The following is a 60,948-nucleotide window of genomic DNA, read 5'->3' as shown; positions in this document are numbered from 1 at the left end:
ATGGCATTGTTAATAATAATATTATTGGGGACACATTCACAGTGCTGTAAGCTTCAACTTGCATGGAAGATTCAAAAGTGACAAAAACAAAGCCTAGTTCTAAGGCTTTTTTTTTTTGTGTTTTGTGTGGACATCCATCACTACATGCATGCATGCAATGCAGTAATATCTCTTATGTAATATAATTTGGAGAATTATAAAATGAACGGTAGACAAAATATTTTTAGATGAAGTATTATGATCAAATTGGAGAATTATATATTGTGTGTGTCCCCGCCTTATGCAGCAACCCATTGGCCAGCGGCAGGCCCTTAAATGGAACTCCGATCCGCGACGGATTAGTCTTTGGCATGTTGGGGAATACCGTGAGAAAAAAAAATATATATATATATGGTGAATTCTACCCAACCCCCTCTAAAATAACATGTAAGTTACCCTTCATGATGTGTCACATTTTAATTGGTCATTACTTAACTATAGTTGGATTATTTTGTAATTTATTATTTGAGATGGGTAATTGTATAATTTCTTAAAATATTAAAATTCTACCCCATTAATTGAAGCACGTTCTCACGCAATCTCTTTCTACAGTGCATCATTCCTTAACGAGTCGTTGAATTTCCATGGCTTGTAACTTCTTCGTTCTTCCCAGTATAGTCAGCACCGACTTCCAGTATAGTCAGCACCGACTTCATTGCTATCTCATGTCCCCTCACTCAATCTCTTTTTTTTTTTTTTTTTTTTACCATGGATCATTCCTTACCAATATAATTAATGGTTAGTTTGGTTATTAAATTTTTTTCATTAAAAATAATATATGGAATATATATTCATATGTAAAATATAATATAATATAATAAAATAAATCTATTAAGAGTACTTAAAAGTATAATTAAAATCAGGAATATATAAATATAATAATAAAATTTGTACTCTAAACAAGTAAACATATCTTTTATCATACATAAATTATTTAAAAAAAATATAAATTGTTAAAATTAATAACACAAATTTAAAATGATAAAATTCAACTTTCTTACAAGTAATTTTTATAGTATTTTTATTCTTTTAATTTTTAATTTATTAATATTTTATTATTTAATTAATGATTAAACAAATTATTTTCATGAGAAATATTTTTTGTATAATCTTAAAGAAGAGACCAATATACCAATTTAAAAATTAACGTAAAAATGATATTTTAAATAAAAAATAGTTAATATTAAAATTTTTAAATACAAAAGCAAATTATATAGATATTCAGGATATAAATATAAAATACATGTTTAAAATAAATAAAGGAGACAAAAATAATTATTTATTTCTCATGAGTACTTCCATTTTATCTGTTTTATTTATTTTATGCATATATTTTATATTTATCTTTTAAATATTTATACAAATTATTTTTATATTTAAAAATTTTAATATTAAATATTTTTTATTTAAAATTTCATTTTTACTTTATTTTTTAACCTAATATATTGGTCTCTTCTATAAGATAATACAAAACATAATTTTTTATAAAAATAATTTGTTTAATCATTAATTAAATAATAAAGTACTAATAAATTGTAAATTAAAAGAATAAAAATATTATAACAAATACAGTAAAAAATTAGATTTTATTATTTTAAATTTGTATTATTAATTTTGATAATATATTATTTTTTAAATAATTTATGTATGATAAAAAATATGTTTACTTGTTTAGAGTACAAATTTTATTATTATATTATTATATTTATGATTTTAATTATACTTTTAAGTATTTTAAATAGATTTATTTTATTATATTATATTTTAAATATGAATATATATTCCATCTTGTAATTAAATAAATATATATTTTGCGTGAGAACGTGCTTCAATTAACGGGTAGAATTTTAATATTTTAAGAAATTATACAATTATCCATCTCAAATAATAAATTACAAAATAACCCAACTATAGTTAAGTAATGACCAATTAAAATGTGACACATCATGAAGAATAATTTACATGTTATTTTAGAGGGGGTTGGGTAGAATTCACCTATATATATATATTGTGTGTGTGTTCGTAATTTTATTATTAGTTAATTTTTTTTATTGAGCCAACAATGGTTAAACCAACTTAAATAACTGATTTTTTAAAATTAGAATAAAATAAAATAGTTAACAATAAAATACACTTTTAATCAATATTAAGTATTTTGTCTTTTTAAAAATCCAATTGGTGTATGTTGATTCAATTGATTTAATCTTCTTTTTGGTTGAACAAAAAACTAAGTTTGGAGAAAAAAAAATCATACTGCATAGAAAAAAAATGTTAAAGAAGCAATACTTTTTATTAATATTAACTAACACGTTAGTTAAATATTTTATTTTTATTAGATTTAAAATTTTTCAAATTCTAAACCTCCTGATAAATGTTATTAATCATATAGCAGTATTATTATTATATGATTGTGGATGAAAAGTAGATTTTGAAAAGATTAGATAATGTTCTCATCAACTTGCATTGCAAGATAAACTTCGAATTACTATTGCTATCGAAGTCATGCCCTATCAATAATAATATTATATTATTACCGTAGAGTTTAAAAGAAATATTAGGTAAATAAATTATTTTTATATTCAAGTTTTTTTTTTTTTATGTTTTCCCTTCTTTTTTAACTAAAATCTATAGTTATTAATCATTAAACTATTAGATTAATTTAATTAAATAATTATTAAAATAACTTGATAATGTAGTATCATTGATAATTTAACTTCTTCCACATTTATTTGATGGATGATGATGAAGATCGATGGCAATACATTATGTAATTAAATGTGATGAGATAATAAAAATACTCACACTTTTCTTTTAGTTTCTTAGTTTCTCCCTACAATAATACTTTCAAATACTTATGTTCTTAAAAGGATTAAATTCCTATCCAAAGTAAGCCTTGTATATAAGTAATGCATGTATAAAGACACCTAAAACATTTTTTTTTAAAGATATTTCTTAGTAATTAAAATTTAACATATATAATCGATTAAATCATGTTATTTTTGTTAAAATTAGGCTAGACAAATTGATTTAACCGAAAAAATAGTGAATCAAATCTTAAACTGGTCTAAATTAATATTATTTTTTATAAAAAATTACTACAATACCTTTTATTGTAGAAAATGTTTAAAATACTCTTATTTTATATATATATATATATATATATATATATATATATATATATATATATATATTAATTTTAAAAATTCTAAATCCTAACCCACGATAGAAAAATAAAGAATTAAAATTTAGAATTTTCAAAACTAATATATATAATAGAAGTATTTTAGTCATTTTTTATAATAAGGTATTGTAATAGTCATTTTCTAACAAAAATAATATTAATTTAGACCAGTTCAAGATTTGATTCACCATTTTTCAATCAAATCAATTTATCTAGTCTAATTTTGACAAAAATAACACGATTTAATCGATTATATATGTTAAATTTTAATTATTAAAAAATATTTTTATAAAAAGACGTTTTCAATGTCTTTATCTGAGTGGCTCCTATGCGGTATCCTTATTCATGGAAATTCATAAAGAAATATTAATTAAAGAACGTGGAAATCATCAATTTTATGTTTCCCTACACGTTTTTAATTTGTTCCCTTTTTTTTTTCATGTTGCCCTATTAAAATTTTTTATTAATAAAATTTTTAAATACATATTAGTTAAACTCATACAATATTTAAAAATATTAAAATAAATATGCGATAGATTTTGGAAAAGATATTTTTTAGACACATCAATTTATAATATTTATTTATGATGTTTTCTTTTTAAATGCCTCAATCTGATAAGTGAATCAAGTTCCGACAACCTTATTTAATAATAATAGGAAACGAATAAAGTACTACTGTTTACCATGTAATCATGTATGAAGAATTGCATAATTGCCATGAGGCATGAATCACGCGCTAACCTCCTTCGTACCTTACTCAGCACTATATTAAACTCCTCACTAAGAACTTGATGATTTATTATTCATTTTAAATTCATAGTATATATTTAATTTAAAGAAAAGTATAGGTAAACAATAAAAATATTAAACAATATAAACAATAGATATATCGGATGTTCATTTACTAGTATATGGATGATTATTTTAATATTAAAATTTAGAAAGTTAATTTAAAGGTGTAGTATGTTTTTATTTGATTAGTGGTTGTTCATATTGTTCAACAAAATCATTGTTTCCTAACATTTCTCTTAATTTAATTACATTTTTTGTTAGGTTTATATTGTAGTGGACAATCGCATATAATTTATCCTGGTATCAAATTTATAGTTAAATACTACTAGATAATTTAATATATTTAATTAAATTATCATATAGTAATTTTAAACTATTATCATATTGATACACTAAAAAAACTCTATATTGTATTGGTAGTTCTTTTTGGTAGGTAAGAGAGAATAATTCTCAATGGTTCATAATCCTTGACTAAATGACTCATTATCATGAAGAAAATTATTTTTCAATTATCTATGCATAATGCACAAAGAATAAATGTAACTTTGTCAGGAAATAAAAATTATATAATTAATAATGGTGGAAACTCAGGTACAGTCGACACGTGAAATTAATAACTAATAGCTGTTAAATAATTTGATTGATTTGACTAAATTTTTATCTAATGACTTTTAACTATCAATTTACGTAAAGTCAGCTGTACCTGAGTTTTCACCGTTAATAATTTATTAAACAACGTAATAAAGTGATGGCAAAATCAGTGACAACACAATATAAGCATTGGAGAGTAAACACTGATATGAGTGATATCATCATGATTCCAATAATTAAGTTTATGATAAAAACCTCTTTTATACATTATTAAGATTTAAATCATTTGATCATAGGAAAGTTTCTCAAAACAAAGAAGATCATTGTAGAATAAATGGCGATAAATAAAAAGAAAAGCGAGTTACTACTTACTAGCAAAAGATAAGAAGAGAAAGGAAACAGAGAAAGCAAGCAGGGGAAGCAGCATTATATTACAGTTAGACCAAAAATAACGAATCAGCCATTGATGGCAACATCTGATTATGATAGCAAAATGAGGCAACACTCACGAACACCTCCAAACACTTTGGAACTGAATGATTCATGTTTCTACTAAACAGAACCCCAAATTGGAACCACACACTCAGAGGCAGAGAGGTCTTCTGCTTCAAACATCATCATCATTTCCGACAAAGTTGAAGCCGCCATTGGCGGGAACACCCAACTGTCCACCGAGTCAAGAAGCATGAACTCAGTCCCCGAGTCAACCGAGTCGAAGCTCTTTTCTTCTATATTTGGCAGCTCTACAATCTCGCTCAGCTCTGACGACTCTGTTTCCTCTGTTCCTTCTTCCGAGTCAGAGGAAACAGAGTCGAAGTCTACCATGGCCGCAGCCTCTGCTGCCGCGGCCTGGATGTCACGTGGAGTCGGCGTGACTGGTCTAGGAAGCAGTTTAGCAATCTTTGGGAAGTTAAGAATGGCTGCTTTGCCCTTAATGCACAAGGCGGCGACGTCGTGCGCACGCGCGGCCATTTCCGGCGTAGCGAAGGTGCCGAGCCAGATTCGAGATTTTTTGCGAGGCTCGCGAATTTCGGAGACCCATTTGCCCCAATTTCGCATCCGTACACCGTGGTAGACGGGGTGCTTGCTGCAGTCTCTGGGTTTCTTGGGCTTGCTCTGTTTTTTAGGGGAGCGTGTTGTGGAGGAAGTGGTAGAAGCTTCAGCCATTGTTGAATTTGTAATCAGAAAGGGAATGTTTGAGAAGAAGAAGAAGAATATTGATAGTACATGATAGTAGAATGATTGATATAGAGGTGCCAAGAACAGAGGCAGGAGGCAGAGGAATAGCAGTGTGTGATGAGTAGAAATATAGCTTATGAGTAGGCTTTTTGTAGCCAAAATGGTACGCTCCCATACAGGATATAGCGACCTTTAACCTACCAATAATATGTTCAACTATGTAAGCTCTACGCTGAAATTAGTCACAAAATTAGTTATTAGTATAAAATATATATTAATATATAAAATAAAATAAAATTATTTTATAATTATGTTTATATAAAATTAATATTTAAAAATTATTAAATAATTTAATAAATTTGACTAAATTATTGTATAATAATTTTTAATTATTAATTTTATAAAAAAATAATTATATATAAATTTTTATTATAAAATAAATATTGATAATAAAATAAATAATACATGTATTTATTAATTAATTTTAATGATTAATTTTAAATTATATATAATATTTTTAAAATATATTTTTGTTTGGACTTAATAAAAAATATTAGATAATTTAAAGTATTTAATTAAATTATTTTTAAAATTTTTAATGATTTATTTTATATAAAAATAAAAAAAAGTATAAGAACCAACATATTATTTGTCAATTTATTGTCAATAATAATTAAGTATTATATTTTAAATATATATATATAAAGAGATACATCCAAAAAATATATTTATAAAGACACTTCTATTAAATATAGCTATAAAAAAGATATTTTTATTAGACACATCTATAAAGATACTTTCATTAAATACAGTTATAAATAAGAATTGACAAATATTGACAGAAATACTGTTGATAACGTAGGTAGCAGGACTGTAATAAATTTTGAGCTTTCAATATGTTTTAGTTTGAAAAATGTTAAGAGGGCAGCATTTTTATTGGGAAGATCAGAAAAATGTCGACTTGATTCATATATAATTTTATCACATGTATTATACAACATGGTCAATAGTTGCTACAAGCTAGATGTTGATTGATGATACACTCTTGTAAACACAAACTAGGGAATTTTTCAGGGAGGGAAAAAAGAAATAAGTGAAGAAATGTGGATACTTTATGAGTAATAAAACATACTGGGGTTAAAAATGGAAATGCATAAAGATAGAAATTAATGTTTCCATTAGGGTTGTCTAGTGAAGAAAATACTACCAGGTGATGCAGTAGCAGGAAGGATTGGGTGGAGCAACGGACAAGAATGACGCAGTAGATAGAATCTCAATTTAACATTTAAAATTTTTAATATTAAAATTTTAAATAAATCAATTAATTTTATAAAATTTTTATTAAATTTAATAATTTTATGATTTAAAATTTATTAAAATTTTATATTTTACGTATTTAATTTATTTTTTTGATTGCACGTGAAATCTCAATTTTTTTCGCCTTACACAACACCACATACATAGGCCCCACACAGGTATTTTGTATTTAGTATTTTGTACTAGCAATGTTGTTATTAATTATAAAGTTTTAATTATTTATTTAATGCTATCAACCTGGCCTTTCTGGCTAAGCCTCATAAGTCCACATCTCACCTTTCTTGTGCTCCCTTATTTAGCCCCTAGGGGTCAAAATTGTCTGGTGCATTGTCCAAACCCCATTCCCCACCTATTTAAAGGATTTTCACATCCAATTGCTGCCTTCCACAATTTCATAATTCATTAGCCCTTTGGACAAACTCTATGCTACACTCACCACTACTCTTACCATCATTTCTTCTTTTTCTTTTGTTTTTTTCCTTTATTTAATTATTATTATTAGAATTTAATTTTTATATATTATCAGTATAACAACATTATTTATACAAACAACTAATTATAAATTAGAATAAAATATATTTTTTATTGTTAAAATTTATCTCAAAAATATTCTTAAACTTTATTTTGTTTCATTTATTCTTAAATTTTTTATTTGTATCAAATATATTTTTAACAGTTAAATTTTAAAAAAAATTAGGACTAATTTAGTAATAATATATATGACAATTATGTCTGATTTGTTTGTGTTAAAGATTATTTTTGAGAAATTATTGTTGAATTAGTGTTAAATTTTTTGAAAAATTAGTTGTCAAGGATATGTTTGAAGCAATTAAAAAAATTTTTGAGATAAAATTAAAACAAAATAAAATTTAGAAATATTTTTAATTAATAAATTTTAAAAATAAAAAATATACTTTATCTTATAAATTATATCAAAAAAAATAATTAATCTTTATATTTAAAAAAATAAATCTAATTAGATAATCGTATAATTTTTTTTACACTATTATATTGTACTAAAATTAAACTACTATTATTTATTATTATAAAATGTTTTAATTTATGTTGTTTCTAATTGTTAGGACTTGGGATAGTACTAATTGAGATAGAAGGGAATTAAAGTCTTAATCATCCATTCTAAGAAAAATGAATGCATGGGATGATAACGCACTTTATCTTTTGGGAGGCTAAATATTCCATTAATGTCTTAATCATTGTTTGTAAGTTAGTAAGCATAGCTACACATTGACATATATATAACCATAGTCCATAGATTATAGATAGATATAGGTTTGCTTTGCTTTGCTTTGCTTTCGCTTATTAATCAACGACACCAATATATGATGCTCTAGAATCTAGATATGTAGGGGGTGGTAGCCCTTAATTGCTAATTGCTATGGATTTTTTAGAAACCGCCACTATATATCCACGTTACCACTATGGAAGTGACACATCTAAATTAGATGCACTAAAAGTAAAAATCATTTCAGCATCACCGTCTATATCACCATCACCAATTATTCAAGATCTATGTAAGCGTGAAAATCACATCAATAATCTACACATGATAATAATATATGTATATATAAGTGCACAATATCATATTTAGTAAAATAAAAAAAATATTGATATAATATATATATTCTTTAAGATGAATTCTATCCTACTCTCTCTAAAGTAATATGTAAGTTATCTTCACTGATGTGTCATATTTTAATTGAGTGTTTATTTTAACCTGAGTTACTTTAATCTTATGAGAGTTAATAATATTTTGAAAGACGGTGACGGTCTGATAGAAGAAGAAAATGAAACACACAATAAGACGGTGATACTTAGGAGGCACAACGACGACGATAAAAGAGTAGGGAGGAGTAAACGCAATTAGAGAGAGTTGGAGTACCTTTTATAGAAGAATGATTTAGGAAGAAAAAATAAGACACCCAATGAGACGGTGATGTTTGGGAGGCGCAACGACAACGAAAGAGTGGAGAAGATAACTCAGGTTAAAATAAACACCCAATTAAAATATAACACATCAGATATGGTAACTTACATGTTACTTTAGAGAGGATACGATAGCATTCACCATTTTTTAAATATTCACAGGTTAAATTCTTGAAGAGTAATTTGAGCCTTAGGTGACCATACATCATAAAGGAATAAAAGAATATATAAGCATGCTAATTCGAGCATTATACATCCAAATTACTTAGCATAATTTCTTAGGGTTTCCATAAGTGCTTTATTTTGAGGGTAGACTAGGGAGATATTACATTATTGCGTGTTTGTTGGAATAAATATAATATAGAATACTATGTTGTTCCCAAACAGATAATGATTACTGATTAGGAATACTTTTATTAATCATTTTTCTATTACACTAAAATATGCTACGTACTGTTTTCAATTTTCTGCAACAATGAAGTTTTGGTATACACATTGATCGCTATTGTCGTGACATTCATTATGAAAAGTATAATTTATTATTTTCAATATTTTACCAATATTTCGCAACGTATTATATCTACAAGAATAGTGTGGTAATGCCAATAATATATAGGAAAAAAGACAGATAGGTCCTGACTTTTTAAATTTTTGACAAATACATTCTTGACAAAATTTAAATATAAAAAAGTCTTTGACTTTAATAAACGGAAGACAATTTAGTCTTTCCATTTATTTGTCTCTCATACACCAAATGGAATTGGTTGACGTGGCTGAAATGATGTCTAAGTGTCCGTTACGGTGCTACGTTGGAAAGAAAATAAAGTTCGAAAGACAAATAAGTCCTTGACGTCATTTTGCAAATAAAGTAGTAGTCTAATATTAAATAAATATCTGAGGTTGTAACTTCTAAATTGAGAATTTCATCAAGTCAATGCGTTGGGAAAAAGGTACTTAATTAATATATGTTAAGGGTTATTATTATTAGAGTAGAGTGATAAATAAATTTTTTATTATTTACATTTTGTATTAATTAGTTTTTAAAAAAATTATTAATAAAGTTTTTTAAATAATAAACGTAGATAAATTAGTTTAAATTAATATTTTTTATTTTAATTATATAGACTAATTTAAAAATAGTATGTCTATATTTATTATTCTAAAAAATTTTATTAGTATTTTTTTTAGAGATTAATTTAATCTATTCAAAGTGTAAATTTTTAGAAGTTTATTATTATTATTATTATTATTATTATTATTATTATTATTATTATTATTATTATTATTATTCTTAACTTCTATAATATTAATATGTAACTAATAACATAAAAATGATGATAGTCATTATCTTTTTCCCACAATTTTAAATTTGAATTTGTTATTTTTAATGGATTTCATATTAAATTTATTTAATAATTTATTATAATATTAACTGAAATAATTAGCTGCTATAGTATTAATTTTCTGACATTATCTTTAATTAAACACTATGCAAGATTCTGAATACCCAAAACACTAGATATTTATAATATTTTGTTTGGTCTAAAACACAATGCCCCCTAATTAGAAACTTATGGCATTATTCAGAGAAACAGTTTTTGCCCACTCTATTCTGCTGGATCACGTGGCCAGGCCTTCAGGCTTCAACACAAAAACACAAACACAGCTATAACTAGCACCTTGCTACATTGCTCAGACAAGAGTTAGTTGTTTGATCCATCTTCTGCATCTGACAACTTGTAATTTAGATCACCTTAGATATTATATTCGATCAAACTTTTTAAATTATCAATCAAGGACTCATCATATTACTATACAAATACACAATACGCATATGAAAAATATTTGATAACAAAAAAAAAAAAGCTAAAAATAATAAGAACATATTTTATTTAATATTTATTAATTATTATAATAATTAATAAATATTAAAAAATTAAAATAAGATTTTTTTGTTTTTTTAATATTTTGTATGATAATGAATGATATTTTGTATGATAATATTTTGTTTTTTTAATATTTTTTTAATACTTTTTAATATAATTTTTTCAATAATTAGGGTATGATAATGAATGATGAGATTCTCATGCTTAGGTTTATTTTATGTCTCATGAACACTGTTATTTTTTAAAATGTTATTTATATACTAAAATCAGTCACTAAAATATCAACCATCAATATATATATATATATATTAACATGTATTTTATATTAGTGACTAACTTTAGTGATTAATTTTAGTGTACATGTAGCATAGTCTTTTAGTTATATATATAATTGAACAAAGACCAAATTAAATAAAATATTAGAAAGATATTAATAATTTTATAATAAAATTAAATAAGATTAAAATAAAAATTTTAAAAGAATTAAATTAAAATTTATATATAATTTATAAAAAAAAAAATTAAAATTTAGGGAGGTCATTACCCTCCTCCCTTCTCACTACATACAAGATTTCGCCTCAGCAATTGGATAAACATATAAAACGTTAAAACTCTAAAAAAATAACATATATAGAGTTGAGTTACATATATATCTAAGAGAATATTATTCACAGCAATAATAACATAATGAGAAAGAGTGATATATCATATATGATGACATCATATTTCTGTAGCCATTGCGAAAGTTTTGTTTGTTACGAAATAGTCCGAAGGTCACTGCCACAAAAGCTTGTTATTTCTGAAAACTCCACAAAATAAATGCTGATGAGAACTTTAGTTACTTGAAGTGTGAATGAATACGTTTAAATCTTTAGCCTTAGCTTCCATAAGTTTATTAAGATACACGATAGATCCCAGTGTGATGATTGCTAGGAATATTACCATAAATTCCAACTCAGGCAGGAATAAGAATCATTTACAGCTAATGACAATTAATGTGATGTGTCTTTTTAACAACAAGAGTGATATCAGGACAAGAGCCACTGATCATAAAACAATGCCACATTTGTTTCATCTTTTAGGCACTCCAAACCATCGTATATATAAATGCATATTCATTGAGCCTTCATGTTTGAGGTACGTATCTAATACATACATGAATACGGATGATTGTATGTACGTACTTCCATGCATGCATGACAAGATAATAACTAAGACTACATAAATACAACTATGCTATTTCTACATTAAAATTAACTATTAAAATCAATCATGAGTATAAAATATTTGTTGAAATATAAATACACATTAAAAAAAAAAAAGCCAACAATGATAAATATATTTATACATAAATATATTGGTAACTAATTTTAATATTCAAATAGCATTTTGATATGCCTATGGCGAGTTATATACGTTCTACTGTTCTAGGTAAACTTAAAAATGTCTTTTAAGTTTTATTTTGTTTTAATTTTATCCTAAAAATTTTTAATTTACGTCAAATATACCACTGATAGTTAAATTTTCAAAATATTTAAGACTAATCCAATAATAATGCATGACAATTATATTTGATTTACTTGTGTTGAAGGTTGTTCTTATGTAATTATTGTTGAACTGATTTTAAATTTTTTGAAAAATTAGCCGTCGGGATTATTTTTGATACAAATCGAAAATTTTTAGGACAAAATTAAAACAAAATAAATCTTAAAAATATTTTTAAAAATATATTCAAAGTTTGATAACTATCAGTAAAGATCTAATTAAAAAAATCTAATATAATAATTCATCAGTAAAATTATAAGGACAAAGATAATATTTAAACCAATTTTTTTTTTATAAATAAAATAATATTTTGTTTAAAGTTTTCTTGTCATCATCGTCTGTTATGTTTAAAGTTTTTTTTTTCGTTAGGGATGTTTAAAGTTCGTTTTCAAAAAAGTGAAGCCCAGTACGGGTATAACCATTTTAAGGCCCACATAAAAAGGCCCAACAATATTCTGAGACAAAAAAAAATGACACGTGAGTCCTGCGTGTTCGTGCGGTTTGGGTTTCTGCACTGGTATGTGTGTGAGAGAGAGAGTGGAGAATGATAGCGTGCAGGTCTGTGTTTCTGAAATTCACCAACACGTATGTTGCTGCTGCTGCTACTGCTACTGCATCACATCGTATCTTTCAGGTTCCCTCATTCCCCACTCGATTTGTTTGTCTATAATTTTTAAATTTGTTCTAAGATTTTGATTTGAATTAATTTGAGAATTTCGGAACTGAGTAGGGAAAGTGCAGTTATCATAGTTTGAGGTGTAATTATATGATGCGGGGTAGAAATAGAAAGAAGAGAATATGCATTGATGATAAGAACTCCAATAACAAACCTAAAACCATGCTCTGGAGACCAGTTTCCACTACTGCCACTTCTTCTTCTCTAGGTAGCTATTACTATTACTCGCTTCCTTCTGTCATTTCTTAATCCTCCTATTAAATTCAGTAAAAACTTGAGTTATCTGAGCTACTATTAAATGGTGTGGTTTTCTAGAAAGTTCGGCTATGAAGGATCTAACGGTTGAGTCAGAAGATGGAGGGAAAGTTCGAGCCACTATTTCAACTGATCATACCATCAACGAAGCTGTTGTAGTTACTGATGAAACTACTGAATCGGCTACCTTTTTTTCCAATGATGAACAGAGAGTAATAGAAGGGGAATCGTCTAGTTCCATTGAGAAGCATTCAGTTTCTGTCGAGGCAAGATTAGAAATTTCACTTCCTTTCTTGATTAAAATGCTGTCAGCCTTGATTAAAATTGTTCTTCACACCTACTTCAAGCTAGTTTCTTTTCTGATTATGAACTGAACAGTGAAAAAAATTCTGTAGTTTCATCTTTGTTTTCTTTGTGTCTGTTGTGCAGGTTGGCACTTCGCTATTTCGATTTATTAAAGGAAAAGGGTGAAGCCGTAAAGCTAGTTTTAAATTTATGTTTGTCTTTGCTTGCTACATTGCTTTGCCAACTTGAAGTAGATAAATTTAAGAAGAAAATGAAAGGGAGGGTGCCTATTACATGGGTAAAGCTGATAAAAAGATTTCTTACATAGTTATAAATAGAAAACAAATTATGGGCTGGGCTGAAAAGGCAATTAATAATGCATAGAGGAATTTTAAATGGTTTTGGCTCTTGGATTCATATAGCCAATATATAGGACAATCGTACAAATATCATTGCTGTTGTCATATGCAAAGGTTAGAAGATTGAGTTTATTATTTGCGAAGTATATTATATACTTGTTGCTTATACGTATTGTTTCAGGGGATCCACACAACAGAAGATAGAAGAGGAATTGGGGGTTAAGATAATAATACCTACTTCAAAAGAAGATGATTTTGTGAGTAAGTTCCTGGCTGTACCTAAGTTACTGCCTAACTTGTATGGATCAAATTGAAATGTTTATTTTCTATTATGCTTTCATTTTAACTTTGATATGGTTATGGCATAGCTGATTTAATATAGTTCATTCATAATATAATATATTCAGTTCATGAGTGTTTGTTAACTCTATATATGTAGCACCTGATTGATTGAGAGACCAGCACATAGTAATTATATGTGCAGGAATCTTTCATTGGCTTAGTTGGTGGATTTTCATTTAAGTAGAGGCTCTTCCCTCTTACCAGCTTGACTCCTTACTACTGTGCCATAAGGAAATCCAATATCTAAATGATTTGTCGTAATTGTCTTTTGCAGTCATTGAGGGTACTTCTGTTGATAGTGTGAATTCAGCTGTAGAGAAGATACAGGCTATAATTGATGAGGTCAGTCTCCTGTCCATACCGTTTGTCAAAAGTTCTATGGCTATGGGTACATTCTTTGTCCAACTTATGCAAAGATTCATGTATTTTCTTGTGTTTATACCAGTCAGTTAATAGTCGAAATCTTGATTATTCACACTTCATATCACTTCCATTGGCCATCCATCCTGAGTTAGTTGATAAACTCATCAATTTCCAAAACTCTATATTGGGAAATGGAGATGCTAGCACGAATGAGGATGAGGATACTACTGAAAATACAGAAGTAGATCAATTGTCAAAAGAAAATGTTGATGTTGCAGTTGAACTTAAAGTCGAAGATGGTAGTGCAGCAGTTAAAGTTAATCTTACTAACATACCACTTGTCAGTTATGCACCTAAAGCATCCAAGTCTTCCAACTCTTCCACTTCCTCTGGTATGAAAACAATCTATTTTGATATATTTAACATGTGTAATTGGTTTAGAAATTCCCATTAAGAGACTCTGGAATTAATTCTTCAGCCTAAATATTTTTATGTATGTGCTTATGTTTGTTTTATTGCATTTTAATATTCCTCTTCATTTTCCACTTTGTGGAGCCTGAAGCCTAAACTATGTTTCCTGGTTAAATTCCCAAGATGATTTTATTATGCAGTGACCAGGACCATTTTTATAGTGTGTGAATATAGTTTATCGCGTACAAGCTCGACATCCCCCCCTCCCCCTCTCTTTTTCCTACAATCATACAGTCAATATTAAATTGCACTGAGCTTTGTCACACTTTTTCAGATTTGGGGATTGACAAATCTATATTCATAAAGCCTAAAACCTTTCACCTTACTGTGCTCATGCTTAAGCTCTGGAACAAAGACAGAGTTAAGAGAGCCACAGAAGTCTTGCAGGTGATGTTTGTTAAATTCAGCATTATGACATGTTATGTGAATTAGATTGTTACGTTTATACTTATATATGTAACTGTGCAGAGTATCTCCTCAAAAATTATGGATGCTTTGGATAATCGGCCTCTTTCTATAAGACTAAAAGGATTGGTAAGAGTCTATTTTGTGGTCTATTTTAGCAAAAATGATTTTCATTTATAACTACTTTCTGATTACCCATTGCCTAAATATAAAGTGACATTTTAGGACTAAGATATTCAATAAAGACTAACTGTACACGACTCAAAGAATCGACATCTTAATAATTTTAATATCTTTTGTTGAGTAGAACTTTTTTCCTTTAACCATTAAATTTGGCTCTTGTGGAATTTGTTTGCCATCTTTAATAAGAAAAATATATTCCCGATCTTGCAGGATTGCATGAAAGGTTCTTTGGCAAAAGCCCGTGTTTTGTATGCTCCTGTGGAAGAAATCGGCAGTGAGGGCCGTCTTTTGCGTGCATGTCGTATCCATCTATGAATTGCTTTGTGTGTGTATATATTTCCTGGTGTAGGGATTTAGGAGCTTATTTTTGTTCTTCTCTGAATAACGGATAATTATGGATCAATAACTATGCATGTTTTTGATAATATTTTGCTTTCCGAAGTATTATTTGTGTTTTCTGAGCTTTTCTAGAAGTCATAATTGATGCATATACTGAAGCTGGACTTGTCTTAGAGAATGATGCTAAGCAAAGCCTCAAGGTAAATCAAATTTAGCGGGTTCATTGTACAATTTGCTTCTTTTGGATAGATGGTAATTAAAATATTGTAACCTAAATGCCTGAGAGTTATGTTAATGCATTGTTAGCACATGTTTTGATATGAATTATGATATCATTTGTATATTTGTCGATATGTACCCCTATTGTGAATGCTATTTATCGTTGCTTTTAACCAAATTATCAATCTCATTCTAGCAATAAAATGTAGTAGTCTGGAAATACCACTTTAATGCCACAATAAAGGAAAGAAGGAATACATTTCTTCTTATGATTCTTTTTTAGGAAACTGTATCCCCGGAATCATGCTTCACAACCCCCTCTTCTGTATTTAGGCAATTTTCAACCATCACTTGTCTTGTTTTTGCAGTTGCACGCCACTGTGATGAATGCAAGGCATAGTAAAAGGTAATGCTGCCGTTTATATTTCTTTTGTTCGAGTACTCTCTTAACTTTGCACTATAAACAACTTCCCTTGATCTTTAGAAACTCAGAACAGAACTTATCCGATATCGATTGCTGTTGTTCACTGTTCAGGAAGACATGGACAAAAAAGGTCGATTCTTTTGATGCTCGTGGCATATTCAAGCGGTATGGATCAGAGGAATGGGGGGAGTATCTAATTCGTGAAGCTCATCTTTCGCAGAGATTTTCCTTTGACGAAAATGGATATTACCATTGCTGTACTTCAATAACTTTTCCTGAAGAAATGCAGGTAGAAATAGAATGATCGATGTCATAAAATTTCTGCCTGGCTCTCCCATGTGTAATTAGGAATAAGGATTTGGATAAATTTTCTGGTTAATGTTTCTACTTGCAAATAAATAAGTCAACTTGCTAATCCTAGTTATTAAAATACTCTTCAGGAAGAGTAAGTGAAGTACAGCAATGGTAATATATGGATCAAATTGAGACCAGAAATAAATAAGATCTTTTCTTAGAATGGTTAATTTTGAAGATACTAAAATACTCTTATATGTTATATATGGATCAAATTTTGTGACCAAAAATAATATTTTTATTCCACGTTATTGTATGTTTAAAAATTTTCCTTCTTTATATATTTTTTGTTGACATCGTTCCTAATATATCACTTGAAGCATCATTGTTTTTTTTTTTTTTTGTCAGTGGATTGGACAACCCCAATCCTAAGTACATAACATACCCACACACTTCTCATACATTTTATCACATTTTTTCTTCAATTGTAATTTTTAGGGTTTGAATCCTAGACCTTTGAGGTGAGAAGGGAAAGATATGCCATGTGAGCTAAGCTTCATTGGTGAAGCATCATTGTAAAAGACTAAGATTATTCATTTTCTAATGACATAGAAGAATATAAGGTAGTTTTTTTTTTTGTGGTCAACAGGCTGGCCTAGACGGAAAAAAAAAAGTAGTTCTATCGTTCTATTGCTTGAAACATGATAAGCCCATTTTTAAAAAACTACAAAAAGTACGGCAAAATAATATTTTTGTTTTTTTAGGTTCCCGAAATTTTAAATGTAAGAAGTAAGAACACAATTGTTTCTAAATTTTTTTAAAGAAAGAACAAAATCAATCGTCAAAATATTTTTGTTTATAAACGAAGAAATAAAACAACTCTTAATTTTTGTGTTACTTACATTATAAAAAAATCTGAGAATTTAAATTAAGACATTGTAAATGATTGCGCCTTTTGTCAATCCAAAGGACAAACTATTGAAGTTTAAAGTTTCAACTCTTAATTTGTTGTCTTCTTTCCAGCTATTAGTTGTTCGGGTTCCAAATTTATAAATGACAAATCAAAATTTTAACCATTATAGTTTTCTTATATTTATGTTTACTCAAGTGCAGTCTACTTCACGTGAAGTTGATAGTTAAGAACTGTTAATTTGACTAAATTTTCATCTAACGACTTTCAGTTATCAACTTTGCGTGAGTTTCTACCTTCCCAACAAGAAAAATAAAACTCATGTTCTTTCATACTTATGACTCAATTTTTTTTTACGGTATCCCTAATTCGATAGGTTAAAGTGTTGCATATATAAGATGTGATTCGACATCTGATATTAATTTAAGTGGACAAATGAACTAGCTAATGGACCAATACAAATTGGTTAATAGTTGATACTTTTTTTTACACAAAAACTCATTTTTTTTTAATTTTTTGGATTTTAGTTTTTTTTTTTCTGTTTTGGCCTTGGGATTTTGGTTTAAACATGGAGAACATTCCGGAAAATTGGGCCGAAAGCCCGAAATCTAAACTCAATCCAGTTAAAAGAGATAGATTTGTTTACCAAAAAAAAAGAGAGATAGATTTACCAAAAACGGAAAGATAGATAGGGTGTTGGTGTTAGTGTTAGTTTTGTAACGTCATAGACTCGGATAGATAGCAAGCACTAATTTCTCGCTCTGAAAGAAAAGGGGGTGCTGTTGTTAGTTTGGTGCAAACTGCGACGGTGGTTAACGCCGCCTTGTGAATTGTGATGCCGCCGCGTCCAACCTTTCTGACGACTCGGCTCACTCCTCTCTTCTCCTCGCTCTTCTCTCATTCCCAATCTCCCTACGTCTCTTTCAATTCCAACACTCCTTGCTTCTTCCGTCGCAATGCAACACGCACACTCACCACAATCGCTTCTTCTTCTTCTACTTCTTCTTCTTCTAGAAGAACCTTCTCCAGGTACAGGAAATCTCAATCTCACCACCTCAGCACGTTAGCTGAACCCACCGCAGTTAAGCTCTCAACCAAGGCACGGAGAAGAATCGCACGTGGATCTCCCGAGGGAATCTTAAAGCACAAGCTCGACGGGTGTTCTAAGACCGGTAACCTTGTTGAAGCGCTTCGTCTCTATGATGCCGCCAGAAACGACGGCGTCTCGATGAACCTCGATCACTATAACAAGCTCCTATACCTCTGTTCTGCTTCCGAGTTAGGCCTCAAGAGAGGGATGGAGATTTTTCAGCAGATGTTGATTGATCGTGTTTTGCCTAATGAAGCTACCTTTACCAATGCTGCTAGGCTTGCCGCTGCGAAGAACGATCCTGACATGGCTTTTGAATTGCTGCAGCGAATGAAGGATTTCGCTATTGCGCCCAAGCTGCGATCCTATGGCCCTGCTCTGTATGGCTTTTGCAAGACAGGTGATGCTAACAAGGCCTATGAAGTTGATGCCGACATGATTGACTCCGGCATTGCCGCCGAAGAGTCCGAACTGTCTGCTCTTTTGGAAGTTAGTGTGAGTTCAAACAGGGAAGATAAGGTTTATGAGATGCTGCAGCGGTTGCGCACCACCGTGAGGCAGGTGTCTGAATCGACTTTCGACGTGATTGAGAGTTGGTTTAACAAGGAATTCGCATCCAAAATTGGGGAAAAGAGTTGGGATGTTAACCGGATAAGAGAAGGGATTGCACGAGGAGGTGGAGGGTGGCATGGACAAGGGTGGCTTGGAAGTGGCCAATGGAAAGTGGCAAAGACTCATGTGAATCAGGATGGACATTGTCTTTCCTGTGGTGAGAAGCTTGTTAGCATTGATATTGATCCCAAAGAGACTGAAAATTTTGCTGACTCTTTATCTATATTGGCTTGCAAAAAAGATCCTAAGTTAAGCTTTATTCATTTTAAGGTATAACATTTTTTCACTGAGAATTCTGTTGAATTTTGATGGTTGTTCTTGTTCATTATAGTGCCTTTACTTCCAAGTAATATTGCCATAGGGACTGATGTGTAGGTTTAACTTTTGCAGAAATGGCTTAAGCGTTATGGCCCTTTTGATGCGGTTGTAGATGGTGCCAACATAGGCCTAGCGGATGGGCAGCATTTCAGCTTTGCGCGTGTGAGTTGAAATCATTCATTTTATTGGCACATGACAAAAGCATCTGCTTAATGGTTCTTTGCCATTGGTTGTAGCTTAGATTCGTTGTTGAAGAATTACGCCAAATGAGCCCTACGAAGAGATTGCCACTTATAATTTTGCATGTAAATCGAGTAAATTGTGGTCCTGCTCTGAGTCCAAATAACAGGAGACTTATAGAAAGTTGGAAAAAGAATGGCGTCCTTTATGCTACACCTCAGGGCTCAAATGATGACTGGTAACGAAGTACTCCATCATATTTTAGTTAGATTGAGTTGGCTAATATTGTTTTTCTCTTGTTATGAATTTCCAATTAGCCTAACGGTGCTGAAGATCCATGTAGTTAACTACATCTAGTGAGTTAGGATTTGGTTTCTGGTTACTTGTTTTGTTACATATTTAGGCCAAGGCCATCATCAATAGGAATGTGAAATCTTAAGTATAGATGTATCTTAGTAGTTATGCTTACAGTTACAAAGCTGTGATGTACTAAAATGTTGTTATCCCAGGTACTGGTTGTATGCTGCTGTTCGTTGTAAATGCTTACTCTTGACAAATGACGAGATGAGGGACCACTTGTTCCAGCTACTAGGTTCGAGTTTCTTTCCACGATGGAAGGAAAAACACCAGGTATTTCAAACTCTCAGAGAAATTCTTTTACACTATACAGTTACATCCTAATACCATTGATGATAGATGCGTTTCGTCTTGCTCCATTTCCCTAACCATAATTTTTCCTGACAACTATTCTAACATAATAAAATTGGAATCACGGGCTATTGAATTCTCAAGAACTTAAGCCTTTCTTGGTGCTGAATTTCTAAAGCACCAATTATCTTCTGATAATGACTTCAGTATATGGTTTTTGACTCATTTGAAGGACTGCTGAAGCCTTTTTTTGTTGTGCAGGTTCGAGTGTCAACCTCCACTGGCAAACCTGTCCTCATTCCGCCTCCCTGTTACTCAATAGTTATTCAGGTGAGATGATCACCCAACTGCTCTCCTTTCCATTGAATAAGAGTAGCATGTTTCCACCAAGCCTCAACAGCATGGTGCTTTTTCTCCACACTTGGTATTGAAATGAACTCACACTTGTGGTCTCAATGGTTTGGACCCATAATTTTTAAAGAAAATGAGGAATTTGGTGATTGTCTAACTCTGATTATATATTTCTCTTTATCCATCTATCTAGTAGTAGTAGAAAAGATGATTTACAGATAATAGTATGCTTTGTTTTTAGTTGTATACGTGAGCTAATAGTCTAATACCATGGTCTCATGGAAGTTAAATAAGCTTTTGGATAATATGCTGCAGGAATCTGCAAATGGCAATTGGCATGTGCCGAGTGTAACTGGCGATGATCTTGATATACCAAGGAAATGGTTGTGCGCTTCTAGATCCAGAGAAAAATCATTACACAATCTATGGAAATCCACCTCGACCACTGTTTACACATGAGAAGTGGAAAGGAGTTTTTTTTCTTATCCTTTTTATTTATTTTCAGCAGCCATAAGTATTTTCCTTATCTTAAATTTGCTGTTGCATCCTGCAGTGACAAATGCAGGAACAGGAAAAGGCTGCTACCATTCTTATCTTTAGGTTTCCCTCAGTAGTTGATATTCAGAATGAAATGAGCAAAATAGTTTTTGTTTTGATTCTTGAGGCAAGTTCAGGTAGTATGGACCAGAGGATTAGGGCTAGCTTGTAGGTGATTTAGCCTAGGAGCCTTGGCTCAAGTAGATAAAGTCCCATTTTCCTCCTATTCATTCTATCTTCTTTGTAAGAAAATACTGTTGTGCTACCACATCTATTCCTGAACTGAATATGCAGGTGCAGGTAGTATATATGATTGATGGATTTATTTTTACGGATTGGGGCTCGAGTCCACAGTATTAAATACAAAGTTTTTGGCAATGAAGAGCAGGAGGGAGCAAAATTGGAAGGAGAAAAAAATTGTTGTATCATTTTTTGTATTTACCTCTCTGGTACAATTTTTTTATGGTATAATAAATAATTTCTTTTTATCTTCTCTTATTTTTTATTAATTATTTTTAACACCAAAAGTGAAAAAGTAATTTCTAAAAGAGTTGACTAATTATTTGCTATAAGATCAAAACTATCAATATCTTAAAAACATAACTAAATAGCTAACGATTATTAAGTCGGGCTAAAAATTTTGGAGAATATCAAATTCTTCTCATAAAATCATGTGATTGTTTTACTATATCCATTACCTTCTTCTAATACAAAAAAATTGTAGGAAAAGCAAAACTAATTAAGCTAATGTCTTCAGAAATTGGGATAAGATGCGTGTAAAGATAAGAAGACTATAACATTAAAGATTAAACAATTGTTTGGATGTTAACATGTTTATTTTTTAGCCGCCTTATGGGTCCATCTCTTCAAACAATAGTTGGCAGATAAGATTTCCTTTTTAATTAGTGGCTAATACCTACTTATTGAGATAAAACATGGGCTGCTGCGACTGCGATGGCAGTAGTCTAATGTTGAAAAAAGATCTTCACATAAAACTATAGAAGTATATACTATTGGAAAGTTATCAGGTGTACCCGGGAATACCGGTGTTCCAGTTATTTTAACCGTTGATCTTAATTAATATATATTATATATATTTTTTATAATTCAGATCAACGGTTAAAACAACTAGAACACCGGTAGTCCCGGTACACCTGATAATCTTCTCTATACTATTTAGTATTTACCTATTAGTCCTCATTAACCATTTGTGCTTAATTTGAATGAAACTATGTACCTAATACCTATTATTAGTGCTCATCAAATTATTTATGATGCTTTGAAATTAGCAATTGAAGCTCTTTCATGAGTTCCTACTTCCTATCCATGCATGGCAATAACATGCAGCCATGGCCCAATCACTAGCCACTCCATGTTCAACTTTTGGCCTATTACCGTAGGACAAAGAGAATCACATGGGAATATCCAAATTAAAACACTTTCTCTTTTCTTTTGTTCTTTGATAATGTACAATAATTGGCAAGGGGTTTGTTGGTGTATACAAATTAATGATGACATGATCATAAATTCATAATTAACAGTGCTTTTTAACTTTTTTTTTGAAAAGTTTTCTTCATTTTAACGGTGCCCAACAGCTCCTTAAGATTCTTTTTATTTCATTTACTCCAATTAGCCAACAACTTTTCCATGACATAGACCAAAACAACCATCATCTAAACTACTAATGCCAATAATACAAAAAACAGAATTGGACCTTGCTATTCTGTGGACCAAAGCAATTCATGCATTGCATAGTTGCACTCCTCCTTTTGTTATATGATTATTATTATGTCCTTCACAATTTGCCCCACCAAACACCTCCTCTATCTCTAGTCTCTACTGTACTCACATGGAGGAATCATCATTCATTGGCATCGAGACATTTCTAATGAATTACGTCAATGACAGCTAAGATTGCCAGAAAAAAGACCCCATTGGATATGAATTGATATTTAGTATTTAACCATATTCTCTTTTACTCCTTTCTAGTTTCAAACAATAAAACATAGACAGTAATATAATATAATATAATAACAACAACAATAATGCAACTTCAACATGGCCTATCTAATAAGCCGTGACCTTATTTAATAAAGCTTTAATAGCAACTAGGCAAATTAAATCCTACTATATACAGATATAAATAGCTCAACAAAGAACCATAGTGTGCTATATTATATGTATCTAGTTCTTATAACATTTTCTCATCTTATCTTCTCTCTATCTCTGAGGCTTCCATAGAAACTTTTGGAGAGAGATGGCTCGCATAGCATTCGGAAGATTCGATGATTCCTTCAGTTTTAGCTCCATCAAGTGCTATATTGCAGAGTTACACTCAACCTTGATCTTTGTTTTTGCTGGTGTTGGTTCTGCCATTGCCTATGGTTAGTTAGTTACACTGAATCAAGTGATATTTCTTATATGGTATAACAAGATGTCTTTTTTTTGTTCTGGGCATGCAGAGATATGTTAAAAGTGTTGTGCTTTTTTAGTTTTAAAGTGAGTCTGACTTTTTTTGTGTTTGATTTTTGGCTCAGATAAGTTGACATCAGGTGCAGCTCTTGATCCTGCTGGGTTGGTAGCAGTTGCTGTTTCCCATGCTTTCGCTCTCTTTGTAGCAGTTGCTGTTAGTGCCAACATCTCTGGTGGCCATGTCAACCCTGCAGTGACTTTTGGCCTAGCTCTTGGTGGCCAGATCACCGTTCTCACCGCTATCTTCTACATAATTTCGCAGCTTCTTGGCTCCATAGCCGCTTGCTTGCTCCTCAAGCTTGTCACTGGAGGCTTGGTAAGTTCACACTGAACTAAGTCAACCAACCTATATGTTTTCCATGATGATTTCAAATCATTTTGTGTGTCAACCATGGGAAAAATTGTCATCCTTGGGCCACAAGCTTCATGCACCACACAAGGGCATGTCTGCTATTTTTCCTCTGTCACATTGATTGAGGGGACATCTTGTTTTATTGTGTTGGAACTTGGAACATAGTTTCCTGCATAATTTCTTTAGTATGTGAACTATGAAGTAGGACCTATTTTTGTTAGAATTTTCTGTTGTGGACTTTTATTAATTGTTGGTTTTTGTCTTTGTGAAACGGGTTGAATGTTTAAGCTTGATATTTCCGTGATCACATAAAGTAATGGAGTGATTCAATTTAAGCTTGATATTTCTCATGATTAGTGCACATAATTGGTGTAGGACCCCTTGTAATTTAAGTCTTTGATGGTTAAGACCAGATCCTATTGATATAAGAGATTAACTGTGATACATTCTTAAGCTAAGAGAAACTAAATGGCAGTGATTTTTGTGTTCAGACAATTCCAATCCACAATGTTGGAGCTGGAGTTGGAGCAGGAGAAGGAGTTGTTACTGAGATTATAATCACATTTGGATTGGTGTACACTGTGTATGCAACAGCAGCTGATCCAAAGAAGGGTTCACTGGGAACAATTGCACCCATTGCCATTGGTTTCATTGTAGGTGCCAACATCTTGGCTGCAGGGGCATTCTCTGGCGGCTCCATGAACCCGGCACGCTCCTTTGGACCTGCTGTTATCAGTGGAGACTTCACTAATCACTGGATCTACTGGGTTGGACCACTTATTGGTGGTGCTGTGGCTGGTCTTGTCTATAGCTTTTTTTACATGCCTACTGAGCATGCTCCATTGGCCAGTGATTTTTGATGATGTCTTGGAGATTATTGCCTTTGTAATTCAAGTTCCTCTGTAATAAAGGAGGAAAAGCAAATCTTGTTTTTCTTTCTTTCTTTTCTTATCTGATTTATCCTTTGGCTTTTTCAGCTTGGCATGTAAGAGAATTCAAGAGATTATTGATATGTGCAGTGGATCAGTAGTGTTTAATTATTCATCTCTGGTGTTTATTTCTTTTTTCTTTGTTGGGTTGCTATTACTTTGTTACTAGGGGGATTAGCCTGCCATTATTGGCATCTAGAAATAAATTGAACACAAGTTTATGATTCAGAGATATTTTAGGCTGTAAATTATGAGAATTTCAAATGAGAAAGCATTAGACATATAAAAAATAATAACAATAGTCATAACACCTTTAGGTTTGTCATTTTGTGCTGTCCAAATATGAAGAGTGGTTAGAAAAGAAGATACTAAGAATCCTAATTAAAGAAGATAATCTCTTAATTAATGCAAAAGCTTCAAATGGAATGAATAAGGTATATGCCAAAAGGGTGATAGTGCAGTACAGCAAGCAAGAATTATTGATGTTGAAATAGTTTCAATGGCAAGGGTCCAAGCAATACATAACAAGACAAATGAAAACAAGAAAATGGTCACATCCATTAAAAACATTTAGGTAGAGTGGACCCTATGCTCTATGGGGACCCTCTACCACATTTGAAAGATAAGGCTGCAAAAATATCAAACTAACTTCACTGCTTCTATACACTGTAGTAGCAATGCTCTATTTTGATCACAATTTAGCACCAAAGTTCCTTTGTCTTCATAAAATTAAAGCTTTGATGTTGATGTTGATGTACAATTTGTGTTTCCTAAACTTAGAATAATAATTGCACTTGATATAACAAGAGGGCTATCTTTTCCTTGCAAAAATATCCAATTATCCACAAAATTTTTAGCAGATAAGGTGGAGTTATCTCCAGTTAAAAATGTTTGAGTAAAGAGAAGATAAACTACTCAGTTATTTAATAGATATGTTTTACTTCTTTTTGTTTCATATATTGATTAATAAATCGTTTATCCTGATTTCTTTCATCACTGTATGGAATTGACATTATGATGTATATTGTATGCTATGTTTCTCATTCTTTTTTTTCTCCCATCTCTTGAAGTGCCTGCCTCTAGAAGATAGAATTTAACTCCTAATTACAGGTTCCAAGATTTTCTTCATCATTTTGCAGATTGCAAGAAACCAAGAACAAAAAAATGCATCATGAAGACTACTTCATTTTCTATTTACTTTTGAGTACAACAACAAAAGCCTCCTTAAGAATCCTCTGAATCATCTTCACGGTTTTGATACTTAAATTCATGGCCTTTCCACTCTGGTAGTTGTTGGATCACAAGCTGCATTAAGTTAAAATGAAACCAAAAATCAATCAATATATACTATACTATACTATATAGTTCCACATAAAAATAAAGTGATGATCCAAAGAGTTTAGAATTGACGAACCGCGCCTGTTGAATCTGGTTTACCAACAGTTATTTGACATGCTAATCTCCAATTCTTTGGTTTCTGACAGAATGAAAAACACCAACATAGAAAATGTTATTAGCAGAGTCCAGTTCAAAGACTAAGTATCAAAAGCAATGATTCACATTCACTCACCCTCTTGAGATGCTCTTTCTCTTTATCAGTGCGTGGATTAAGAAGCCCCCCATCTTCAAGAACCTAACACCAATTGCAAAATAGTACATATCAGTGAACATTAGTGGACAATATGCTAAATGTTGTGGTAACATTATACAGAAATGAAATTCACCTCGACCATACAAGTGGCACAACTTCCACCCCCAGCACAATTCAACAAAGGTCTACCCTATAAGAGAATAATCAAAGTAGTTGTTAGTTAGAAGCAAAACAAAAGAACATGATTGTAGAAGAAGGAGGGTGTGTGTTAGTGTGTTACATACATAGGGTCCATAGAGATCAAGATTGGAATCAAGCATTATGTCCCTAAGCTTCTGGCCACCACAAGCAGTACGATAATGAATGTCTGGTGTTCCATCAGGTAGCAACACAGGCTGAAGTTAACAAGAACAACACCATAAATTAAGTTAAAGACATGTAACTATAAATGCATTTAAGATATTAGTTATGGCAAGATAAGATATACATGTATGAATGCGAAGCCAACAGAGGGAGGAGCTTGGGAGGGTTGAGTGGTGTTTTTGTCTGTGTCTGTGTTTGTGTCAGGGACAGTGCTGATGGCTCTAACAACTACTCTTCTTGTTGCAAAGGTGTGGTTCTTATTAGATGAATGAATAGGAATAATGAAGCTTCTTCTCAAGTTGTTATGGGAATAGGGTGAGAGAGAGCATAAGCCATGAGAGGAGTTGAGTTGGAGGAGTGACATGATTTTTTTGAGGTTTTTCAGTGGGATGTAGTATGTATATGTGGTTGTTCTTGTGATGATGATCTTATCTCATTTTCAGTGCAAGGATAATACATTATCTTCAACTCTCTACCTAGGTGGTTGTTTCAAGAGAAAACAAAAAATGCATGACCCAAAACGCTAGAGGAAGGGCTTGAACCTTCGACCTTGTGGTTAACAGCCACACGCTCTAACCAACTGAGCTACTCCAGCTCGGTTGGTAGCTCAATTGGTAGTCATTTAATATACTCAACTAGTAAAAATATAACTCCTTTAATGCTTTAATTAATCTTAAAATAAAATAGTAAGATTTAAGTCTAATAAAAATAGCATGATCTTATGTGTATATAAAATATTAATTATTAAACCAGTCATCTTATATAATATATATTAAAATATATATTAAAAATAAATTAAATAATATATATATAATTATTAAATATTTTAGGTACAAATTATGATGCTTACACTAATGTATTAATTGAATGATAGATAATTAATGAGTGTTTATAATAAAATTATTTTAGTGTATATTGCATAAATTAGAGAGAATGAATTTTTTTATTTTAGTGTTAGAGCATCTAATAATGACTTAATATAACTATATAGTATTCAATTTTTTATATCCACATAGTACTTTTATAAAAATAATCATATTATATATATAAAATATCAACAATCAATCAACTATTACATATAGAAATATATAAATATTTTTTTTATTATACTACTATAAATAATCTAATTATTTATTTATTATATTATTTACATATTTAATTATTGTACTATAATATAACTGATTATTTAGTTAAAAAATATAAATTAATATATATAATTATTGATTTAATAAAAAACATTATGTACCAATTTACCAATATCTTACTTTAGATATATTTTTCAAAAAATATAAAGTAACTACTGAAAACTAGTTTTTATTATCCCTTTGGGATTTGGGTGCAGAGAAAGAAAGAAAGTGGGCAAATGCTTAAACCCTTGAAATAAAAAGAGGGTGGAATGAGAGAGGGGAATGGCCCAACTCTCAAATTTTCGGCTCTTTCTCTCCAAACCCTCCACCCTCCACTTCCGATCCATCTTCTCGACGGTTATCGCTTCCTCTTCTTCTCCGAGACGACACCGTAACGCCCCTCTCCATCTTACCCGCAGAAACAACAGCAACACCCGCGGTGGCAGAGGAAGAACCACTCACCCAATGGAACTCGACAAGAACGCTTCTTCTGCTGGCTTCAACAAGCGCAGAGCAGAGGGAAGAGACAACAGCGACGCTCCCAAGAAGGACCTCCAATTAAAGCATCGCAAGGTCAATCCAGTTAACACCATAGCTTATCTTCAGATACTCGGAACTGGCATGGATACTCAGGATACTTCTCCTTCCGTCTACCTCTTCTTCGATAAACAACGTTTTATATTCAATGCTGGAGAGGTCACTCTTCCTTCTCATTCTCTCATTTCTTATCTCTCTCTGCATTTTCTCAACCTCTCTTGCTTGTTTCAGGGACTACAACGATTTTGCACTGAGCATAAAATTAAGTTATCCAAGGTTTGAATTTGAATTTCAAGTTCTTATCTTTGTCATCACTAGTTATCAGCTCACGAAATGTACTTACCTTTTTGCAGATTGATCACATATTTCTAACTCGTGTTTGTTCAGAAACCGCCGGTGGCCTTCCAGGTTTGTCTTCAATTTTTAAGAATCTTGTGGGTTTACATGCAAGTATTGCAGAAGATAGCATTGCTTCATTGCTAAGTTACTGATACTAGAAGAGTAGAAGTTGATATTTAGATTGGATTACTAGAATGTTGATACATATCAGTCTTCGACTCACAGGTTTGCTGCTTACACTGGCCGGAATGGGAGAAGAGGGGATGTGTGTAAGTGACGGATTAACTTCGTGTTATTGTTCAACTGTGTAATGCATAGTCTGTTGTAGTGATTGATAGCTTCATGTGATTTGTAGGTCAAGATATGGGGCCCTTCAGATCTTAAGTTTTTAGTAGATGCCATGAGATCATTTATTCCCAATGCTGCCATGGTTCACACAAAGAGCTTTGGCGGCACCGATGATACCACTGTGCTTACTGGATGTAAGCTATTGGACAATCCCATTGTTCTCATTGAAAACGAGGTGGTCAAAATATCTGCCATCATCCTGCGACCACATCACCCGATGACACCTTCAGAGACCCTTAACTCACCCAACGGGAAAAACCAGGCTGCTGCGAAGCCTGGTGATATGTCTGTAGTATATATTTGCGAACTGCCTGAGATCAAGGGAAAATTTGATCAAGATAAAGCAAAGGCCCTAGGTTTGAAACCTGGGCCAAAGTATCGTGAATTGCAATTTGGAAATTCAGTGCAATCAGATCGCCTGAATATTACGGTAATTTATGGAATCTGCGCTGATATTGCAATCACCATCTAGTTTGCTATAGTTAATTTTAATTAATACCTGGCACCCATACTTATTAACGTAACCATTTGTGTGACACAATAGGTTCATCCAAGTGATGTCTTGGGTCCTTCTGTTCCTGGTCCCATTGTACTCCTTGTTGATTGTCCAACAAAATCTCATTTGGAATCGTTATTTTCTGCACAATCACTCGCTAATTACTATGATCAAGAAGCTGGGAAGAGCGTAACGTGTGTGATTCACTTAAGTCCTGCTTCTGTTGTAAGTTCTTCAGATTACCAGAAGTGGATGAAGAAATTTGGTTCTGCACAGCATATCATGGCTGGGCATGAAAAGTAAGTTGCTAGTTTTTCTGGCAATTCCTCCTTTTTTGTTTCTGCTACAACACATTATTTATTACTCTTGTTTCTATTGTTCTCAGGAAGAATGTAGAGATTCCTATCTTGAAAGCTAGTGCAAGAATTGCATCTCGACTTAATTATGTTTGTCCTCAGTTCTTTCCAGCCCCAGGATTTTCATCTCTTTCAAGTGCTCTTGCTTCAAGTGAGGTTTGTAACAATGCTAGAAGGGGAACTTATACTGTATTTAACACATAAATTAGTCTAATCTGGGGGATTGATTTGTGTTTTTTGCAGGGTTCCTTTTCTGAATCTTCTAAAGTCATTTCTGCTGAAAATCTTCTCAAGGTATCAAAATCTGACTCGGCCCTGCTGTTAATTTCTTTGTTCTTGCAGAAGTCTTTGTACAAAGCTTTTATAGTCTGACTCCGCAATATTTGTATACTTATAAACATATTAACTGTGTTATGCAGTTTACATTGCGTCCTTATGCTCGTCTTGGGTTGGATAGATCCGGTACTCCAACCACGGTGACTTCCACGCAAATCATTGATGAGTTACTCTCAGAGATTCCAGAGGTCGTGGAAGCAGCTCATCATGTAAGTCAGCTCTGGCAACAAGCTAATCAGACAAAGGAGGATTTAGTTCCCACAGCAGATCGAAATATGATGATTGAGGAACCTTGGTTGTGTGATTCTACTGTTCCTTCGTGTTTGGAAAATATAAGGAGAGATGACTTGGAGATAGTTCTTCTTGGAACTGGTTCATCCCAACCATCCAAGTACAGAAACGTGAGTTCAATATATATAAATCTTTTCTCAAAAGGAGGTTTGCTCTTGGATTGTGGTGAAGGAACCTTGGGACAACTCAAAAGAAGGCATGTCCATCTGTATTCTTTAAACACATTTTCACTTTACTGCATTTTTTGCGATTTTAATGTGAATAGTTATTTAACACATCCTTTGGAAACAGATATGGTGTAAGTGGTGCTGATGATGTTGTGAGAGCTTTAAGATGCATTTGGATTTCACATATCCATGCTGATCACCACACTGGCTTGGCTAGGATCCTTGCTCTGCGCCGTGAATTGCTGAAGGGGGTGCCTCATGAACCAGTTCTTGTCGTAGGGCCAAGGCAGCTCAAGAGATATTTAGATGCTTACCAAAGACTCGAAGATTTGGATATGCTGTTTTTAGATTGCAAGCACACCACAGCAGCTTCATTGGATGCTTTTGAGGATGGCTGTGACCTGAACAATAATAATAGAGAAGTATCCGCATCAAAAGTTGATTCAACTTTGTTTGCCAAAGGGTCTCGTATGCAAAGTTTATGGAAAAGACCAGGCAGTCCTGTTGACAAAGATGCCGTTTCTCCTATCCTAGAGAGATTTAGGGGGGTAATCCAGGAAGCTGGTCTGAAGTCCTTGGTTAGTTTCCCTGTTGTACATTGCCCACAGGCATTTGGTGTTGTTCTAAAAGCAGCAGAGAGGACTAGTACTGCGGGAAAAGTGATACCTGGCTGGAAGGTTGTATATTCTGGCGACACAAGGCCCTGTCCAGAGTTGGTAGAAGCATCTCGAGACGCAACAGTTCTTATACACGAGGCAAGTCTTCCTATAAATTGATTAATGTTATCTGCATCTTAATGCCATCAAAGTGAGACTTGTTTTAACTTGTTTGAGAATTGATGCAGGCAACTTTTGAGGAAGCTATGGTAGAGGAGGCTATAGCAAAAAACCACAGCACCACAAATGAAGCCATAGAAATGGGAAACTCCGCTGATGCATACCGAATCATTTTAACTCATTTCAGCCAAAGATATCCTAAAATACCTGTGTTGGATGAAGCAAACATGCATAAAACGTGTGTTGCATTTGACATGATGAGTGTGAATGTGGCAGATTTGCCCGTTCTTCCAAAGGTTCTTCCATATTTGAAATTGCTTTTCAGAAACGAAATGATAGTTGATGAGTCAGACGATGTAGTAGACGCTGTGACCGCCGCATATTAACAAAATGACTCCTATTCTATTCATTTTTTTTCGCTTTGCATGTATATTAGATTTTTATAGACAGAGATTATAGAATCATGCTATGCAAAAGCAATATATATAGTCATTCATTTCTCCTTGAAACATCAAGTTTCCTTCATAAGCCAAAATTGACCTGTATTCCTAGATTTTTCGTTTTTTATGCACTTGTAACTTCACTGAATTATTAGTTAAAAGTTAATTTTACATTAATATATATATATTAATGAAGTTTTCTGGTCACTTTCGCAGGCTGCTAGAAACATTAAGCATTACTGTTGTATTAATCCATCCTTTTAATTAGTAAATATGTAAAATTATAACAAACATAGGATTATTCAAAATGATAAATGAATAGGTTTTTTTCTTTTTCTTTTTCGTACATCAAGAGAGACTAGAAATAGAGACCTCTACAGAGGAAAGGAGAACAAATAGCATTTGAGCTATAGTTCATTCATTGTCTTAAATAATTTTATAAATATAATATAAATACTGAGTTAAACTCTAAAATGGTCTCTGAGATTGGTTTAATAAAGAAATCCAGTTTATTTTATTTTATATAAATAGTTGGTTTGGATAGATTAAATAATCACTTTTTAAGGTTTTTTTTTTAAAATTTTTTTTATGTATTATCTTTAAACGATAAATTTGATACATTTTTTCTCTTTCTTCAAATTTATTTTTTTGTTTGAAAAGTAAAGTTTGATATTAAAAAAAAAAACTCACGTAAGAAAAATTGGAAATAAAAAAAAAAGAATTCATATAGAAATAAAGAGTCATAGATGGTACCAATCTTTTTTTGTTTCTTCTGCATCTGTTTGTATGTTCTTGGGAAGTTTTGTTTTGTTTTCGATGACTCAAGTTTTCACTCTCTAAATTTCTTCTCTAACACCTATTCCAAATTAAGGTGTAGAAATAGATTCAATTACAAATTACAAATTTACGATTAAATTAGATTTCATGATAATCAACTATTTAACATTTATTTTTCTAGTAAATTATTTTCATGAAAATTATTGCCGATTTTTCAAGACTATTTTATCAATAAATTATTTCTTTTAAAAGATTAAGACGATAATTCACTCGTATAGAAATAATATTTTAATAGAATGTACGCTTTTGTGTTTTTACTAAAACACTTAAATTTATTTTCAATGAAATAAAAATATATAATCAAATCCTTATCTTTCAAATTTCAATCATCAAATAAATAAGAATAAAATTGAATATAAATTCATCACTATATGCAAGCACATGAGTCAACTTTTCAATTACAAAGCCTTGTTTTTGAAAAAACTAATTTGAAGCATCGTCCTTACAAACAAATTTGGTTGAAAACTCAGCATAAGTCAAATTTTGAGAATAAAGATATGATATGTTTGTCGCCATCCATCTCAAAAATACAAACTTATGAGATACTACTATTTCAACAATATCATTCTTATTAGAAGTTTCATTATAAACTACGGATTGTTCATCCTCCAAATGAAATGGAAGTCTAATCATAAATGATTCTTTCTCTTGAATTTTGTATCCAAATATATACTAGGCTGCCTCACATGCCAAAATGTACCTACAATCATAATAATTCCTAATTTTATCGACAACTTGTGTGGTTTCTGATTAATCACCAGCATTGTATAGATTAGCTGTTACACGATTATTGTCCTTGTGTACATATTTAAACAAATACTTGATATAACTTATTTGGCATGTGTATTTCACATTTATGTGGCACCCGAACTTGAGCAACAATTCTGGATTATATGGACTAATAAACTTATTATCTAGTACACATTTCTTTTTTGTCACAGTTCGACCGTTATTGGTACGCCTATATTTAAGAAACCTAGCTTCGTCAATGAGTGTTTATTGTCTGAATTCTTTGAGATAAAACTTTAAATAGGATCCATTCTTTATGCAAGGTGAATTCTTATTGTATGGCCCACATGGACCATGTACCATGTAGTTTTGAATAGTTCCATGTAAATTTGGCCTTTCATTTTCTAGTGTTTGTGGCTTGAACTCATTACTCATAAATAAAAGAATATGTGCATGTGGAAGCGCTCTCTTTTAAAACTTTATAGTACAAACATTTGAAAATTGAAAAGACAAATGACTAAAACATTATCTACAGCATAAGATTTTAATAAGGTGTTGCATAAACACAGACTTACATACCATAATTTTGTCAAATATTTTTTCCTCTTTTAGGTCCTTAATCAAACCGTCAATCTTGATTTTGAAAACTCAATACAATATATTGGGGCGGTATTTTACCTTCAATCTAATAGGAGTCAATTTTCTCTTTATCTCATCCCATTTAAGGTTGCAGGTCATAGTGATAAAATAGTTAGGATATTCTGTATATTTACAAATTGCAAGTGCATCTTTAAAATTATTCATCATGTACCTAGGTCCATCAATAAAAGTACTGGGAATAATGATTCTTTTGCCAAGCCTAGCAACATTTACATCCCCGTTTATAAGACTCTCATGTAAACATTTGTATTTATCAAACCCTCAACTTTGGTTGTTTACACCTGAAGAATTTTAACATCTCTGATTTCATAATTGTGTAGGCATCCACCAAAAATTGTTGGAATAATCTCTTTGATCTCAAAATTAACGGCGATTCACCCATCCTTTACTGTAGGCGAAAAGCAAAGAATTGTCGCAAAGTGCTGTTTTGTTTTTCTTTGTAGACCTTGTAGAGATAGAATCTAATGTTGCAATACCCAGACGAAATCCATCCTCCCCATGGAAAAACAGTAATGGATATTGCAAGGATAAATAAGATGGGTGAAAAACATCAATCTATTGGAGTTTTTTAGATTGACTATGTACACCCTATTTTTGCTTAGTTGTTTGACATCGCCAATAATCAATGCAGTTACTTCAGATGTAGAAGGCATGTTATACATTCTGCCATTTGTATTCTTTTTACTAATCAACTTAAGCTTTATGCCTATGCAATTTTTCTTTTGGTACCTATCTTTTGCATAGCAAAAACTTATTGCTAAACTATTATATTTGTCTAGCATATTTCCTAATATTGTCACAATTTTTCTATTCCGCTCATTTATAGTTTTATTGGAACTGCATAAAAGAAGATACGATAAAATTTATGTTATTCTCTTTTAGATTAAAAAAATAACTAAAGTGTTTGACTGGTTGCATGAAAATTACTGAACTGTGCCTATTCGATTATCAATCTCATTTTCTGTGTCATAGATATATAGCCGGATAAATATTGATCATAGACTATCCGGAGGAAGTAGACTACCAATGCTATGGTAGTTTTGACCCCAAGGTTAAAAATTGAATTGGGGGAGAGTCCTATTGTTTACCCCACGGTTAATTTTTCGGCCATTGATATAAAACAAAACATTGAATTAAATGTCCTTATATTTTTCAGAAAATAAGCTCTTCTCTGATCTCTATTTATATTTATTTATTCATTATTGCGTTGGTAGTAGAGAATGTAAAACAACATTGAATTATATTCTTCTAATGTTGCAATACCCAGACGAAATCTATCCTCTCCATGAAAAAATAGTAATGGATATTGCAAGGATAAATAAGATGGGTGAAAAATATTAATCTATTGGAGTTTTTTAGATTGACTCTCTATACCCTATTTTTACTTAGTTGTTCGACATCGCAAATAATCAATGCAATCAAGGTAGAGAAAATCGAGATTTTACGTAGAATCGAAAAAATAAATAAAAAACGTTAAAACGTAAAATCTTAACAAGATTTAAATCGTAAAATCGTCAGACTTAGTACAAATTTTGTAAAATCGAAAAACTCATTTAAAATCGTAATATCGGAAGATTTTAAGAGTTAAATCGAGATTCTAGCTACTATGAATGCAATCACTTCAGATGCAGAAGGTAAATTATACGTGCTGCTATTTGTATTCTTTTTACTAATCAACTTAAACTTTATGTCTATGCAATTTTTCTTTTGGTACCTATCTCTTGCATAGCGAAAATTTATTGCCAAACTATTATATTTGTCTAGCATGTTTCTTAATATTATTACAATTTTTCTATCCCGCTCATTTATAGCTTTATTGGAACTGCATAAAAGAAGATATGATAAAATTTATGTTATTCTCTTTTAGATTAAACATAACTAAAGTGTTTGACTGGTTGCATAAAAATTATTGAAGTGTGCCTATCTGATTATCAATCTCATTTTTTGTGTCATAGATATATAGCTGAACAAATATGATCATAGATTATTCGGAGGAAGTAGCCTACCAATGCTATGGTAGTTTTAACCTCCCAGCTTAAAATTGAACTGGGGGAGAGTCCTATTGTTCACCCCACAATCAATTTTTCGGCTATTGATGTAAAAAAAATATTGAATTAAATACCTTTATATTTTTCAGAAAATAAGCTCTTCTTTGATCTCCCTTAGTATGAAGTTGAATAAGCTCAGGTATAGATAATAGATGAAGCTCAATCTTCCCTTCCATACAACATAATAAAATGTTAGTTGCAGAGTAACTGGTTAAATTTAGCAAGTCTTTCATGAGACTACATCCATATTTTACAGTGTTGATATTGATAAATAAGATCTTTTATATTCCACACAGCTGCTAAATGCACTTTTTTTAAATACCCAGTTATCATATTGATGCAATTTAGTCTATGATGTACACAAAGATGTAAATAAACGTCAAATAAACTTTGTACATACCGTCTAAAATTTTTGAAGATGGTATAAAGTAATCTTCTAAATCACCGTCTAACATTGAATCGTCATAAACATTAACAATTACAATCAATAAAAAGTTATAAAAAATAAAAACATATATGTTGATATATTATTAATAATTCGTATCTTTTGTAAACTATCAAGTTAAATTCTTGGTATAATAGAAGATTACCTTCATAATCGAAAAAAAAGTTAACATTTGGCCACTTTATGTGTCGCTGTTGGGTAAATACATTCTAGTAGTCGATAAATTTATATCTTCAAAAATATGTGCTGAATTAATAGCTATCGAATCAATAATAGAAAAATATTGTCTTTTTATTTCCCGTTTACAATATAATTTTTTGAAAAAAAAGTTAAATTTTATTCAATCAAACATTAATTACTATAATAAAGAACAGAATATAATAATAATTAATATATTTTCTAAATTATCTTTTTGTTAGGTACGATCTTTGGGAATTAAAGTGTGATGTAAGCTGATTTGGCTGAACAATTTGTGTTAGATTATTGGTGGATCCGTTTACATTAGAGTATGCTAGAATTGTAATAAATCTATGTTATATAAATGATTGCCGAGGAAGCATGATGAAATCAAATATTGGTGCATGAATCATTTGATAGTCATTAATTACACATACTATTTGTTACTATGGACAATAGAGTTCTTGTCAATGAAGAATCTATTAGTAAAACTGAAGATTGTTTAGATCTTATCTCCAAAGTAGAAGGTTTTATATAAGTAGGGAGAAATATTTTATTTTAGTAAAACTGAAGATTGTTTAGAATGGTTAATTCTTTTAATAATAGTTAATATTTTATTTTTATTTTTTAATAATTTTTTAATTAGTAACTTCTAGAGTATATTTTAATTAAATTTATAAAAATAAATAAATATATGAATTTGTTGTTATATAAAGGGTGGATTTAATTATTTTATATGTGTTCTAATTATAAAGAATAATATTACATGATTAATAAAATTTATTATTTTTTTAATATTTGGCTTACACTTAAAACACTAAATATTAATTTCATTATAAAATTTTAATATTATAAAAAAGTATCAATTTAAAGTATTGGCCCTAACATTTTTCTAAAGTTAAGCATAAACATGTGTTATTTTATACAAAATTTTTTATATATAACCATAATATATTAAGCCTACTTTTTTATTGTAACAAAAGTGCACCCAAAAGGAAGCCCAAAAGACAACCTTTTCCTTTCCTACTCATCACAGGACCATGCCAAAAGTAGTGGCACACACCTCCTAATTCTCTATCACTAGCACTAAAAAAAAAATCCAAAATGGAGAAATGTAAAACAGAGAGCAATCCAATGCAAACACAGAAAAATAAAGTAGGCAAGCAAGCAGATGGAGGGGAATACATACCTTATTGTTTGAAGTAAGCAAAGAAGGAAACACAGTGCGATAAACAGAAAGGCAAACACGCGAATGGAATCAGCCAAAAATGCAAGCAACAAGAAGGAAGTACGCAATAAGAGAAAATGCGAGAAGTAGAGGCCAGGGAGTTATAAAGCAAAAAGGCATGATTACAAGCAAAATTCCAACGTTTCAAATGAAATACGAAAAGTTGAAGGATAAAATTGGAAAATTCTCCCTTGGCATTAAATGTCATTATGGCATCTAAGAAACCGCAAACCAGCGAATACCCCCATTAGAAAAACCAACGAACAAACCACGAAACGCCTAGGCACTCTCGTCTGAGGAACCCGAGCGACACGTTCTTGGCCCAGCACGAAATAGTCAGGCGCTCCCCGAATCCTCGACTTTGACCAAGGAACCGGGACGACACACTCCTTGCAAGCCACGCAACGGCAACCAAAAGCTCCTTCAGCAATGAAACCGAGCACGCTCACTCTCTTGCTCAAGGGGCAACTGTTACGGACCCCGTTCCCAGGTCCTTAACTCGGAGTTGGCTCCAACCCAATTACCTGGGCCAAGACTCCCTTCAAAGTTCAAACCGGTCTTATAATTCCTAACCAACATTTAAAATCAAGAGAAAAGGACAAATAGGTCCCTGACCTTTTGTCCCGCGGACATTTTCGTCCCTGACCATTGAAAAATACTTTTAAGTCCCTAACCTTCACAAAACTTGGACGGATTAGTCCCTGACAGAGACATTTGGACGGATCAGCCCCTAACGGAGGCATTTGGACGGAATGACTGATCCGTCCAAGTTTTGTGAAGGTCAGAGACTTAAAAGTATTTTTCAATGGTCAGGGACAAAAATATCCGCGGGACAAAAGGTCAGGAACCTATTTGTCCTTTTCTCTAAAATCAAATATTCCTCTTATCTCGAGCTATATAGTCAGAGGCCCCGTCAGATATGTTTCTCATCCCACTCACTTAACCTCTCAGATCTATTTTGACTTGGGCATTAAAGTATCTTTGCAGATATCATCCCGCCACTCCAACTAGACAACCCAACAACTATCTCGACTCGCAAATCTCCGATCCATCTCACTACTCGTACCAGAGACTTCTAATACATATTATTTTAATGTATTTAATTTTTATGTAAATATACAATTATTGAACATATATTAGTAAAATTAAAAAATACTATATATATATATATACAAAAGTATCAGTGAAACAATAATGACTATGCATTTTGTATAAATATAATTTTTTTAATTTATATTTTATATTTTAATATATATTTTATATGAGTAACTATTTTTAGTATATATATAAAACTAAAATAAGTTATTTGCTAAACATGATGTGTTATTTAAACATTCCCAATTAATATTACTTTATTTTATAATCCACAGCAATGCAACTTGCATCTAAACATGATTTGTTATTTAAACGTTCCCAATTAATATTCCTTTATTTTATAATCCACAGCAATGCAACTTGCATTGAGAACATACACAACGTGGCATTTCTATTTTTTAAATATGGTAATACTAAAAAAATAATAAATAAAATTATTTTATTTACTTTAATATTTATGATTTTTTGTACCTATAAGTATTATATTTAAAATTATATATTATTCTATTTATCATTAATAAATATTAAATAAGATAATTTTAGGTTATTTTGATTTAATTTTTATTGTTTGTTAAATATTTTTATTTAAAAAAAATACTAAAAAATTAGTAGAATTTATTATTTTAGTTAATAGTTAACCAACAATATTTAAAATGTAGGCTAAAGCTAAAAATATATTGATAAATTACTAACAAAAAAAAAGACGGATAACTAAAAGAGGATGTTTCTATAAAGATGTAGAAAACGTCTTTTTTTAAGATATTTTTTAATAATTAAAATTTAACACATATAATCATTTAAATTATGTTATTTTTGTCAAAATTAGGTCAGATAAATTAATTTTAATTTTTAAAAATTATCTTAAAAAAAGACGTTTTTGACATCTTTATCTAAGTGGCTCTCTAACTAAAAATACAAATTAAAAATAATAAATTTTGCTGCAAGTTAAACGTTTTAATGTAATTAAACACGGGTGACGTCTATGGTGAATGTATGAGAAACGTGACTAAGTTGGTTAAAGCGGAATAGCCAATCCGAGCATGACAACTAGCATGTGTGGGGTAGAAGACCAAAAGTAGTTGACTCGGATGACCACACTAAATTCGATGATGAAGGGATGGTAAATGTTATCCATTGCTAAACCAAAATAATTAACAAATTAAACAAATCAGTAATTATTGAAAAAGAACGTGGTAACATTGGAAGTGCAATGCACACAAGTTATGCCTAAAATCGATGGAGTAACTAGCCATGGTTGTTTTGGGTTGGCTTGTTCAAGATTTAGGAAGAGTCCAGAGCTTTTGGTGGATGCACAATTAGATTTCCAAATCTATTTTTTTTATTTTGTTGATTTTTTATTTTTGAAATGCAGATTTGTTTATGCTTGTTTCTTGATTTGATTCTGTTTTTGTTTCTATTATTAGAATAAACGTGATTTTAATTTTTAAAATGTATACTTTTGTTATTGTTGTGTTGGCTGTAATTAATATATTTTAGTAGGGGTGTGCATGGGCCGGATGAAACCGGGTTTGGTGTGACACAGACCCGACCCAAAATATATACCGGGCCTATTTGTTAGACCCGAACCCGACCCTAGACCCGATGAAACCTATACACTTTCGGGCCACGATTATACCGGGTAAAAACCGGGTGAAAACCGGGCCGTTAACATTATATTACCTTGATACCTTCTTGTAAGTTAGCATATAAAAATATCCAAATTTCCAAGATTCCAACCATTATTTGACATGGTAAAATTCACTTAGAAAAATATAATAAGAACTAACTCTTCTCTAATATTAAAGTATAACCATAATCAATACTAATATTGCCTAATAACACCAAATATTTAAATCAATACAAATAACACAAGATTATGCATTAGTCTAAAGTCTTATGCATTTTAAACATAAAACATTAACTTATAGTCTTATATATAATGACTAATAACACAAAATATTAAGGTTTACAATACTTAAATTTCACATAATAATAGCCATCATCCATCACTAATAACACAAAATATTAATTGTATATGATGACCGGGCCACCGGGCCGATTTCGGGTGACCCGAGCTATGGCCCGGACCCGACCCGAAATAATGACCGGGTCTACTTTTGAGACCCATACCCGACCCTAGACCCGATGAAATCATATCAAATTAGCCCCAAAAATGTTCGGGACCGGGCCGAGTCTTTGGGCCGGGCCGGGCCATGCACACCCCTATATTTTAGTATAAACATTGATGCCAAATTATGAATTTTGGGTTCTAGTTTTTATTTTTTATTTTGTTGATTCTTTTAAAATTAAAAATATTTTTATTTTTGTGGATATATCCGAATTCCGATCTAATCCTATCCGCAAATGTGCAGATCGAATCGATAAGATCCAAACACAAAAATTATAGATATTAAATCTGATCCGATCCAATTCGTGTACTGGCCCTAATAAAAACCATATTTTTCCTATCAACTCTCCTTGTCTCCAATTTTTTGTTGACACTCTCCATCTTAGTTTATATTATTTTTTTTTGGTAACTATCTTAGTTTATTCTTTATTGTCAAAAAACAGCTTCATTCATTTCACCAACTTTTTTCCAAACCTAACAACTTTTATTTCATCCCGTTTTGTCCACGCAGCTAATAATGCACGTTGCAGAAACGATTTTTTGGCCTGAAAATTTCCAAAATTGCCCACGCAGTAAACTCTCCAAACTTTACCACACTTAAGCTTAATCCACTGCTACTCCATCCAGAGATTTCCCTTGCCACCTGTCATCATATCATTGGCCATTCAAATTTCAGTCACTCTTAGCCAAACGATCCCGTACCACCATAGAAGTACCCTTGATATTTTATCGAATAATCAAACGAATCCGGGCTTATATATACTCCCAAAATATTACCCTTGGATTCACGTTCCAATTTACTTTGTCATCATCATGAATACTCTTTTCTTCTTTATCTCCTTTTGCTTATGCATTCAAACCCATGCATCAGCTTCTTCGAATTCTTCCAAATCAAACACACTGTTTCCAAAAGAAGCTCACCCCACAAAATCAGGTTACCTTTCTGTCAGCAAAACCTCTTCTTCCGCCTTCTTCTACACTTTCTATGAAGCTCAGAACTCGACCTTGCCTCTCTCCAAAACCCCGCTTCTCATTTGGCTCCAAGGTGGCCCTGGAAGCTCCTCCATGATTGGCAGCCTCTATGCTGTTGGACCATGGCGTATCACAGAATCCATCACCCTTGAACCCAACCCTGGTGCTTGGAACAAGTTCTTTGGCGTTCTCTTTCTTGATAACCCCATTGGCACTGGATTCAGTATAGCCTCATCACCGCAAGAGATCCCAACGAATCAAGAAGGTATTGCCAAACACCTTTATGTTGCTCTTACAAGGTTTCTTCAACTTGATCCTGTTTACAAACACCGCCCTATTTATATTGTTGGCCAAAGTTATGGAGGAAAGTATGCGTCTACAACTGGAAATTACATATTGAAAAGAAATGCACAGTTGCATGCTTCTAAAAGAGTGAATCTTGTTGGTGTGGCTATTGGGAATGGAATAATTGAGGCAGTGACCCAATCACGCACGCATCCGGCTAATGCTTATTATGAGGGTCTGATCAATGAGAGGCAAAAGAGTGAGTTGGAGAAGGATCAACTGGAAGTAGTTAGGTTGGCACAGATTCAGCATTGGAGTGAAGCAACGATTGCATGGCGAAGACTCCAGGGGAAGTTGCAAAACATGTCAGGGCTGGCTACTTTGTATGATTACACAAGGAAAGATCATCCTTATCACTATCAAGATTGGGTTACTCAATTCTTGAATATAGCTGAAGTGAAGAAGGCATTGGGCGTGAACGAACCTCAAGTGTTTAAATCGAGCAGCAGTAATGTTGGGGAAGCATTGCTAGGAGATATAATGAAGAGTGTGAAGTTTATGGTGGAGGGGTTGTTGAAGAGCAACACTATTAGGGTGTTGTTGTACCAAGGTCAACTCGATTTGGTTGCTGGTCCGGTTCAAACTGCGGCATGGGTGAATACTATGAAATGGGAAGGGATTGAGGAGTATGTGAATGCAGAGAGGAAGATATGGAGGGTGAATGGAGAGCTTGCTGGCTATGTCCAACAATGGAAGTCACTCACCAATGTTGTTGTCTTGGGTGGTGGCCATCTTATGCCTGCTGACCAGCCTGTTAATGCTCAGACAATGATACAAGATTGGGTCTTGCAAAGGGGTTTGTATCAAAATGTGTAAGTTGTTGTATTGAAAAGGAAAAATCATAAATAGATAAAGAGAACAACTAGGGAATCAAAAGCAGCAAAAAATCAGTCAAAATGTGTTTGGGTTCTATAAGAAATCGGGTTTTTGTTTGTACTCCGTGATCTCAGGAGCGATTTTCAAACATATTATTCAAAAAGTGATTTTAATTAAACAATTTTGTTTACTTTTTGGCTGATCACATTTTGGTTCCATATACTTTTCCATAGATAAATGAATAATTCAAGTTACCCCTTAAAATAATTTGTTCACCTTTAAATTAATTATATCCCGCAGTATTTTATATTTCTTTTGTGTATTCAAGTATTATTACTACGAAAAATATTCAAGAATGAACATTTTTTTTTAGTATTTTTAGTAATTAATTTTATTTTATTTATGATAATCCAATAATATTTTTATTCTATATTTTTAAATATTATTAACTAACTACTTATTAAAAATAAATTTTATTAGCATCTTGGCTCTCTGTCACTAATTTTTCTCAACATAATTTAAATTTTTCACGAAAACGTGTCAGATAATTGACTTTTTATTTTATTATATTTGTCATTTAGTTTACTTTTTTTTTTAATTTTTATTTAAAAAAGGAATCTTTGTGGCACATTACAGAGCGCCTTATTTCAAAAAAAAAAAAAATTACACCATTCGAGGACTTTATCTAGACCAAGTAAAAAGTAAAAACTCGGCTTCTTACCACGATTTAATATGGGACTTAATATCTTGGAAGGCGCCTTTACGTGAAAAAAATATTATAATTATTAAGAGAATATATGTGAATTATTGTATCTTTATAAATATTTTTTTATTGGCTACATTGTTAGATTAATTTAATAATTTTTTATTGATCTTTGTATGGGATAACACATAATAATAATAATAATAATAATAATAATAATAATAATAAACTCTACCGCGGACATGTTATGCCAAAGAGGGAGATTTTATTTTAAAAAAATAATAATTAAAGTGAAATCTAAATGAATATAATAATATTATATTATTAATAATAAAATAAATACGTAGATTCCACATTGAATATTTTATTTTCTTCTTTTCTCGCATTCTCTCCTTCTTGGCCCACACACAAACGCGCAAAATATATATATATAAAATAAATATGTAAATCTCAGATTGAATATTTTATTTTCTTCTTTTCTCGCATTCTCTCCTTGGCCCACACACAAACGCGCATAATATATATATATATATATATATCCAAGTTATTTAACTAACTAAGTAGCTTTGATCTAATTCACCTTCACGTACTACTACTTATAACAAATTTTTAACTCAACGTGCGAATGTATATAACTTTTTTTTTATGTGAATTTTGTTTCTTTTCTCGAATTTTCTCAATGTTTTCTGCGTCTCTACATTCTGTTCCATCTCTGCATTCTATGTGTTTCTCTTCCTTCTCTATGTTCTTTTCGTTCAAGTTCAATGCTCTTTTATCTGATTTGAAGATTTGGATCAAAGTTTTTGACATCAAGCTGTGAAATCAGGTTTAAACAGATATGTCGTTATCGAAGATAATGAATGATTCAAGTTCAGACTGTCAATTGAACCAGAGCGAAGTGGATTATTGTTTTGAATTGAACTAAGTAGCTGAAGTCTGGTTCGATTCTAGTTAATGTAGTTCGTTAGTAGTTTATGATTCTGTAGGTGAATAAAGTTGTTTTTCTCTTTGAAAATTGATGGTTTGAATTGAATGTAAGGCAGGAGTTCTGAATCTGAATTATTATTGTGATGAATCTGTCTCGTTCTTATTTCGGTGTATTTCTATTTACAAATTGGTGTATTTTGGTAATCTTGCGGTGTGTTTTTAGGTTTAGACTTTCAATTGAACCAAGCTGAATTGTATTATTGTTTTAAATCGAATCAAGTGGTAAGGTCAGTTTGAATCTAGGTAATGTAGTTTGTTAGTTGTTTATGATTCTGTAGTTGAATAATTTTGTTTTTGTTTGTGAAAATTATTGTTCATAGTTGATGATTTGAATTTGAATGTAATGTACAAGTTTTGAATCTGATTTTATTATTTTGATGAATTTATTTTGTTCAAAGTTTCGGAGTATTTTAGATTCTAATATGGTGTGATGGTTATCAGTGGCTCAAAAAAGGGGGGAGTTGAATCTTAGCTACTTCTTCTACTGAATATTGCTTTTTCTTTCTTAAGAGAACTTAGGAGATATTTTCACTTTTCTCTCGTGGTAAACTGAGAGACATTTTCATTTTTGTCTCCTTAGTAACAGAAACAGAAAAGTAGAAGGGAAGAAGAAATAACACCCATATATATCATGGTTCAGCTACAAGGTGCAATGTAGCCTACATCCAATCTCCATCACAACAGTGACAGAATTTCACTATCTTTAACAAATTACAAACACCAATTCCTTCTCTAGGATCTACCCAATCCTATTTGGGACAAATCTAGATTCTAACCCCAACCTGAATTTGACTAGACCTCAATCTAACTTTCAACTGCAAAGTGCTAACCCAACTTGTAAGAAAATTTCCACAGGATCATGACATAAAATAGAAAGATGTACAAAGAACTTCTGAGACATCTTATGACTTTTTCTCACTGTTTTAACTTACTACCGTTTACTTTTCATTGGCTTTTTCTTACAAACCTCACCATGTTTGCATTTTACAATGAGACTCAGACAGATCCAAACTGAGAAAAAGAAAATACAAAATAAACTACATGAAGGAGAAGAACTCTAACAGCTTGGGTAGCTATGAGAGTGAACTTTGTGCTTTTCACTTACTCTCCTTGCCTTCAACCCTTGGCCGTTCACCCTTAATATAGAAGGGTGAAACTTCCAAGGTTGAAACAAGTTCAACCCTCACAGCAACTTCTTCTCAAACATCAGAGTAGCAGTGGCTACAATAGAGGAGAGAGAGGACCGAAGCTGTTGCATGCATGCTTACCTCTTCTCTCTCATCCTTTTTCTTCAAGCTTCTTCAATCTTGACCATTGAGCTTGACTTTAGTCCCAAGTTTTGATTTTGACCATCGATGTGCCTTTGAACCATATAGGCTTCACGTTCTTCGTTGTTACCTCTTCCATGCTTGAGACCTTGAAGATTTCTTCTTTGATCCTCGGTGTAGCACAAAGGAGGAAAAAAACTTTTTGTTGTGTTTCACCAAGATAGATTTGCTTCTTAACCAAAGCCTTCTTTCTTGCTTTGATTTATCTTCAAAATCTGATCTCTGAACCTTCTATTTTCTTCTTTCTTTTTCTTGGATGAACACGTGATGTGACCGAAGCAACAGAGAGGAGGGAGAAGAGAGAAACATTCGGTGAAAGCTTTGATTGAAATTAAATCAAATTGAATTCTAAGTTCCAATTACCAATGGATGGAGTAACCGAAGCATGCTTTGAGAACCTTGGTTCCTTTCTTTGAATCATCCATTTTGGTTCATGGACTTGTGATTTGGACTTGTCTATTCTTCCTTAGTCTAAGGTTCAGCCACTTGTTGTGAAATAATTTTTGCACAAAGTTGAATTTATTTAATGATCAAGTTGGGCTTGTTAAACTTGGCCACTCTGAAAATTAAGTTGCTTTTCCTGCACACTCACTAAATTCATCAAACAAATAATTGAAAACAATTTATTAAACACTTTTTAATAATATTTATTCATCATATTAAACTAATATAAGTTTTCCAAACTCAACAATCTCCCCCTTGATGACAAACATTATTAAAACTGAATTGAAAACATTAAGATAAAGTACTTCCCTTTGAAGATTCACAGATTTCTCCCCCTTTTCATATGTTCAATAAGCTCCCCCTCAATATGTGCTTGATTAACCTGATTAACACACATATTCATAGAAATAATGCCTATATACAAGCTCTAAAAGATTCCTAAAGGATGATTAAAATTTCAAAAATTGGAGCTTTTTAATACAGAGTCATTTTTTCACAAGTCAAAGCACACAGAATTATTTAAGAACAGGAGTTAATGACGCTCCATAAGCCAAACTGCCCATATACATTTGAGCAAAAAATATTTTTGTCAGAACAATCAAAGCTCAAAACTGAAATCAATCCATTAAAATAGAGTGTTCAAAACAGAGCCAAATTAGAGCATCAATAAGAGCCAATAACAGGGCAGTAAAAAAACAAAGCACCAATAACAAAAACAGGACATCAATAGTAAAACAAAAAACTGTTTTAATTCAGTCTCTTTTTTTCCTCTTTTGTCATCAAGGAGGGACACCTGCAAGTAAAATAGATCAAACAATGCAGTCCAAAATGATAAGTCATGCATAACAAAGAAATAGTACCAAAATTAAGTTAGCTATAGTCATCTAACATAAATCAAAGTTCAAGACAAACGAAAAGTCCACAATTTCAAATTCAGAGAGAGAAAAATAAGGAGTAGTCAGCAGCAGCAGGGAGCAAACTAGGCATCAGAGATCTCTTCATCAGATTCCAGAACATCATCTTCTTTCTCGGAGGGAGCCATGTCCTTATTAACGGAATCCAAATGTTTTAAGAGCAAGTTTACCCGTTCATGAGATTTTAGCCAAGCCTTTTCATTTTGTAATGCAAGATTTCTAGCTTCTTTGCTGGGTTTTACCATTTGCTTGGACATGGTAGCAAATTCCAAGAGAACATCTTTAACCATTTCAGAGAAGAGATATTTGTAGGAATCAGATGTTCCAGCAACAGAGGGAGATGGAAGACTTTCATCCTCACTTTCAGACAAGGCTGGAGCCTTAAAGCCTTTTACCTTTTTACCTTTAGCATGTTTCGGTACACCACCACCTTTGATTGTGGACACTCTGTTCTCAACATGTTCATTACTCAAATCAATATTGAAATACTCAAACAAGCAAGTTAAAAACATTCCATATGGCAAGGTACTCTTTTTATCACTTTTCACACAATCCCACATATGACATATCATAAGGTAAGCAAAATATATGGGAATGGAGTTTAAAACAGCATAGAGTACGAGAGTATCACAGACAGTTACTCTCTGGTATGATTCGCTCTGTGGCATGATAATGTGAGTGATGATATGGTGCAGTAGAGCCCTAACAGGTCCTAGGACTTTATGTGTGGGAATATTACCATCCATAGAAGAGAAGTTTTCACAAACTCGAGCTAGGACATCTTGATGAAAAATGCCAACATGATTATCCCACTTGCCAGACATATATGCCCTTACCCCCTGAGTTCTCATACTCCAGGGCAGCACTTATGGTTTCAGAACTCAAAACAAACTGAGTATTTTTAACAAACGAATGAAACTCTCCTTCATAAAAAATCACATTTTCATAAAATTTGCATACCAAGTTCGGATAAAATGGTTTTCAAATTTTGAAAATAGGAGACTATTTCAAATCCTGAAAGTTTGTTTTAAAATCGATTCCTTTATCAGATAAGACTTCAAGATCAACAACAAAAGATGCACAGAGATTGTGGTTTGCAAGAACTTGAGTATGAAACTCATAGGCTGCACAGGATAAAAAATGGTAGGGGTCAAAGTGAGAATGAGATTTATCATATTTCTGTTTGAAGTCTAGAGACTCAAGGTTAGGGGACTCCCTTGTATCTTGAAGAACAGATAATTGGTTAATACTAATTCAAATCTAAAGTGATTATAGTCGCCAATATTTTTAATAGAAAAAACAAATAATTGGTTAATACTAATTCAAATCTAAGTGATTATAGTCGCCAATGAGTAATAGCTCAAATGGCATAGTCTTTTCATACTCAATTAAGAGGTTGCAAGTTCGAGTCTCCTATTTTTGGTAAAAAAAAAAAAAAGTGATTATAGTCACCAAAAATCTGAAGTGAAAAAAATGTTGATAATTTGGTATTTTTTAAATAAAAAAATTGCGAGACTATTTTCTAAATGATGGGGTGCTTGACTAATGACTACTATCCTAGTCAAGCGCTTAATTTTTTTTGTTTGAATGGTCGGCTATTTTTGGTTACTAATAGGGACGCATATGATTTGGACAAATTCAAAGATTCGGCTAGGATTTGAATATTTTAAGATTAATTTAGTGTGATTTTATCGAGTATAAGATCGAATAAGAATATTAAAAATAGACCTAATTATTATTTTATATCAAGTTCGGGTCAAGACGAATTTGGCTTCATCTATCCCATATATTTTTTAGAGAGATTAACTAAGATATATATGTTTTAAATTAATTCTAATATTATGTTATATTAATTCTAAATTTATTCTTTTATGTTTAATCATATTTGTTGAATTAAAAAATAAATAAATAAAGTATAGAATTAAAATTTATGGACCAATTCAACTTCAAGTATGGATATCAATTTCTTGGTAATAAGTATATATATTATAAATAAGTATATCAATTTTTTGACATAAAATTTATTAACACTTAGACTTTATACGGTCTAGACCCGATTTTAGTATAACTCAAAAATAGTGTGATTTCATTTTGTTTAAGGCCGGATAAAAATTTTAAAAAATATACCCAATTATTATTTAAAGTCAAATCTAAATCAAGACAACCCTAATTTTATCCAACCTCACTTGCACCCTTAGTTACTACTCTCCAATCTTCATCCATACATCATACATGAATAACTTCCTTAGCGGCCTCATTTTAATTCAATTATAAATCCATACATCATACATGAATAACTTCCTTAGCCCCCTCATTTTAATTCAATTATAATACAAGGGGATGCTTCTATAAAGACGCGTAAAACATCTTTTTGTAAAGACGCTTACGTGCCACATTATTATTAGACGTATTAGTGAACTGATTATTTTTTAATTTTTAACAAATTAGAATAAAACTGATTTTCTTTATAACAATAACAATAAACTCAATTTTTTTCAGGAATCTAATTGTATTTTTAAATTTTTAGGAATTTAAACGTCTGCAAAACAAAAAGTCAAGAGATATATTTATCTTTTTATCAAAAAATTTAAAGATATTCGATTTAGATTATGTAATTCGATCAGATCAAACCGGGTATAATAATTATAATACAGACAATTAGGTTTATTATTGTTGCTATAATAAATCGATTTTGTTCTGGTTTATTGAAAAATAAATTATTAACCAGTTAATAAAGATGTCTAATAATAACATGACACATATATACATCTTAAAAAAAATATTTTTAATGCCTTTATTAAAGTGGTCTCCATAATTATAATATAATATAATAATCAACATTTTTTTCTCTTTTCTTTCACTTTTAAAAATAAAAAATAAAATAAATATGCAAGTAAATAGTAAATAGTGAATAGTAAAAGTAAATGGTTAATTTGAAAGATCATTTATGTTCTAAATTGATTTCTAAAATTTTGTTTAAATCAAATTTATCTTTCAAAAATATTTAGTCATATTATTCGTTATGTCTAGAGATGACAAAAAAACCTACATCACAAATATGTACGAGATTATTTCACGATGGATAAGTTAACAAAAACTCGTAAAATTCTTCTATTTAATACTATAAAAAAATATATTGGCCACTTTGAATACTTTTATCCAGTGGTAGAATGTTTAAATTGAGATATATTCATCAAAGAAATAATCAATAAAACACTCATACGTACTTTCTCATTTTAGGTACATTTATACATAAAATAAATTATACATAAAGAAAAAAAAGAAAAAAAAGAAGAGTTGAAATAGCAAAAGAGATAAAAATGACGATTTTTATAATTTTGTGTGGCCATCTATCAGACAACTATGATTTTTAACAAAATTAATTTGTATTTATTGCATTCAACTTGAATAAGTAAGAAATGATCTTATTTTAATTTAGTCCTTAATTCACATTATTTGAATTTAGGTCAATATATATGATTTGATTTGATTTGATTTAATTATTAGTTGAAAATATCTCAATTGCCTATTTTATTCATTGATTTATTATTTTAATGACAAATAAATTAATCAAATTATTTAATTAGTACACACAATAAATTTGGTTTAATAAATTAAAAGAAATAAATTAAAAAAATACTAAAAGAATATTAAAATAAATAAATTAAAAAATACTACCAAATCAAATTGATATAAATTATAATAAATTATATAATATTTAAATATCTAATCAAATCAATTAGTTGATATAGTTAGTTTATGGCAATAACTTGTATTTAATGAGTTAAAGAAATAAATCGAGAAATACTCTCAAAAACATGCCACATCAGTTCCATCATTAAGTGCAAAAATCTTATTTTTATATAATATATAAAATAAAATAGATAAAATAGATAGAATAGATTGTTGAATTAGTAAATAGATAAAAAAATACCAAATTATAATTTATGGACAAATTTAAATTTAAATATAGATATCAACTTTTTGGTAAAAAAAATTTTCTTTATAAATAGATGTATTATAAATAAGTTTTTTTATAAATAATTTTTTTAAAATTATTATTAAAACTTTAAAAACCTTATTTTCATTCGGTTTAAATTTGATATAGTTGTAGCCTGAAAATATTTAAATTTTATTGGATTTAAAATCAAATTAAAATATAAAAAATAGATCTAATATATATTTAGGATAGGATATGAATCATGACAAACTCGATTTCACTCGATCCATAAACACTCCCTACTATATGTACATAAATAAGAGAGAACCCTCTTCTCGAACCACAAACGAACTAAACCCTACCCTAAACCCTATCAGATCTGCAGCAACATTCAAGCTTCAAAACGCATGCCATCCCCCGCCGCCGACGGTGACAGCCAGCGGTTGCCGCCTTCGCCTCTCGAAGGTCTACTCGGCCCTCAACTCAGTTGTGGACTTCTCTCATCCCCATCGCTCACGCTCGTTCGCTTTTCGTGGGCGTTTTTCTGCTTCGTCTCTGTTCCCGTCCTCGTCGTCTTTCTCTGATCAAGGCTTCAAGAGCTCTCTCTCTCGCCTAGCTCAGTCACTGTCACCGTTGGTAAGCCTCCATCCATCCCTGCTTCTTCAGTTTCATTTTTGGAAGTTAATTGCTGTTTTCCTGGATTTAATTATATTAATTGTTGATTGTTGTTTGTCTGGGTTAATTGTTGTTTTCTGAGTAAATTTTCTTTGTTGTTCATTGTTGCTAACAGGGCTAGAATGTTGTTTTGTTTTGATTTTTGAGTAAATTTTTTTCGTTTTTGGCTTTCTGAAGGAAAAAAATGAAACCCTAAAAGCTACCCTCTCCCTCTTCGAGCACCCCATTCCACCTCTTGTCGTCCTTGTTGCGTCCTCTTAGTTGATTTGTTGCTGTTTTTATATTATTATGGTGAATTGAGAGGCTGCTTTTATATTGTTGGTGTTGTTTTTATTTTGTTATGTGAATTTATATTGTTGGATAGTAGATAATTTCTGTAAATTGAGCTGCTGTTTTGTTTATATTGTCTTGGATAGTGGTAAAATACTAAATTGGTCCCGGACGTAATTCTGTTTTGTTCTTTAAGGCTTAAAGTATCTAAAATGGCCAATTCTATGGTGTCTATGAGTTTTTGCCTAAATTTTGCCTAACTTACTTTTTGTAGTAAGTTTTGATTTTTTTAAAATTATTTATTCTTATATCCTTTAAATTAAATAATAACTTTTGACTCTTTTTAGTAAATAGACACCACTTTTTAGGCACCATAGTATTCACCATCTAAAATACTTAATGGTAGGACTATATTGAAGTTAAATGAAATTTTTTTGGATTCAAATAGGACACTTTAAACCTTAAGGAACGTAGGGGACGAATTTATTACTTTACCCTTATTTATATTGTTCTGCTTATGTTTATTCTGTTGCATAATTGTGTCCTTAGCCAGAAAATTGTTTAAACTACCCATTTACAAGTTATACCGCGGATATTTATTGGCAGATTCAACAAAATATTTTTGAAAGAAAATTTCATTTTCAGCGATGCATAATTACTTGTTTAGTTGTTTTCGTCTGGTAATCATAATTTCTGTTTGTGGTATGTTGAATAACTTAACAGCCTACATCAACATGTACGTGTCCGTGGGAATGATCTTGGTGTCTTTTATAATGGCTGCAATTGTCTCATATTCATTGCGGCTAGTTATAAGGAAAAACTCAACCGGCCCAGTATCTACGGCAAGTAGTGCACCGAATTCAACTGCCCCACCATCTACAACAACAGCAAGTGGCAAACAACCAAACTCAACCGTCCCACCGACTATAGCAAGTGGCGAACGTACACCTTCCCGAGGCCCGGCACCAAAGCGTAAAGGGGTAGCTGTATTTTTGAGAATTTGAGGGGTACTTGAATACATGTATTGTGAGCATATCAAAGTTATGTAATTCTGAGTGGAAGAAAGAGAAATCTGAATCTTGTATTCTTGTGGCAAAACAAGCTGGTATACATTTCACATATATTTGACAATTATGAATAAAAAAATGCTTACATTTTAACACACTTATTTTTCTCCTTTAATTTCTTCTTTTTTGAGCCACACACCAGCATCACACAAATTGAAAAGGAAAAAATAATCAAGTAAACATAAAGATAACTGCATTATGCATAGACGAACACAGCCAAACATGATACTCATGTTTTCTGCAGCAAGATTCTCATCATCACAAACATAACAGAATATATACTAAAGGTGGCATCTTCAACTTCAAGTAGTTCTGATTTCTCACAATATTGCAACATCACAGACATAAATACTGTCTTTTATGGTTTCCACTGTTTATCTAATTTGTGATCTACAGATCTTGGATTTAGAATTATGTGCTGATACTCTAGTAGGGGACGAAATGTTGTGTGGTATATCCGGAGGACAAAAAAAGCGTGTTACCACAGGTAGTGATCAAACTCTTAGTAAATCAATTGTGTGTAATTCTATTTCAACCTCTCTGTGCTTTATTTTTAGGGGAGATGGGTTGGTCCGTCAAAAGCGTTATTCATGGATGGCATATCTACTGGGCTAGACAGCTCCACAACTGTTCAAATCATGAAATGCCCTTAGACAAATTTATTCATATTCTAAAGGGAACTGCACTTATAGCCTAATTGCAACCAGAGCCAGAGACATATGTGCTTTTTAATGATATCCTCCTCTCCAATGGCCAAATAGTCTACCAAGGACCCCCACGAGCTTGTCCTTGAATTTTTTGAGTCCATGGGATTCAAATGCCCTGAGAGGAAAGGCACAGCAAATTTCCTTCAAGAAGTAGGCCAATCTTTACATCTCATTACTAATTATAAAATTTGGAATAAGATATGTGGAAACATATGTATTTGATGCACAAAGAGAAACCATATAGTTTTGTAACGGCTAATGAATTTGCTGAGGCATTTAAAAGCTTCCATGTAGCAAGGAAAATTGGAGATGAGTTAGCAGTTCCATTTGATAAGACAAAGAACCACTCTGCTGCATTAACAACTGACAAGTATGGAGTTAGCAAAAAGGATCTTCTGAAAGCTAACTTCTCAAGAGAGTATCTTCTTATGAAGAGCAACTCATTTGTTTACATCTTCAAGATATCTCTGGTTGGTCTTAGAAAGCCTTAAATGTTGCTGTGTTTGATTGATTCATTCATTCATTGATTTAGTTGAAGTGTTTGAATATATTATATTATCAAATGTACAGGAAATCAGTCTTTTTACAGAGGAATTACAGAAATAGAAAGAACTAGAAAATAGGAAAGAAAGAAAAAATATTAGCCTAAAATAAAGAAAAGATTTTTAATCATAAAATCCCTAAACTTAAATTAAACCAAAAAAAAAAAAGATTTATAATTAATTCTTTTAGAAAGGAATTAAGAATCTGATTTTGATTTGATCTAGTCAACACTCCCTCTCAAGCTGGCTTCTCAAGCTGACTTGAAGATATCATTCATTGACAGTTTGCTTATTATGCTATCAAAAGTCTTCTTGGATAATCCTTTTGTTAGGACATCTACTAATTGTTCCGTGGTTGGAACATATGAGATGCAAATCTGTCCTCTCAATCTTTTCCCTGATAAAATGCTTGTCAACTTCAACATGTTTAGTTCTATCATGCAACACTGGATTATGAGAAATGAAAATTGCAAATTTGTTGTCACAATACAACCTCATTGGTGGAGAAATGGAAACTTTTAGTTCTTGTAGGATTTTCTCTACCCATAGTGCTTCATATATTCCATGAGCCACTGCTCTAAACTCAACTTCTGCACTACTTCGTGCCACAACACTGTTTTTTACTCCTTCAACTAACCAGGTTTCCGCCAACAATAGTACAATACCCAGATGTTGACCTTCTATCCATGACATTCCCAGCCCAATCCACATCTGTATAGGCTTCTACTTGAAGATGTCCATACTTTTTGTAGAGTAACCCTTTTCCAGGCGACCCTTTCAAGTACCTTAGGATTCTAAAGACATCATACATGTGTTCTTGACCAGGTGAATGCATAAACTGGCTTACCATGCTCACAGCAAAGGCAATATCTGGACGTGTATGGGATAAATAGATTAGTCTCCCTACCAACCGTTAATATCTCCCTTTGTCCATTACATTTTTTGGTTCAGCTGGCTTCAATTTTAAGTTAGGCTCTATAGGTGAGTAATCTCGTCTCTTTTAAAAAATCTAGGATGTACTTTCGTTGGTTCATAAAAATGCCTTCTTTAGACCTTGCAAATTCAATTCCAAGAAAGTATTTTAATGAACCAAGTTCTTTAATTTCAAATGCTTTGGCAAGCTTCTCCTTCAAGTCTTTTAGCTCCAAAAAAGCATCACCTGTCAGAATAATGTCATCCACATATACAATTAAGATGGCAGTTTTATTAGCTGCTGAATATTTATAGAAAAGCGTATGGTCAACTTGGCTTTGAGTATAACCAAGTCCCTTCACCACCATTCCAAGTTGTTCAAACCAAGCTCTTGGGGATTATTTCAATCCATAGAGAGATTTCTTTAGTTTGCACACTTTATTCCTCCTTAGTTTAGCCTCAAATCTAGGTGGAAGTTTCATGAACACCTCTTTCTCTAGCTCCCCATTCAGGAAAGCATTCTTTATATCCAATTGATGTAAAGGTCAATTGTAATTCGCAGCAAGAGATTAGAGAATTCGCACAGAGCTGAGTTCGGCAACTGGAGCAAAAGTCTCTCGATAGTCTACTCCATAGGTTTGTGTATATCCCCTAACTACTAACCTAGCCTTATACCTCTCTATGCTTCCATCAGCATTGCACTTTGAAGGTTGTAGAAGGCTTAGAGAATGGGGGTTGAATCTATGACCTTCTTTTACTTTAATGAAATAACTCTTTAATTACAAACTTTCAATCTGAATCTATTTGAACTCAGCAGCGAAAAGTTTATGAGACAATTTCGTTTTGTCTTATAAATGTCAGAAAACAGAACAAAGAAAGGAAGAGAGTAGCTGACACCATCATGTATCATGATTCAGTTGCCTTGTGCAATGTAACCTACATTCAGTTTTCACCACAACAGTGGTGAAATTTTCACTATAGTTAAAGTATTACATACACCAATTCCAAAGGATTGACACAATCCTTTCCCTCTCAAGTTCTATCCTAACTTGAATTGGTTATGTTAATACCTAACTCTTCACTCTAAGTGCTAACCCAACTTAGAAAGGGGTACTTCACTGGTACAAGACACAAGATATTTAACTCAACCTAAAGAAATCTGAAATCACTCTAAGTTTTTCACTCAAGTGTATCACTCAACTTTTTTTCACTCTTTGTCTTTTTCTTAGGCTCTCTCTTTCAGCCTTTTACCTCTCAAGAAATTACAGAAAGATATACATTGAAAATAAAATTACAATCTGTAAAATATGAAGGAGATTGATGCTTCAACAGCCTCTTTTGCTATAAGATGAACCGGGTTGAGCAAACACTAATCAAGTTCTTCATCTTGGCGGAATGCTTCTTTCTTTGGATAGCACTACCCAAAACGTTGACCTTTCTTAGGAAGCTCTCTATGAGACTTAGACTCTCGTTCTTTCTCCTTGTCTTCAGAAAATTGAAAATCTTTCTTTTGTATCTCTTTTCAAGTTGCTGAATTGCTTTCTTTTGAGTCAACTCATCGAGCTGTGTGCTGCCAACTTACCATTTCACCCTTTTCAATTAATCCCTAAATTAGAAATTTTGAATCTGAGCCTTTTTATTTGACCGAAAGCCTCAGGGAAGCAATGAAAAAGTTGTTCAATGGTAAACCTAGATCTGAACTCTTGAGCTACAACTTTGTCCCCAAGAAATAATTTTGACCTTTGATTCACAGCAGTGATTATCAAAAATCACTTTCTCCATTTATCCCAAAATAGAGTAGCAGAGAGTTAGAGAAGGAGTGAAGAAAGTAAATTGCATGCAAATGGAAATAAATCACCTTTAACTTCTAACTTAGCTAGATTTAGATTGATTTGGATGATTAGACCTTTGCCTCTTGGATTAAGCTTTCTCTTTCTTTCATCTATGGTGAATGAGTGAGGAACGAAGCTCTCTCTTTCTTTTCTCTGAGTCTGACCGAAGCATATGTGAAGAGCTTGGAAGGCATCAGCTTGAGTGAAGTATCTTGGGCTTGGATTTTCTTCAGCTTGATAGAGTCTTCATGGGCTTGGGTTGGATTTGTTTTATTTAGCCTAGCGATTTTTTTTTTGTATTATTTTCTATGGACTTCGTTGGTTAGAAGGATCCACCAGCAATGATTTTGATTCCTTGCACTTGGGTTGTTGTTTCTTTTAATTTTGGCCTACATCGCTTTATTAAACATAATTAAAAACTAATTAGATGATTAACCTAATAAAAAATATTTGTCATCATCAATTGAAATTAGTTAATTTCTTAACTCAACAAACTTGATGGTAAAAACTCACCTGCAGCCAACCAATTTTATATTCTGTGGCAGATCTACAATCCCCCAAGTTTCATTCTTCTTGAGTGCATGCCACTCTTCCATCACTGCTAATTTTCAGTTGGGATCATCTAGTGCTTCCTCTATGTTCCTAGGCTCAAACAGATTTATAATTTTAGAAGTAAAAGCTCAATATTTTTGAGAGAGATGTTTGGTAAGAGACATAATTTGAAATAGGATGGTTAGTGCTGGTTTTGAGTACTTTTTTGGTGCAGGTTCTGGTTTCTTTCCTAAGGGCTATTGGAAAGTTATTATTAGAAATGACAATTTCAGATTTACCTAGAAGTTCTTGAAGTACTATAGATGGGCCGTCTTCCGAGTTTTCGGATTGGGTTGATACAGAGATGATGGGCTGGTCTCTAGTCTTCTTGGGATATTTCTGAACATAATACTGAAGCTCCTTTTCTGATTGTGGTATTTTTTTTCCTGTTTGGATTTCAACTAATTCTGGCACAATTTCAGAATTAGTTTTCACATCTTGTTTTGTAATTGTTTCAGAATTTACTTGATCAATGAAATTTGTATCCTCAGGAGTGAGTAAAGGTTCATGTAGAAAATTTTTTTCCCTTAGACTCTTCTCCTAAAGAGAATTTTTCTGAAAAAAAGTTTCATGTTCCAAAAAAGTAACATCCATGATTACATGAAATTTCTTCGTGTGTGGATTGAAACATTTATAACCCTTTTGACTTGGGGAATAGCCAATAAAAATGCATTTTTCTGCCCTTAGATCAAGTTTACTTCGATATGAAGGTGTATGTAAAAATATAGTGCAACCAAATACTTTTAAAGGTAAGTCAGAATGCAACCTACATACTGAAAAATTATTTTTGAAAGTATCCAACGGTGTGCAATAATTTAATACACATGTGGACATTCGATTTATGAGGTAGGTTGCTGTTAAGATAGTATCTCCCCATAAATACTTTGGAACATTACCCTCAAACATAATGTCACGTGCTACTTCAAGAAGATGTTTATTCTTCCTTTCAGCAATGCTATTTTGTTGGGGTGTATTGGGACATATAGATTGATGTTGAATACCTTTCTTTTGAAGAAATTCACCAAAATTTTTATTAAAGTATTCAGTGCCATTATCACTTCTTAATATTGAAATTTTTGTGTCAAATTGTGTTTTTACCATTGTTGAAAAATACTGAAAAATTTTAAAAACCTCAGATTTTTCATGCATGAGATAGATCTAACATAGTCGTGTGTGGTCATCGATAAAAGTTACAAACCATTTTTTTCCAAATTGAGTTATTTTTTTTATGGTCCCCATACATAACTATGAATCAAGTGGAAATGTTTAGATGCATGATAAGGTTGAGAGTAATAAGGAGTTCTACGACTCTTTGAATGAATACAACTTTCACATTTAAGTAAGGAAGAATCAATATTCTTAAACAAACTTGAAAATAAATGTGAGATATGGAAAATTAGGGTGTCCTAGTCTATTGTGCCAGAGTATTATTTGGTCCTTTATAGGCATAGAACTTATACCACTAAATTCTTGAGTTATTTTATCCTCCAAAATATCCTCAAAATGATAAAGTCCATTCATCATCTTCGCACTGCCAATCATCTTTCTCGAGATCCAATCCTGAAAAATACCATGAGTGTCAAAGAATGTCACAGCACAATTAGAATCCTTGCAAATTTTACTAATAGAGAGAAGATTACAAGAAAGTTTTGGTACATGTAGGACATTTCTTAGGTCAATATTTTTGGACAATTTAATTGTACATTTTTCAGTAATAGATGAAAAACTACCATCAACAACTCTAATTTTCTCATTTTCAAAGTAAGGAGAATAAGTTTTAAATAAAGGGGAGAGACTGGTCATATGGTTAGATGCACCTGAATCGACAATCCATGGTGCTTTCAAGTTTGAGGTGCAGTTAAGAGACATAGGAATACTAAAATTACCTGTTTGAGCCAAAG

The 60,948-nt window shown here is 31.7% G+C and overlaps 8 protein-coding genes, 1 long non-coding RNA gene and 1 other non-coding gene across 10 annotated transcripts; 6 read left to right on the top strand and 4 right to left on the bottom strand.

Annotated features, from left to right (window-relative positions):
- Positions 1-4,998: 4,998 nt before the first annotated feature.
- On the bottom strand, positions 4,999-5,963 carry LOC112772685 (dehydration-responsive element-binding protein 3). Its single transcript, XM_025817654.3, has one exon. It carries the CDS (start codon positions 5,768-5,770, stop codon positions 5,156-5,158), a length of 615 nt encoding a protein of 204 aa, XP_025673439.1. The 5' UTR covers positions 5,771-5,963; the 3' UTR covers positions 4,999-5,155.
- A 6,994-nt stretch (positions 5,964-12,957) lies between these two features.
- Positions 12,958-17,415, top strand: LOC112772684 (uncharacterized). The gene is made up of 13 exons (XM_025817653.3): positions 12,958-13,108; positions 13,205-13,358; positions 13,466-13,671; positions 13,835-13,872; positions 14,231-14,310; positions 14,666-14,733; positions 14,837-15,146; positions 15,500-15,612; positions 15,694-15,759; positions 16,024-16,114; positions 16,285-16,352; positions 16,740-16,777; positions 16,907-17,415. The coding sequence occupies exons 1-13, from the start codon at positions 13,019-13,021 to the stop codon at positions 17,097-17,099; spliced, it is 1,515 nt and encodes a 504-aa protein (XP_025673438.1). The 5' UTR covers positions 12,958-13,018; the 3' UTR covers positions 17,100-17,415.
- A 1,274-nt stretch (positions 17,416-18,689) lies between these two features.
- On the top strand, positions 18,690-22,223 carry LOC112772683 (proteinaceous RNase P 1, chloroplastic/mitochondrial). The gene is made up of 6 exons (XM_025817652.3): positions 18,690-19,971; positions 20,092-20,181; positions 20,256-20,437; positions 20,709-20,829; positions 21,109-21,177; positions 21,514-22,223. Exons 1-6 carry the CDS (start codon positions 18,835-18,837, stop codon positions 21,655-21,657), a joined length of 1,743 nt encoding a protein of 580 aa, XP_025673437.1. The 5' UTR covers positions 18,690-18,834; the 3' UTR covers positions 21,658-22,223.
- A 474-nt stretch (positions 22,224-22,697) lies between these two features.
- LOC112769200 (aquaporin TIP2-1) lies at positions 22,698-25,603 on the top strand. Its single transcript, XM_025813656.2, has 3 exons — positions 22,698-24,119; positions 24,273-24,523; positions 25,051-25,603. Exons 1-3 carry the CDS (start codon positions 23,993-23,995, stop codon positions 25,417-25,419), a joined length of 747 nt encoding a protein of 248 aa, XP_025669441.1. The 5' UTR covers positions 22,698-23,992; the 3' UTR covers positions 25,420-25,603.
- A 989-nt stretch (positions 25,604-26,592) lies between these two features.
- LOC112769201 (photosynthetic NDH subunit of subcomplex B 3, chloroplastic) lies at positions 26,593-28,039 on the bottom strand. The gene is made up of 6 exons (XM_025813657.3): positions 27,567-28,039; positions 27,364-27,474; positions 27,213-27,269; positions 27,059-27,121; positions 26,903-26,965; positions 26,593-26,793 (listed from the first exon to the last, which is right to left on the bottom strand). The coding sequence occupies exons 1-6, from the start codon at positions 27,804-27,806 to the stop codon at positions 26,713-26,715; spliced, it is 615 nt and encodes a 204-aa protein (XP_025669442.1). The 5' UTR covers positions 27,807-28,039; the 3' UTR covers positions 26,593-26,712.
- On the bottom strand, positions 27,964-28,037 carry TRNAN-GUU (transfer RNA asparagine (anticodon GUU)). The gene has a single exon. It is a non-coding gene; the product is annotated as a tRNA-Asn (tRNA).
- Positions 28,040-28,741: 702 nt separating the features above from the next.
- LOC112770840 (tRNase Z TRZ3, mitochondrial) lies at positions 28,742-32,862 on the top strand. Its single transcript, XM_025815265.3, has 11 exons — positions 28,742-29,265; positions 29,338-29,382; positions 29,460-29,514; positions 29,671-29,714; positions 29,801-30,223; positions 30,338-30,588; positions 30,675-30,801; positions 30,889-30,939; positions 31,065-31,468; positions 31,564-32,194; positions 32,284-32,862. The coding sequence occupies exons 1-11, from the start codon at positions 28,852-28,854 to the stop codon at positions 32,599-32,601; spliced, it is 2,763 nt and encodes a 920-aa protein (XP_025671050.1). The 5' UTR covers positions 28,742-28,851; the 3' UTR covers positions 32,602-32,862.
- Positions 32,863-42,742: 9,880 nt separating this feature from the next.
- On the top strand, positions 42,743-44,325 carry LOC112772096 (serine carboxypeptidase-like 50). The gene has a single exon (XM_025816974.3). It carries the CDS (start codon positions 42,816-42,818, stop codon positions 44,133-44,135), a length of 1,320 nt encoding a protein of 439 aa, XP_025672759.1. The 5' UTR covers positions 42,743-42,815; the 3' UTR covers positions 44,136-44,325.
- An 8,396-nt stretch (positions 44,326-52,721) lies between these two features.
- LOC112772270 (uncharacterized) lies at positions 52,722-54,560 on the top strand. Its single transcript, XR_011876236.1, has 2 exons — positions 52,722-53,087; positions 54,120-54,560. It is a non-coding gene; the product is annotated as an uncharacterized lncRNA (long non-coding RNA).
- Positions 54,561-55,963: 1,403 nt separating this feature from the next.
- On the bottom strand, positions 55,964-56,992 carry LOC140181697 (uncharacterized mitochondrial protein AtMg00810-like). Its single transcript, XM_072225985.1, has 3 exons — positions 56,755-56,992; positions 56,350-56,582; positions 55,964-56,158 (listed from the first exon to the last, which is right to left on the bottom strand). The coding sequence occupies exons 1-3, from the start codon at positions 56,990-56,992 to the stop codon at positions 55,964-55,966; spliced, it is 666 nt and encodes a 221-aa protein (XP_072082086.1).
- Between the last annotated feature and the right edge of the window lie 3,956 nt (positions 56,993-60,948).

The sequence above is a fragment of the Arachis hypogaea genome, chromosome 18 (genome assembly GCF_003086295.3).
Source record: "Arachis hypogaea cultivar Tifrunner chromosome 18, arahy.Tifrunner.gnm2.J5K5, whole genome shotgun sequence".
Taxonomy (NCBI): Eukaryota; Viridiplantae; Streptophyta; class Magnoliopsida; order Fabales; family Fabaceae; genus Arachis; species Arachis hypogaea.
This window is presented reverse-complemented; position numbering and strand designations above follow the sequence as displayed.

What these genes read in the sequence shown, in the direction of transcription:
- LOC112772685 (XM_025817654.3), bottom strand. Translation starts at nt 5,770, where the DNA reads ATGGCTGAAGCTTCTACCACTTCCTCCACAACACGCTCCCCTAAAAAA.
- LOC112772684 (XM_025817653.3), top strand. Translation starts at nt 13,019, where the DNA reads ATGATAGCGTGCAGGTCTGTGTTTCTGAAATTCACCAACACGTATGTT. An exon ending in AGCATTCAGTTTCTGTCGAG is followed by an intron (nt 13,672 to 13,834) that starts GCAAGATTAGAA and finishes TCTGTTGTGCAG; the next exon opens with GTTGGCACTTCGCTATTTCG. An exon ending in CTATAAGACTAAAAGGATTG is followed by an intron (nt 15,760 to 16,023) that starts GTAAGAGTCTAT and finishes CCGATCTTGCAG; the next exon opens with GATTGCATGAAAGGTTCTTT.
- LOC112772683 (XM_025817652.3), top strand. Translation starts at nt 18,835, where the DNA reads ATGCCGCCGCGTCCAACCTTTCTGACGACTCGGCTCACTCCTCTCTTC. An exon ending in CAGGGCTCAAATGATGACTG is followed by an intron (nt 20,438 to 20,708) that starts GTAACGAAGTAC and finishes TTGTTATCCCAG; the next exon opens with GTACTGGTTGTATGCTGCTG. An exon ending in GATGGAAGGAAAAACACCAG is followed by an intron (nt 20,830 to 21,108) that starts GTATTTCAAACT and finishes TTTGTTGTGCAG; the next exon opens with GTTCGAGTGTCAACCTCCAC.
- LOC112769200 (XM_025813656.2), top strand. Translation starts at nt 23,993, where the DNA reads ATGGCTCGCATAGCATTCGGAAGATTCGATGATTCCTTCAGTTTTAGC. An exon ending in TGGTTCTGCCATTGCCTATG is followed by an intron (nt 24,120 to 24,272) that starts GTTAGTTAGTTA and finishes TTTTTGGCTCAG; the next exon opens with ATAAGTTGACATCAGGTGCA. An exon ending in AGCTTGTCACTGGAGGCTTG is followed by an intron (nt 24,524 to 25,050) that starts GTAAGTTCACAC and finishes TTTTGTGTTCAG; the next exon opens with ACAATTCCAATCCACAATGT.
- LOC112769201 (XM_025813657.3), bottom strand. Translation starts at nt 27,806, where the DNA reads ATGTCACTCCTCCAACTCAACTCCTCTCATGGCTTATGCTCTCTCTCA. An exon ending in TTGGCTTCGCATTCATACAT is followed by an intron (nt 27,475 to 27,566) that starts GTATATCTTATC and finishes TGTTAACTTCAG; the next exon opens with CCTGTGTTGCTACCTGATGG. An exon ending in GTGCCACTTGTATGGTCGAG is followed by an intron (nt 27,122 to 27,212) that starts GTGAATTTCATT and finishes AATTGGTGTTAG; the next exon opens with GTTCTTGAAGATGGGGGGCT.
- LOC112770840 (XM_025815265.3), top strand. Translation starts at nt 28,852, where the DNA reads ATGGCCCAACTCTCAAATTTTCGGCTCTTTCTCTCCAAACCCTCCACC. An exon ending in ATCATGGCTGGGCATGAAAA is followed by an intron (nt 30,589 to 30,674) that starts GTAAGTTGCTAG and finishes TATTGTTCTCAG; the next exon opens with GAAGAATGTAGAGATTCCTA. An exon ending in GTGCTCTTGCTTCAAGTGAG is followed by an intron (nt 30,802 to 30,888) that starts GTTTGTAACAAT and finishes TGTTTTTTGCAG; the next exon opens with GGTTCCTTTTCTGAATCTTC.
- LOC112772096 (XM_025816974.3), top strand. Translation starts at nt 42,816, where the DNA reads ATGAATACTCTTTTCTTCTTTATCTCCTTTTGCTTATGCATTCAAACC.
- LOC140181697 (XM_072225985.1), bottom strand. Translation starts at nt 56,992, where the DNA reads ATGGTGGTGAAGGGACTTGGTTATACTCAAAGCCAAGTTGACCATACG. An exon ending in ATTTGCAAGGTCTAAAGAAG is followed by an intron (nt 56,583 to 56,754) that starts GCATTTTTATGA and finishes ATACACGTCCAG; the next exon opens with ATATTGCCTTTGCTGTGAGC. An exon ending in CTATTGTTGGCGGAAACCTG is followed by an intron (nt 56,159 to 56,349) that starts GTTAGTTGAAGG and finishes CTCATAATCCAG; the next exon opens with TGTTGCATGATAGAACTAAA.